Source organism: Phytophthora infestans, genomic scaffold (assembly GCF_000142945.1).
Source record: "Phytophthora infestans T30-4 supercont1.1 genomic scaffold, whole genome shotgun sequence".
Taxonomy (NCBI): Eukaryota; Oomycota; class Peronosporomycetes; order Peronosporales; family Peronosporaceae; genus Phytophthora; species Phytophthora infestans.
Window position 1 is genome coordinate 5,712,304 of NW_003303758.1, and position 69,085 is coordinate 5,781,388.

Consider the following 69,085-nt stretch of genomic DNA (forward strand, 5'->3'; position numbering starts at 1 on the left):
ATTTTAAAGCTGTCATTGAGTAACAACGAAGGTTGGATTTGTGCTAATGTGAGCATAAGTGGTGCTGCAAGTATGTTATTAAGTCTCAACACCAAATCGATTTAATTGCGGCGGTAGCACTTGACGTTCTTCGACGCCGTGTGGAAAGAAAAGACTTGCAGTAAAAACGTCCACTTTGAATTTGATCGGAATACGACCGCAGGCATTGTTGAGCCTGTTCCTACTCGTCCCTTCGCTTTACGCGGTTCTTGGACTAGACAGGGATCACAATTCGCTCCAATTGGCGCCACTGTTGACACTGCCCTTTTCCCTGTATTTTCTGACACTCAAATACTCGAAAACATTCATTTCTCTGCCGGGGACACCAACAGGGAAAGAAGGATCTCTCTCCGTCAAATTGCAGCAGCTTCCTACACTTGCTGCAGTAGGGTATACCACATACAAAGGGCTAGGTGAAAGATTGCACTCAATGGTTGTCGTGGAGTGGAAATGCCCATTGCTATTGTAAACAAACCCAATCAAACATATCTGCTGGTGTCGCACGTCGTTTCTCGTTTCGCATTTGCCACTCTTACACCGTTTTCTGCTTCTCTAGCTGCTCGGTCGAGACCTCCTCCTGCCCTTATCGAAAAGAAATTCGCTTACAAGCATTGTCTCGTCACACAATGCACTCTTTACAGCAAGAATTGTATTTTTTTTAATGATCGGAAATTTGACAAGCGTAGCTTAGATGTAATCATAATTGACAAGATCGGTATAGGGGGATGGTGAATCAGAATACCGAGTGCAGAATTTAAAACATCAGTATTTGCCAGTATCAGTATAATCCGCTTTGGCGGACAAATTTGCGATGTGCCTCCACAAGTGTCATCAGTATAGAAACATGTCTAATGGGAGCTCGTAGCCACACTTGCAAATCGGCTAATCAGCTTTATCTAACGAGTTTCAGCGAGTTCTTGCGAGAGATTCAGTTGAGAGAATTAGTTGCAAGGAAATTTATTTTCGCATGAGTCAACTCAAAACGAAATGATCCTTAGCAAAAATACCTACATTTTAGTTTAGTAAGTAAATTTGATAGCATATTGAGACACTTCGAATGATGTACTGGATCACTTTAATAATAAAGCTCGCGCCAAGATACAGGCAGTTCAAAATGTAAACATTCCATTTTTCTTAAGTTCGCAATTTTATTCGGTAATCTTTTAAAAAAAATTGCTGGATCCGAATATGCTATCAGTCTCAGCCAATGATGACTGCTTCTCGTTCAAATTAGAATTTGGTGCTAGGTACGCATGCCCAGTATACTCATAGAGGGTCCATGTGCTACTATCATTAAGAGATCCACTTCAGGATCATTTTGATTTGATGTAGAGTTAAGAGTCGATTATTCCTTTCCGCTGCCTGCTTCCTTCTTCTTGTGCTCACTTCGAGTCTTATGAACTACTCTTGACTTCTCTTCTTGCTCAGCACTTGGTGCTGGGTACAGGCTGTCGTTCTGCGACTCAGTAAGACCTGATATTTTTAAAGAGCTGCGTCGCCTTCTCAGCGTTAACCTGTTCTCGGGAGGACCTTCACGTACACAGCAAGGAGATACTTTGTGTGATCAGCATCAACTTCGAGTTGTTCGTAAAACTCGCCTTAAGACGTGCTGCACAGGCTTGTCAATCGGAAGCGTACGGCATTCGACCACCCAAGGAAATTAACCTCGCATATTTAGCAACTGATCGCTCGGAATAGACTTCACTTTTTTTCAAGATTCTTTTGTCCTTAAGCGTGTGGCGCCGCAACCGCCTTATCGAGCTTAGCAGCTATCGTCTGAATCCGGTTTGCCATCCAGACGTCATCCAAGACCGCTGCATTCTAGTTAGCGCGTCCCCCGTGCGCTATTGCACCTAGAACACCTTCCGCGAGCTGCTTTTTGTACCTAGTGACGGTGGCGAATTCAACATTGTAGCAGGCGCAGAAGGCGTCGCGACAAACGATCCCACAAACGGCATATAGTACACGAAACGATTCCTCTCCCCAGTTCCACGACGTCGCGCAGGTACTCCAGCATCCATTGCGACTGCTAGCGCTGTCGAGATGCTCGTTTTTATTTGTTCACGGAAGTCATAGCCTCAACAGAAGTAATAAACTGCTCGATTTTGTCTTCCTTTTGTATTAAGCATTTCTGCTGCACGAGTTCGCCTGGATTAACTCTTGAGCACGTGAATCTGCAGCGAGACCGAACGACACTTCCTGGTCGCTATCCTAATTCCACCCACCCTCTTCGCCCTCTGACAGAGATGGAGACGTTGCCTTATACTCGCTGTCGCTTGTAGAAACAGCATCATCCTCCGAGTAGCTTGCAATGCCGGAGCCTAGGTCTATAGCAGGTGCGAACTTACGAACTGGTGTGTGTAAGTGACTGGGAGGCCACGAAACACAAAAGTCTCTGTTTCTCGGCTATTCATTTAAGTGCGCTATTGTCGACAGAAACTTCAATCGCCTCAATTGAAAACATTAAAATGGTGGATAGGATCATTTTCGTTTGTGCTGACTCTTTTCATAAAAACACTGCTGGTCCTGCAGGAGTCATTGACCGAGCTATATGGTTACAAAACGCTGGTTTTTAGCAGCGCTTACTATAATTACAGTATTTGTAGGTCCTGCGTCTCTTAATTCCGAATAAACCTTCATCCCTAGGTTTTCGCACACACGAGATGCAACCCGAAGGTTGTCGCGTGCCAGAGACGAGCCATTATGCTACTATTCGGGATTTTACGTGTGTATTTATAGAGAGCGACGCGAGGCCGATCGACAGCCTGTCCGCCCAGTATCTGTTCTGGTAGCCGTCACAACGACTCGTCACGTGTACATCAATATGTAAAATGCATTTGGTGCTCTGGACAATATAATATACAACAGCGTGCTATGGGATTTGTGTTTTGTTAAATTGTAGAGTATGTTAAGTATCATGACGGACAGATAGGGCCCGGGTGGAGAGGACATGGCCCAATGAGACTAGAGATGACTGGAAGATGGCAGTCAGCTGGATAAAAACCGCTCAACTAGATACACTCTTATAGCACCACACAAGGTACTCGAGCTCATTACTACTCATATTATATAAAGTAAAGCAAATAGTATCGTCGGATATTCGGGTGAAAACAGTTCTACCACAAAACTACCATAATCAAACTACTAAAAAAAGCTGTAATTGTGCGTTTAAGTGAAAGAATTGACTTATGAATCGCTTACATTATAACGAGGATCCGCTCGACCTGTCCAAACACTCACTTTTAGCTAGGCGCTTCTCGACAGGTTCCAACGTTTTGATTCGGTTTTTCCGCATCACGTGCACTTGTATGTAGTTGCCGGGATCGCCTCACCCGTGCGTTAAATACAATTTTGACGTGGGCGCCGGCGTCGTTTTCTAGTCGAAGGGGCATTGTGACTTCATCGGATCATCAATTTCTTCCTGAAGAGGAATATCCACAGACTTTCCCTTGAATGCCTCTGAACATGAGTTAACAGAGTAACAGCAATCAAAATTATTGAATGCAAGATCAAAGTCCCCCCTCGAATTGAGAGCGCTAATGCGATGCCTGCACGGAATTTGAAACTGGTCCATAAACCACACGTGCAATGCGTCCTACTAATTGTCACACCTCTGCCAACTTGAGCTGTCGCTTGCCGATTGTATACGTACTATACGTCATTTGAAGAAGAATGCTTGACAAGATAGATTTCACGATCTGCGTTTCGTTTTTCATCGCCGCTGGTGTACTTTGTCGGTCCTCATCGCTCCACTTTATGGCCTGTTGGTTCCATGTAAAAGCTCGCGTTAAAATTCTCATGCAAACCGCTTAAATAAAATAGAGCGGCGTTAAACCCCGAATACCAATTGTAAGTTGTGTTCCAAAACCACTTTCCACAAAGCTGAAGGTCCTACATCCATAAAGCAGTTGTGCACCAATGTTAGCAAAACACACCAATCCTTAGGAGGAAAAGACTTCAAAGTCTGCATCGCAGTGGCTCCTACCTCCATCTCAATCCACGCTAGACGGCTATTTTACTCCGATTCAGTAAAACACGCTTGCAACTGCCACACTAATATTTTGTGGTGGTGTTTCACGTTAGCGTGCTCGTGAACAAAGTTACGTACAATGTGTGTTGTGCAGTACTTGACATTGAGGTCTCGTGCAGCGGCAACAGAAATCATAGCTTTGCTTATGTCACAAAAATTGGAATGTCGTCGATATCCACATCATGTTTTCCAAAATGCCAAAAAACAGTCGTAGCTTTCATTGTCCTCTCCTGGAACCAAAGCGAAAGCAATAGTTACAATCTGCATATTTGCATCGCGACCTACGCGGCGCATCTGAATCCTCCATAGAATTGGCATTTTAAATGCGAACAGTCAATGCCAAGCACCTTCTGGTTGTGAGTGAGCGAATCAGCCATAGGCTTTATTATAGTCATGGCTCGATTGAGCCTACCAAGTTGATCCCGCTCCATAACTGCTGTTGGTCCCGGATCATGGACTCAATTGATCGAAGAAACGGCCCAATCAAGCCATACGACTTTTTTTCAATTCGCTGTCAGTTTTCTCCATAACCATTCTTCTAGGTCGATATACCGATCTTTCTTGGCCTACTAACGATATTTTGTCACGCGACGAGACAAGGGAGATGAGAGCCGCCGTAGATAAACTGTTATCCGCGTTAAATGCGCTAACAAAGGTCGGTAATTCAGCTATCTAACGAGTAGTAGGCTTTGCTACTGACCATGTGATCCAAATACAAAGATGACTTATCCATGTCCCTCCAGATCGTTTATAAAAATTGCACAAAAAATTGACATGTTTTTCCCATAGAACCAGGGCCTCCGAAAAAAAATGAGGATTCATTAATGGAAATAAATATTTGAAAGTTATTTATTTTTCAGTCTGGACCTGAGTGTCGGAGTAATTTGTGTCTGTGTCACTCTAATCGAGGTGATTTATATGCATTTTCACCTTAAGCTATTCCGAGGGCCCCCTCGCCACCACCCATTTGTTTTGGTGCCGCTTCTGACCGATTTACTCAGGCTCGTGTTCAAATTTGCCAGAAAGCTAACCAGTCTACAGCAACAAGCCCGTCAAGGTGATCCTAGCTCCCCACCGCCTCGCTCTCTCGATGTTTACGTTTACCCCGACCCAGGTTGCTGGAATTCTCTTCCAACCGTGCCGCGACGAGCTCGAGGATGTCACACTTAAGTACTACCGCTGTTGCTGCGGCACGGTTAGAAAGGCTTACTTCCTATCACATTGGAAATGGTCCTCTTTCTAAGAGAAAATGGTACGTACTGGAGCGCACAGACAGTCGATGAGACAACACGTTTGTAGATGGTATGTCTGTACTGCTCAATAACTGCTAATACGTTTGTTATTGTACCAATAACGCCGTAATTTATTTTTTGACATGCACTAGATCGTTATGTATTGTATGCGCATGATTCAGAATTGCAATGATTTATCCCTGCATAAAGGGTCCAATAAATAACAATGTCATTTTGAGAGGCCCTACTTAGAACCACGTTTGCTGTCGACGCCACTACGCCGCTGTCTTCTCTAGCACTTTTTGTGATAGTGCATAGGCCTGGACGTGGTGAAGGGCCAACGTCGCATCAGCGAAACGCATTCCGTCAAGCAAGGTAGGCGATTTAGGATTACTGGAGTCGTATAGAATGCCACTTGACAACAACTCTACGATATCACCACCCATAACACCGTCGTCGTTACTCGCGGAGAAATTACTTTGCGCCACTTCAGTAAATTGAATGCTCTGTGTGAGGGATCCAGTATCGACGATAGTAGCTTCAGATGAAGGAGAGATCGCAGACGGGATTGTATACTGACAAGCACTGGGTGTTGCTGTACGTTCGGCATCCTGCCCATTAATTTCTCCAGTTGATGTACTGTGAGATTCAATGTGAACACTACTGTCCAAAATCAGTTGCTCGTCGTTGCCAATAGTAGTTTCGTTGTTGCGAGTTAATTTATTTTGTGGAGTTTGAAGTTGCAATAAATCTGATTCAGCAAGACCACAAGCAACTGTAGCTTCGCAACTTGAATTGTCAACTCGCTGATTGACAAGTTCACGGATGCGTGTATTCAGTAAAGTATTGCGCGCTGCGACTATATACCTTCCTCTTGTTTGCAGGCGTGTAGGAACGTTTATATTCCCCTCTTATACACACATCGACGGAAGATATGGTCTAGTGATATAGACGTGCTAAATATACTTAGGCGAAGTGCAAGCATATGTGCTCTAGCTGCGATTGGCTAATAATTAATAAATATTCGACCAATAAATATTCAAAAGCGTTCAGAAAAATGCAGACCTAAACATTAAAAAAACGACTTTCATTAAAAAAACGTAACGAGCTTTCATTTAAATATCTGCAAACAGCAGTGCTTTAGCAAAGCTTTTACGGACTGTCTCCTTATCTAAAGCATCCCAAACGCGAATCATTCGATCTACCATAGCTCTGCGTTTTTTCTCAGCAGTCGCCTTCTCGGGTGCATCCTCCGCCTGCCACGCAGTCCGAGGCATCGCCTTGATGGGCCCCATTACACCTATGTCAAGGTTGACAGACCGATGTTGACTTGGGTGGGAGGGGCGCCAGCTCACAGCTTAGCTCGCCCTCAACGATCTCCTTGCTTTTCTCGGAGACGTGACTGCCCAAGTTGTCCACCATGAGCACCGACGGTCCTTCTACATCAAATAGTAGAAGCTCGCGAAGATACCGGTGCCAAATGTGTCCATTCATCCAGGCATTTTCCTGTACGCAATACACGTGACCTTTAAAGGTTTTTAGCATTTTGGCTTAACACATTATTTTTTGAAAATAATAAAACACTACCTTTTGGGTAATTGGGCAGCTCGTTTTTTTCGATGGTTCCGTTTGGTGTTACCCTTAAGATAAAAAAAGGATTAGCGAATTTTTTCCTGCAGAACCATTACCCAGATAAGAATTTATCAATACCAGTGAGGATTAGACATACAAGAGCTTATCATCTGAGCGAATTGTTGGCAGAGCTGTCAAAGTGTTTCGCTTGAAGGAATCTTTGCCGACTTCCCTTTTTCGGCCCAAATTTTTTAAGAGGGAAATTTCATAGCACGCGCCAGTCTCATCAGTATTGTACATGTAGTTTGGACTGTAGTTGTCGTAAGTGCCCCAGAACAGGATGCTAAAAGCACCCCCTTATTATTAGTAATTCCGGCGATGGAAGCTAAAACAGCAAACATGATATTAAAAGAGTAAATAAAATGACATAATGTTTTTTTACCGATGCGTTGTGAGGAGTACGACGTGAGAATCCGTGTCGGAGAGCAAATCGCTGTAGCAACTTGACTAGGGAATCGTATGGCGCTTTTTGACGAACCAAGTAGCTTTCTAGCCACTATACATGCTCTATTAGATGAGCTAAATCAAATTCACAGTGCAAAAGGCCTAAAATTAAAATAGAAAAGTATAAAAACAATTTTTTTCGTTATAAATGCCTTTTCCATTCGACGCTGAGCCTTTATGTATGTCATAAGGTCAGCGCTAAAAGGAATGATCTCGGTTCTTCCAGGGCGTACTGATAGGCGCTTCTCTGATCATTCATGAGCAAATTATGCTTCTCGTTCCTTCTCCCAGTTGCGAATCGTTCTTCGGGGGACCCCGTGCACCTCTTTAGCGGTATAGGTAGACATGAACTCTAAATCTAGGAGCACTTCCTGCTTGAACTTGAAAGTGTAGCTGCGGCGATGTCGAGACTCTTCCAATTTTGATTTCGCAGCTTGAGCGTATTCAAAGTAGCAAGAAACAGATCAAAAACACAGATCCGACACGAATCCGACCGCTAGAATACTGAGTGCGTCACATGAGCAGCACATATGTGAAGCGCCATCGCAAACAGAGCAGGAGAGCGTTGTTTCAGGCCGTGGACACCCGCCGATGCCACACTCCATCTAGAAACACTGCCTGAAAGCTGTAAAATGGCAAGCGCGGCAAGCCATACATTTCTTCAACTATTTATATTGGCTACAATTGCTTACATAAAGAGCCACTGGAAAGGATTTGCCATAGAGGTACAGGCCTTAAGCATCGGATAGGCTTCGATATGTGTAGATCAAACCGGTTGACGGTACGTAAATTTCTTCCTTCTGATGGGATCTTGCGGCCTGAGGCTGTCTGCACCCGAGACACCATCATTACTTTCCACAATACTTCTCCAGTGTCCACGTGAGCAGGATTATCAGAGCTCCGATCGATCTTCGTAACCATGGCCCGCAAAATCCATCCGCGTTTCTCCACTTAAAGCCGTCAGATAGTATTGAATCACGTCGCCCACACAAAGCTCCTCATAAGGAAGATCCGAGACAGGAATTCCGGTCATTCTGGCCCTCCAAACACTGACGGGATAATTACGCTTGTAGACTTGCTGAATGAGAGCTGCTCGATGATCATATTATCAACGACGCGGCACAGTTGAGCCGATCGACTCGAGCAGAACGTCGGGCTACAATCTGGAGTATTTCTGAGGAACCTTGCTAATAATAAACTACTGTTTCTGTCAGTGTTCCGACAGGACAAATTACTGCTTGATTCCACGAGAGGTCTTGCTTGTACTGTCAGAGATATTTCTGCAGTTGTCAATTAAATTTAATCATATACTAGTCTTGTCAAACCCCCTTAGATATTGCTCTCCCTACGTTCACCAGTTCACGGGTAGAAAACAGGTATGTAACCCTCGCCCTATATTTTTTTCTGAAAAAAATATAGGGCGAGGGTTACATACATACCGGTTGTGTCGGTGTTTCAGAAAAGGTGTCTACAAATAGCTTCAGGGTACTTTCTATATCACACTGCGTCTGAACTTCTTACGCAAGCAATTGCTAGAGAAGACCATTCTGCTTTCGGAAGATAGAGCCGTCGTTTGTCTCCGTGGACTTCAGCTAAGAATACGCATACATGCAAAGGTGGGTGTTCTATTAGTTAGCCTAGCTTGTAACGTCAATAAAGACAGACTGAAACATTTTGTATCGACAGTCGTCCAGGTATTGGGCCGAAGTGAACGCAGAAGTTAGATTCTCTAGATTCTTGCCCGGTTTCGTGCTGTTGGTAACATTGAGATAGGTATCAAACCACTTTACAATAAGCACTTTACAGTTGTGTCCTTCGTCTTGGTGCCACGCCGAAGAACGGCGGATAGTCAACTTGCATTTCTTGTCGACGATTAGAACAATGTTTGTCATCACGATAGCGGTTACTGCACTCAAATAGTCCTCGTTGGTTTTCGGATCTTAAATCCAGATAGTTTTGCTGTCAAAGTCGATGATTTCCCCGCACCAATGACTAATATCATCGGTGATGTACACTGGAATCAGGATAACGCGAGTTTTGACGACTTTGCTCAGCACGCGTTCAGCTGTATCCAGCATTCTTCCACGACCCTCCTCGTCTTGAAAATAAAGAAAAACGGTATCCCCTACGTGGACTTGTGTAATTCATCCGCTAGCTTGCTTGTGAATCTAAGGCTCGGCTACCTTCAGTGCCGTTACGAAAACACAGCCGTCGCTAAGCCATTTCTCACCCGCAAATCTTGTTTTGTCGTCAAATTGCACGATCGTCTCCCCGATCTTAGACTTCAAAGCCGAATACATATTCAACGTCCGCAATCTATTCATGATTACAGCACCGGTATCCGTTTTGAATTTTGATTTGAATTCCTTTATGAGGTTGTGAGCATCCAAAACGTATTTTTCAGGCAATGCCATTCTTGCACCGTATCGATGTCGACGAGAGAGAGCGATCGCACATCTAAAATTGTTATGGCGATGTCCTCGTGTGGTGGAGCACGTCCGTGTTTCGCCTGACTTCGAACGACAGCGTTGCAACCTACTGTTTGAGCTTTCTGGACAAGCACCTCCGGCAACACGATTCTTATACTCATTTCAACATTTTTTGTTGTTCCCGGAGCGCACATGGCCCTTTGGTTGTTTGTATATGGCTTCACCATGCCTGAGCCGAATGGCAGAGAAGACAGGCTCAATTTTCTACAGAGACAGCTTCTTTTGGTCCACAAATTCCTGTAAATCAGATAACTTAATGTCACCGTGCCTGTTGGTCTGTTGGATAAGATCACGGGACTCTTGGAATTGCTTACGACGCTTTACCTTCTGCGCAGACTTCTTTTCACGCGGTCGTCCTGCCGGTTTACTGGCTGTGTTCAGCAATATATTCATAATCTCATCGCTCGAGTCACTGTCGGAACTGTCAAGACTAAGCCTCCTTCTTGTCGAGGGAGTTTTAGGCTGGATCGCTCGAGTATCCTTCTCCATTTTCATCTCAGCCGGCAGATGATCTGACACCATATTATTTCCCGAACTGGTGGTGTAATTACCAACTAGAGCTGATTTGGTGACTTTTACACCAACGTTTCCCGCATTGGTGATAATTCCAACAGAACTGGTCAGCTTCACCAATACCACCCGAGCTTATGCCAGCTTTACTAATATCACCCGAGCTGGTGACAACCTCACCAATATCACTGGAACCATCCGTACCCTGGTGGGGTGGCGGCATGTCGCTAGGACGGGCGACTATCTCGAGTTCTACCAAATAGTCAATCTAAATGCGAAAGTTTCTTGACCCTTTGTCTGCTAAAACTTCGGCTATTCTCCGGCACACTGCATATCCGGACCGATACGTTTCATTATGTCCAAGAACACGACTTGGAGGAGCTTCAACATCTTCGACGTAGAGCTTCTGCGTCGTACTAGAAGCACTTAAGTCTTCTTCTTCGTCATCTGCAAGCAGCCATCGTTGTGGAATCGCCTCACATGGAATAATAGAGCGCAAATGTGGGTGCTGTCGCCGCAAGTATATATTGTGACGACAGGGTAGCAACACAGTCTGGTTGAATACACAACTGCATGAGTTCTCATCCAAGCTCACTGCGTATTTCAATTCAGAATCCTTATAACTGGAGAGAGTACAAATTCTTGAAATATTTCCATCTTTCGATATTTCATACGACTCTTCTCCGCTAACGCGATACTACTCCTCGACCAAATCACATGCGTGATGGATAGCGCACTACGGCCACCTCTTTGTCATAATTTTGATTGTAGCGAAAACCCACGCGCTTGAGCTTGGCAGTGTAATGGAGTTCAATAGACTGCTGTAGGAATAGAAGATGATCGATACGCTCATCCATAGCCATACGACGATGTAGCAAGTCTTTCGACGCCCCCCAGCTGGCTTCGAGACGATTGCTCGTGCTATTGTCCAGATGCGGAATATTTTCACGCTTGTACGAACGCCACTGCTCCTTGAATTTCATTTAATTCTCTTCACAATAGTAAATAAACGCAGGTTTACTCGCACACAGTTTCTTTAAGGCTGAAAGTAGGTCGTCGAACAAGTTCTCATTATCTGCACGAACCAGCACTGTCAAGAAATTCCTGATGTGCAAATTTTCAAACGCAGAAAAGCCGTAGTTTTTTGTGCTCACTTCCCGCTTGAGATAGTCGATAACGTGAAAGTGACATAGAATGATAGTTGCACACGGAAATTCATCATGCAGCAGTTTCAATTCAGTGAAGTCCTTATCGATTACAGTGACCTTCACTTCCGCCCACCCTGCGTTGTAAACTCGTAATGCACACGACATATTCAGCCTGCTATCTCCATCGATTAAAGCTTGTTGCGCAAAGGATCCACACCCGAACTTGTCCGTAATCATGAAACTGAACAATCGATACCTACATTTGAACAGAAAAAGTACTTGTTGGTAAACAGCTTGGGAGAGTAATACAAACATCAACGAGTTGGTGGTCGCAACACCAGCTCGCAGACGTACCGACTAATGTTGGTTCTATAGGTCGCGTCCAGATAGACTGCCTCCGGAAATTTACGTGCCATCCTTCGCATGTGGGCTGTCTGGAAAGTAATACACGATGTAAGCCCCGTACCCTTATCACGAAACACGTTGACAGCATTGCCGGGACCCTCGCTAAAATCTCGGAGCACTTGCGCCACGCGCTCGGTGTCATCCATCGAAGTGTAGGTCTCCATCCGCTTCTTCGCAATGACATTCTCTACATACTTAGGCAGCAAAACCTTCCCCGACATTTCCGTTAGGTATCGCAAGATCTTCTTTTTCTCGGGGACTCCTACATCAAATGCTGAGCTGTTGGTAACACTTTTAAATCATATAGCTAAATATTCTATATTCCTTGCAACAGTGTTCTGACCACTCGCTGCGTACTCGGTGATGTGATTTTGCGAGCCTCTGCGTATGTGTAGTACACATCACGGCCGACGTCGTGGTTATGGGTGGCTATGACTTGGAAGCCCGAACTTTGTAGGCATCTCCATCCTTGATAAGAACTGCGCTAATTTTCGCGGGTCGGTCAATGCAGCGGATGTTGTGGCTGGTCCTTGTCTCCTTACTCCTTGGTTTGAAAGTCCAACCATGCATGTAGATAAGGGTATTGGTATAGGACTGTAGCGACTCGTCAAAAATAATTGGTGAAGTCCCCCGACGCAAGGCTACAGATCGGCGCTGTTTGTTGCGATCAGCCACCGAGCTGGTAGTGCGAATCTTGTACAGTTGGTGCGTCTCATCCTGATACCTGTAATTAGGACAAATGTTAGCTTCTAGCGGATATAATTAGACCGTTCACACGCCACATACCTACTCCATTCCTCATGAAATGCGTCCTAGGACGAAAACTCCCCACTAAGCTGGCAGAAAGAGACACTGACGCCTTAGGTGTCCTCTTCATCGTCACCACTATTGTGGTCGCTGTCGCTGACATGTGCTCGCTTCTTAGCATTTCGTGTCGACATCGCTAGCTGGCGTCTCGTAGGTGCTGGAAGTGAGGAGGGAGAGATTTTGATATTGAGTGGCCAGCAGAATGTCTCAAAACATTAAATAGATACCCTCACCATGGTAAATCGGTAACCAGTCCCTGGCCCAATAGTAGTGGTGAACGTAGGCACTTCCCTTTTTACTGTTATTAATAAAAATAAAAATCTAGCAAATCTACTGTGCAAAGCATGAGTTTTCGTTAAAACTGACGTTTATTAATTTTAGCCAATCATCTCATTCTGTTTTCGATCCTCCCTGATTCGATGAGCAAGCGCACGGTGGTGGAGTGGTCGCCGCATGATGCGTCGCTGTTCGCTGTGGGCGCAGACAACCTACGTTTGTTCGAGGTCACGACTTCATCCTCTTCCTCTGGAGACTATGCAGACGTCGCACCCGAGTTATCGGCGCCCTCAACGCAGCGCAAACGCGCCTTCCGCGTCGTGCGCATCAACGCCAAAGTCTCGCAGCTCAAATGTCTGCAGTGGTATCCGTTCAATGCCAAGCCGCTGCTGATCGCCACTGGCACGGGGTCAGGTAAAGTATTATTATGCGATTTTGAAGACCCGCGAGCCCGTGTCATGCGCGAGTTCTTGCCCAAGTACAGCCGTCCTTGTCATGCCGTGGCGTGGAACCCGTCAGTGCCCAATCAACTGGCTGCAGGCTTCGAGAAAGTCCGTAGTGATTTCTGCACGTTAGTATGGGACTTGAATACGAGTAACGCAGTGGGAGTGGCAGGGGGAGGTCAGGGAATGCCTAGAAGCAGTAGTAGTGGCAACATTGAGAGCCTTGTGGACCAAGATGGAGGCACGGAGAGGTCTCTTAACATCAGGAAAGGAGGTAGCAATGGAGGAGGGAGTGCCAGTGTCGGAGTGGGGGGCGGAAGCAATGGATTCTCCGCTGCAGACTCGAAACCAGTCCATGAATTGGCTAATTCGGAAGCTACAATGGCGCTGTCGTGGGTGCCACTGCAACCGACGTGTCTGGCGACTGGTACAGGGTTTAAATGGCTGAGAGTGTATGATTTAAGGACCAAGGGGTCGTCGCCTATGAGTGTGGTGGCACACAATAAAGCCGTGTTAGGGGTCGTGTTCGACCATCATCGACCACACTTGCTCGCGACGTACAGTGATGCACCCCAGGAGCCAGTCAAGGTGTGGGATATCCGACAATTGGAGTCGTCATCGGGGCCGCTGTTTTCATTGTACCAGACCAGTAAAAACCTGTCGCAGGTGTCGTGGTGTCCATCAAAACCAGGAATTCTGGTCACAGCATCTACAGAGGAGAAATGGGTGTCCTTGTGGGACGTCACGAAGCAGGAGAGCGGATCCTCGACTCTGAAGAAGCCTTTTCGTAGACGCTACACGTCGGAACCGCTCACATCTTTCTCGTGGCAGCATGTGGACTCTCCATCGCGGATACAGCGCGCCACAAACGCTGGCAAGAGCAGCAGTGCGCAGAAGCATCAACTAACTGCAGCAGCTTTCCCGAATCGACTGCTGACTGCATCGGTAAATGGAGAAATTGGAGACATCTCGGTGCATGATGCTATGCCGCTCTCGCTGTCGTCTCACGGAGCTGTGACGTTTGGTTGTGGGCGATTATTGTTTGGCGGGGCTGTCAGTGGGCCTGGATTGGGGACGTCGGCTATGACTCGACTGTCGTTGGAAGAGGATGTGGCTTCAGTCTCTCGTGGGGAAGAGGACATTTCAAATGAAATGTACAAGCTGGCTAAGCAAGGCTACTCGATCGGGTTATCCAAGAACCTGAAGCTGTTTAACGAGCCTACTCAACGTGGTCGACAGCTGCGCAATTTGTGGCTCTGGGTGGATCAGGTTGAGGCTCTTCGTCGCATTCGAGCGTCGCGTGTGGAGCAGTCGCGTTCTACCAGCAACGGACTTGGGAACAGTGCTGTGAACGCTGCAATGGCGGGTCCTTTGCGCGGGTGGCCTGTAGATCCCAACGCACTTGTCATCGCTGGTGTGAAGAGTCTATTGACAGCCATTGGAGATCCCTCGACAGCCTCAAGGCCTAGCTCTTCCGGGTCTATGGCCACCGCCCAGGAGGACTCCAGAGAAGAAGAGCTTGTCGTTACTGTCGTGTCTGTGATGAAGACCGATCAAGTTCTTGGCTGCCAGTACTTTGAAGGGCCTGGACGACGACTGGGATTGTTAGCATGCAATTGGGACCCCGACAGCGGCCAAGGAGCCTCCCGATCGTCGTCAACGGGTGTAGGTGGACCAGGCCTCGACAATACTGCGGGAAGGAACATGCATCGCAGTAGTTCAAGTATCTGGAACCCTCAGAAGCAGTACGACGAGAACGCGCACTTCGCGAACCGCTCGTGGAACGAGAATGGTCGTCATGAGCTCCAGAATATCCTCAATCGCTGCGAGTTGGAAGGCAATTACGCTCGAGCAGCAGCGCTGGCAGTTTTCCATGGAGACTTGAATGCAGCCGTGGCGCTACTTCAGAAAGGGGCGACGTGGCTGACTCAGATGCAACACTTGAACGTGGGAGTCTCGTCGCCGTACTCGCCGGATTTATTACAACTGATCGCGATGTCTGTTGCGGGGTATTCTGCGTCCATTGCAAGTACCGGAGGGCTCTCTCTGTGGTCTAATATGACCCAACAGTTGCTCAAGCGAAGTGAGATCATGTCCCAAGCAAATCCTCGCTACTTCCACGCGATGCTGTCCTTCTTGTGTGTCGCGAGCTCAGCTTCCTCGTCGAATTCGACAAACATGAATGCCATGCGAGCTAGTCAGCAGCCACCACGACGTGGGAATAGTCGAAGACAATGGGGCAGCGTGGACGGACTGGCAGCTTTTGGAGCGAGACCTGCAAGTGCTGGTGCGTACTCGGCGATTCTGAACGATATCACGCTGCCGCTAAGCGATCGGCTGGCGTTTGCTTGTCGGTATCTTCAGGCTGACGAGCTGCTGGCGTTTGTCGCTCAGCACGAAGAAGAAAGCGAACAGTTTGGGCGTCTGGAAGGTTTAATTGTGACTGGACTCAACGCTGACGGTATTCGACTTCTGCAGACGTACTTGGATATGACGGGAGATGTCCAGACACTAGCGTTATTAGCTGCTCGACTGCCGTCTTCGTACGTGGCAAAGTCATCTCGATTGGAAAAGTGGATTCAGATTTACAAGGACTTACTCAACCAGTGGCAACTCTTCCACGAACGAGCTCGATTCGATGTGGGTCGCTCGCAACTCGAAGATCTTCTGAATGGGTTCACCAGCTTCTCGCGCGACTTCGATGCAGTAGAATTTCAAGCGGAACTCGCAGCGCCGTCGACTCTGTCTGTCCCTCCGCAACTGTTTGTGCGTTGCAATTTCTGCAACGCGTCGCTTTCTTTGTCCAGTTTACTTCGACTTGGTGGCTCTCACTCGTCGTGGCTCAATCGTGCCAAACCGAAGCTCACGTGTTGTCCGACATGTCGAAAGCCACTGCCGCAGTGTGCACTGTGCTTATTGCCGTTCGGATCTCTAAATCCCTACTTCGAACTGGCTCATCGTCGCTCAAGACAAATGTCGGAGGCTGTGAGCAATTTGGTGAGTAGCGTCGCGGCGGACAATGGAGGTGTGCTGAAAGAACCTAAAACGGGCAAAAATGAGTACGAGAATCTGGCGCAGCTGTCCAGTATCCCGTTCGTGGAGTGGTTTACGTGGTGCCAATCCTGCAAACACGGAGGCCACGCTCACCACTTGGCAGACTGGTTCAAGGCACACACAGTTTGTCCTGTTACCGACTGCAACTGTCAGTGTCAGCATCTTGATTTGCCGATCGTGGGTGATGACAACCAAATGCAACTTATCGAGCAACAACGAGCGAGTGCGGCAGCATTGGCCACTCAACGTGCCGTGTCTAAAGACAAGAAGAAGAAACAACAGTATCAGCAACAAAAACAAGAGGCAAAAGCGTCGGTGCGTGGGCCGAAGAAATCTTTCCTGGAGAAGCAACAACAGCAGCAGGCGTCGCTAGGATCGCAGAGCTCGCAGCACAGTTTCTCAGTGTCTTCTGCTATGGGGTCGGGCTCCACGTATCGCTCCTACTCGTCGGCTCAACTTCGTCCTACTAGTGGCTCAAATAGTGGATACCCGCCACCTTTTTCACTATCGGGAAGCAACTCCATGGCGAATATTTCTAGTGGAGGGAACACAATCGGACCTGGCAGCAACATCGGGAGTGGGACCGTTAGTGACGGGATTTCCCTCGGCAACAAACTCGACCAGTTGGAAAAAGACAAGAGCAATTATCAGTACATGTGAAAAATATACAAGTGCAGATTTAAAATTCACAGGTGAATTTCTTTTTTGGCAATGTTGCCAACTTATAGCTTGACGGGAAACGGGCTCGACACGCCCAAGCGAGAAACTCGGCGGCTGTAGTCGTCCATGATCTCCTGTTCAGTGGTACCCAGTCGCTTGATAGCTCTCTCGCGGTGTAGTTGCTCGTCGTTGAAGCCAAACATAAACTCAGCTTTGGACGACGGCTCCATCTGAGAGACTCCAGTGTATCGACGCAGTTCTTCACTTTGGACGATGTCACCATCGCAGATGCCGAGCTTCTTCATCCCCTTCTCCTTCTTCAGGATGTCGGGGTTCACTCCTAGACGATCGAGTGCGTGGTGACTGATCTCGTCAGCGGCGTACGTGATGCGTCGCTTGCTTGTTTGGCTTGTCCCGGGAGTACCGAGCTTTGGAGCCGTCTGTGTCGGTGAGATCGGCTCCACATCGGCCGCCTGAATGGGGACGATGGGTTCCATGTCGGCTGTCATGGCCCACGTTACCCCCTCCATCTTTAATCCACTGTTCTGTCGAATTGGGAGGACTGGAGTTGGCATCTCAGCACTCGACAAAGGGGTGTCGTCTCTTGTGGGAGACGCGTTGTCCTTCTCGACAGATGCCGTTATCCCCTCTTCCTCTTCAAGCTGTAGCTGGGAAGGCGGCGATGCGGCTTGAGCACGAAGCGAAGTCCGTCGACTCAAGACTGGGCGGTCGACGGTGGATACGTCCGTCTCGGATAGTGACGCTATGGTGCTTAAGTTTTGTTCGCTGTTGAGCGAAACTGGGACTGAAATCGATCTATGCTTAGCGACAAAAGTAAATTTGGCCCCCTGGAGGAGGTGAACCAGGGCTCGGAGACGTCGCGAGCCGTTATTTAGCGGCTTGAAACGCCATCATGAACAAAATTAATTTCTAAAATGAAATTCAACTTAAGCTGTAAAGCTGAGGCAGGCTTGCGTCGATGGGTTTTCCCAACTGTCCACCTACAACAATGGATCCATTTTGTCAGTAAGAGAGCGTATCGACTTCATGTGAAGGAGGTTGCAGCGACAATACCTCATGGAAAAGCTGGAACTGCACGACTCGCAGTTCCATATCGTCGCTTGGTGCCGTCACGGAGAGCTGCAGATATTCCCCAGCCATCCACTCCATTGCTGGCAGGTAAAACACAACATTGTGGCCTCTTTGCACAACTCCGTGCATGTCGGAATACCTTCCTTCGAGCACGACACTGTTGGTATGGGGGTTCCAGCAGCTAGAGCGTTGGAGTTTCCACCAGAAACGTGCCTCCAACATGTGACCTATTTCCTTCTTGGTGGTCGGAAGTTGCATCGGAAACTGAACACGGACGAGAAGGCGATAAATGCCTGTGGTGTGGATGTACACCCTCTGGACAACACCCTCCCAAAAGAACATTATAGGATCGTCCTCTGACGACGACATCACACGTCGCTGGGTCTTCATCCGCCACTGAGTTGCTGCTCCTGGAAAACTTTGCGGCATACTAGCCAGCAAGTGTCGACAATCTTGTGGCTTGAGTCAATAATGACAATGTGAGTGTCAGTTTTCATTCAACTCATTACTGCAAGGACTCGTACGTGATGTGGGATGAATACGATATCCTTGACATAGACTTTATGTAGCTGCTTGGCATCACTGAGTTTCTCTCTAGTTTGATGGTCGAGACCGAGCTTAAGGAACATTGTGTCGCCAGCGTCACAGTATGCCACTGCGGAATACAAAACAAAGGGGTGTCCTGAGTGATAAATTCAGGTAAGTATCGGTTCGATTGACCCCTAATTCGTTGTGAAAAACTTACCCGCTTCCTCAAGTCGAAGATGTGCCGATGCTGCTTCGTCATGCAGTGAACCACGCACTTCGCATGTCCGGTTCACGATCAACTGCCATTCAAGCGGTGAGTTGTGGGGTTCTCTGCCACTAGCTGAGGGTTTGGTCCTCACTGCCATTCTCCATTTCAAGCTGATCCGGCCGCTCTCCGTGATCTTCCGCTGCCACACTGTCGTTTGTGATGCTGAGTCGTCCAGCTCTACTATCGTACTAGCCATGGGCCGTGTCCTTGGTACAGCTTCGTCCGTTGGCGGTGAAGTCGCAGTGTTGATTGACGCAAGAACAACGTGGTCGTCGGCGATACGATTCTTGTTCAAAGCACTTTGCAACTCTCGCTCTTGCGCTTCATTCGCACCCAAACTGCCGACAGCAAACACACGTCAATTCACCCTCCAAAAACAGCTCGCGTCTGGTACATGCTACCTCTTTAGTTGCCCAAGACTCAGCAAGCCTCCATGGTCCACAACCGCATCTCGTAGACAACGCAGCTCTTCCTCACTGTCGACTCGGATCATTTCATTCCGCGACAGATCAAGCCGAGAGAGGACTTTGTTACATTGTAGCAACTCGACCACTGCATCGAGGATGTCGCTACGGATCTCATTGTGACTCAGATCCAGAGCTGTCAGTCGTTCGTTCGTGCCCAATGCCTCGAGAATCGCCCGCGCGCCCATGGATTTCGTTCTGTTGCAGCGCATGTTGAGCTGTGTGAGTGTAGAGTAGCCATCTATCCTCAAAGCTGCAGCAACCACTTGAGCTCCCGGGATTCCAATAAACGCAAACGACAGGTCCAACGCTGTAAGTCTGTTCGCCGTCTTGACGATATTAAGCACAACTCGACGCGATACTTCGGCGAAGCAAAGTCCAAGCGAGTGGAGACTACTGCGCTTGCCACCTTGTCGAAGTTGCTCTGCCAATTGCCTGCTGAATTCCGTGGCTGCACTGAGTTCTGTGTGTTTGTCTCGTAGATCTCGGCTATGGACTTGAGCTGGTTCTCTTCGGGTGGCAGTTTTTGTCCACTGATCTCCAAGTGGAACAGACCTTTCGCGTTGATCAGGAACACTCAGACTGAAATGCAACAGGAATTCGTTCACGGCAACCGCTTCATGCGAAAGTATTAGAGACGAGACAACCACGTAATAAGTTGCTCAAATTCACCTTTGGCAAATAAACGAGCGATCTCACAAGCTGCAGCGCCTCCATCCGAGAAGAACAAGTTCCCGTCGAGATCAAGGGACAGCAGTTTGACTTGATGTCGCAATCGCTCACAAAGTGTTCGAGCTGTCAGTCGTCCTAGCAAGTTTCTCGATAGATCGAGTGTCTGGAGTCCTGGGCAGCACATTATATCCCCTACAAGAACAACGCGTCAGACTAAAGTGGGTACACAGCACAACCTTTATTTTTTCAAGCGATATTCTCACGGATCTCTTTGCTGCCGGAATCATCGAGCTGGTTATCCGACAGATTTACGGATTTCAGCGCACTGAATAGGAAGAGATTCTTGCTCAACGTGCGCAGGTGAAGGATGTTTAGATCTTGGCCCACGAGGACCAACGTTCGAAGATCTCGAAGCTGGACGAGATTTACCTCCACAAAACAAATTCTGAAGTGTTCCCGAGCGATCTCCACGTTTTTATAGGGAGCAACTCGGGTCTGCAGGGATTTCACCTTGGTAGCGTCTTCTCCCCGTGGTTTCGGTCTGACGCGACGCAAATGCAACTCATTATCGTTGTCGTCTCCATTGTCACTGGCGCTGTCATCGATGTCGCCACCGTGTTCTTGTCTGAGTTGATCTTGTAGCTGTTCGAGGTATTTCTCCTTCTCCACTAGCGCTGCGAACACGCAAAATAAAAGCGAGTCACTGGGATACAAAATTCTTTCTACACGTGCAACTATTATCATGGCTCGCACTTCGGATCTCAGTGAGTAAATCTTCATCGAGGTTTGTATCCACTTCATCGTCGTCGCTGTCACCGCTGAGCTCGTTCTCGTGGCGAGACTTTGGCACTATAGCTGAAGGTTGCGCCTGTCTTGCCATCGGTGATGTCGATTTTGACAGCCTCAGCTTGGACTCACGAGGATGGCGTCGCCTCATCGCGATGCCAAGTGGAGTCGACTGTGGACGACGCTTCACACATTGAACCTGCACATGGGCTCTACGAAGGACTCGGGCAATGAAAACACTTGGTAAGAGGATTTTAGCCTTTTTATATTAACGCTAACGTTACGTCCAAGTAGGAAGGAAGGCAGATGGAAATGTCATAATGCTATGCTGCTGTATTTACATTGAAGTAGCCGCAGCCGGTCAAACTGCCGGCCCATAGATAAAAGATAACATAAGCGATAGATAGAGCCCGCCTTGAAGCGGGGCGAAGGTCGAACCGTGGGGTTGAGATCAGGACGTCGCGTCCGGGTCGTCCAGACAGGCCTCCGACCCGTAGATTGAAGACACCAGCACACTCAGGCGACTGCGAAGACGGTCGTTACGCTCGCGTAGGTCGTGTACAGCCTGCAACAGTCACGTCAATACAAACAATCAGTCTATCAATTCCCCATCTACAGACACTTGAAGAGCATTTTACCTGCTGGCTCTTTTCGAGCACGAGTTTCTTGCGGAGTCGCGCCCTCCGTGCGTGCAAGCGGTTGCGTTCACGTCGCACACGTTCGCGCTCCTCCTTGGAGCAGACGAGCACGTTGCTGTTAGTGGCTGTGGACGATAACGGTCTCTTGCCGTTGGCGTTGAGCTGTTCCTGGTCGTGGGACTCGTCGTCTTCGTCGCTCTCGTGCGAGGTCTTGGCTGCCTCGCAGAGCTGTCCGCCCTCGTCCCTGTCCTCCTTCGAGTTGACGCCGACCTGCTCGAGTTTCTGTACGCACGGGACGTCCACGACGTTTCCCAGTCTCAACAGACACACGGCTGTGGCGTGGAAGTCGTAGGCCTGTTTCAGCAGCTCGTACTCGTCCTGGAGCGCCTCAATCCGCTCCTTTAGACTCTCGAGCAGCTCGCGTTTGCGTATACGCGTGCGCTGAGCGTGGAGGCGGTTACGTTCGCGACTGACGCGCAGTTTCTCCTCCTCTCCTGACGTCTCATTGGCGCCGTCTGTCTGTGTGGGGGAGTCGAGATGAAGGAGCGGCAGCACTGTCTTCGTCTTCGCTGCGTCCTTCTTGACGGGGGACGAGTTGGGGAAGCCGCTCGTGGGCTGTACGCTCGTGGGTGTGCGGAGGTTGTCCTCGTCGCTGATTGGTCTGCGGCGGATGAAGGGAGCTAGTGGCACGCCGAAGTAGCGCGCCATGTCTTCTTCGTACTGCTCGCGTTGCTCCTCGTCATAGCCCAGCAGAGTGGTCGTGGGCGACCCGCTGCTAGCGAAGAGCGGCCCGATAGGCGGTAGCACGATGGGCATCCCGTACTCGAGCGACATGCGTCTGGCTGGCGGGCTGGAAAATGGACTCTGAGTACTGTGCACTCGCTGACTGGCTGGCACTCTCGTCGACGTTCACGCTCGTTCGATCGCTGTGCTGCGCCTCGGCTCTGCGCTGACTGAAGCTTTGAGTGGTTTGGAGGCAAATGCCAAATAGCGACGCTGCTGACGTACGGAAATCGGCGACCGTCTTTTTTCGAAGCTAACAGGGTACCTGGCTTTACGGCGTCAGCAAACGAGATGATAGTGTTGGGATTTGTATTTGGAAGGAGGAAGAAAACTTGTGTTTTGGGACCTTTGGCGAAACGGAAAAGATCCCGCTGCGAGCTGATTGGCTACGCAGACACGCACGGTGACGTACGCAAGCGAATGACTTGGCCTTTGTAAGCTGCGATCTTTGTGGGCTAGAAATGGAGACATTGAACTTCAATTAGGTGCGACTTTGCAGGAAGACCACCAACACTTTTGTGTGGCTTTATGCGTTTTTGGCAATCCGGGACCATGGGTTAAAATGACAGTGCCAGTAACGAACGGAGCTGTCGTCGCCAATCTATCCTTAGCGGCGCCCTCAAGTGCTGCTGCGGTTACTTTCCGCGCTTTATCCACCATGGGCGCTGATACTGTACGTGAAAATCGCGGCATTATCAGTTTGAAGAGGATGAGCGACGGGTCACACATGACAGGAACTTCAACATACCGGTCCATCATTGCTGCCGAGCTGCAGCGTCTGCACGACGAGAATACTGCGAAGCAGCAGCAGGAAACTTTTCGCCGTGAGGCTCAGCGAGATCACACGCGCAGTTTGGTGCGACTCATGCAGCTTGACACTCGCGACGAGGCTAAAATTGCCCTTCACGCCGGTTCGTTCTGTGCATGCATCTCGCAAATCAAGTTGGTGGTGCTGATGAAGCATCTTGCTGCATGTGTGCCTGCATGTCTGCAATCTTTAGAGAACGCTGCCCTTTACAACCAGCGCGCCGAGATATTGGAGCAGATCCGCTTGTTGCAGGATCGCTATCTGGCTGAGAAGAAGAAGCTCCCTTCCATCCCAGACAAGTGAGTGCTGTTGGTCTTTTCCTGTGTGTACAGTAGATATTATCCACCATACACCATGGTCTCGCTAGTCGGTTTGGACTTGAACTCATGGCAAAGTCACTTCTGCAGGAAGGCGCGCCATGAGAGACTGCAACGGTCGAAAGCTGTGCGTGACACGGGTGTGACGGCTCTACGCCACCACTTGGCTCAGTTAGAGGCCTCAGCACCACCTGTAGTGCGCCCAGGAAGCTCCTCGTACGCGAAAAACCTTAGTCGCGCAATAACACCGGCAGGAATTGTGTCACTCCGAGAGGTGGCGGTACAGAAGCCAAGTCGGCGATCGAGAGTGTCGGCGACGGAGTATAAACAGCTCATGGACCAGATCCGTGCGGTGAAGGTCGAACGCCAAACGATGCACGATCCTTATGTGGCAAACTTAAAGGTGCGTATGGCTCACTGGCAGTGGAATGTCGGATAAGCATACAAATGCTGTTGCACTGGGCCCTTGCAGCTCGCTCGTCTTTGGGATCGCCTCCACGACACAGCGCGCTGTCTGGAGAACTATGACGCCGCATGCCAGGTGATGAAGGAGAAAGACCTTACACGAATTCCTCCAGAAGTACTGGAGGAAGTTCTAGAGAAGCAGCGGCAACGGGTGCGTACTTAAAAAAAAGGTGCTGCTATAAATTCCAGCGTTGTAGCCGACACTGTGTGGATCTGTGCAGCGAAGAGCGGCGCTGCATTATCTCTTCTCGCGGGCTCTCCAGCGGAAGCAACGTCAAGCAGCTGCCGGTACGACAAAGCTGCAAGGAGCCCCATCGCGTCGATACCATGCTCATTCATCTCGTGCGTTGTGTACAGACTTGCTTTCGAAGTTCATTGAGCTTGCACTACCAGAGGACAGGTTGGAGGACGTTGCTTACGTGGACAGGTTTGTATTCAGTTAACACTACCGCCAGAAAACTTGAATTTTGCACTCAAGTGTTGGTAGAATTCTGCGCGAACAGGAATACATCGAAGATCCGACGCTTGCGAGTCCTGACGAGATCACATTCGCTATTCGAAATACCAACAGCCTCGGCCAGTAGGTGTTGGATCTGTACAGCAATGGACTTGTACTTGCGTTTGCTGACAAAGTCGTGTGGTGCTCCTATTAGCTTGACGGATCTGCGTTTCAAATTGCTAAAAGAGCTGCTTGATACGTCACCGACAGATCCATGTAAGATGTACAAGAAAATATTTGCTTGCTGTCAATGTACTCATTGGGACTCATTCGACTCGCCGCGGCGCAGATCTCATTGAGTCAGTGGCAAATATCCACGTCCGTCGAGGCGAATTTGCAGCAGCTGAAGAGTTCACTTCTCGCTTTGTTGAACTGCCTTCTGTGAAACGGATTTCGATGTACGGTACTCTTGCCGAGCTGCGATGTGGAATGTAGGCTACTGCGAAGGGATCGGTTAAATTTTATTGCTTTCAGATTAAAGCTGGCTGAGGATTATGTTTCGAGGGTCCACAGATTATGTCTGACCAAAAGTAATTTCAATTTGTTAATGGAAACAGATAAAATCAAAAACGCTCAAGCATTTTTTTATGTAAGCAATTTTGGTCAGCAAAATGCAACAGATGTCAAGTTTGGTCACCACCGGTGACTTTTTTTTAAACCTCCCGCTCAAAAACATTTATCCAATTTCGCTTCAAACGTCTAATTCATGGAGAAGGAGCTAGTGCGCGCGCTGCAGCCTCTGGCTCTGGGATCCGTACCGGCGAGCGCCATCTCATCGCTTTTTGACACGGGAGGTACAGCAGCAGTGCGAGAAGAATGGGCTGATGGGGTCACTTGCCGCCAGCTGCGCGCTTTGGACAAAGTGCTCGCCAAGTTTCTGCGGCGTCAGGCGGCGGACGAGCAGGTGGCGCATCTCTGGAGCTTTTTCGCGTCACAGGAGGCCATCGACGCTGTGGCTCCACCTCAGGATGGCAACGAGAACAGCGAAGCCGTCTACCGCTCGCTCTTCGCGCTGCTACAAGCCGTAGTGAATATACGCGACGTATACGCCAATTTGAGCGACGCGGAGAAGCGTAGCGCGCTACTAAAGGCTCTGGTGGCTGCTAAAGTGTATTTGGCGTGGCTGCAGCTACCTGGAGGCTCAGCCTACGGTCTCTTCATGTCGTATGTGTATCGTCAGGTGCTGGACACGCTTAAAAAGTGGGTCGCACTCATGGCTACTAAGGAACCAGGACAAGCGTCTACAGTACAGAGAAAAACAGGCCGTCGAGGAAGACGACGAGTAGCTAGAAAGCAGCAGAGCAGCGACGAGGACAGTGACGAGGACAGCCACGAGATGTTCCAGATGCTCACGGCCTACGGACTCGAATTGATGGACATGCTGGTGCTGTTTCTAGACGGATTTTCGCTCTCTGCGAGTAAAGAATCCATTGTACCTACCATTGAGACTGCAATAGCTTTGCAGACAGCCCTTCCGCCTGATAATGAAGGCACAGCGTCAGCAATGACGACCAAAACGCTCCAGATATTAGAGGCGCTGGTGAGTGGGACACACGGGGAGCCACTGCAAATGGGACGCGTGATCCTACACTGTTATATCCCCGGTGTGACGCTCCAGGAGACCGTGGCGAAGGAAAACCGGTCGTCCTTGCGCTTCCACAAGCTCTCCATTGACGTTATCACTAGGATTCAGCACATTGCAGCGAAAGCATGTGAACAGGACGACGCGGAAGGGACTGCACGCCAGGAGAACTCGTTGATGCTGCTAGGTTTGATCCAGAATATTTGTCTGCAGGCTCCAGGTCTTGCAGACGAACGACAACGTGTACTGTCTTTCGTGTTCTCGACTGCGATGGCTGGGCGACGAGAAATTGAGCAGGAAGAGACTGTGAGGCCGAGCGAGTTCCGAGATGAAGAGTGCGTGAGGCTGGCGCGCTTCCTGACGAGTTATTCTCGCAACGCCAAGCTCAAGTACCGTCAGTTCGCCGTGGAGCTGATTAGCCGCTTCGTGGTGGAAACCAGGTTCTGGAAGGTGAGAGCGAGCGAGCTGTCCGAAGAGCTTGTCCCGTACGCTGGTGTCGGTCCTCTTCTCGAAGTTCTCATTGATCGCGCTCGTGACAAAATGTCTCAAGTTCGTACAAAGGCAGTTGCTGGAATCTCGGCCATGTTGACGCTCGGGTTATCGAATCTGGCTAATAGCGGAGATGGAGATCAAGACGACCAGATGAACGGGTCGGAGGCGATTGCGAGCTCGTTGCAGAGTCTTCTGTACGCGTCAGTGATCGATGACGACGGCAATAAAACCCTCGAGGAAACGCCACTGATGCAGCGTCTCGTTGACTTGTTCCGTGAGCGATTGGTGGACGAGAAGACGTTCGTACGAAGAGCTGCAGTGCACGCTCTCGAAGCGCTTCTGACGGCCCACGCAGGCGACACTGTTCACGCGTCGTCCAAGAAAGATCTCTTTGACGTCCACTCGCGCTGTACAGACTCGTCGGTGGTTGTCCGTGTGCAGTCTATCAAGTCGTTGTCAGCGATTCTACTCAAGTTCCCACGCGATGAAGAAGCGCAGAAGCTGTGGAACCTTGGTGTTCTCCCGCTGTGTGTTGACCCGGAGACGAGTGTGCAATCCTGTGCGTTGGAAGCGGCAGGAAGAGTTGTGTTTGACCGAGTCCTAACGTGGTTCGACTCACGTCGTAACAAGGCGCTACGTGAAGCTCTCGACTGCGTTTGGATGCAAGTGTCGCATCTTGATGGGGTCATGGCTCGCTGTTTGCAAAGGGCACTGCGAATGCTCATCAAGAGCGACAAGATGGACGTCGAGAAGATCATCAAAACGTGCGTCTTTGCTATCAAAGAAAGCGTCAGTCCGTACAGCTCTGGCCATGAAGAAGTGCAGGAAGAAACGGAAGATGACGCTACTCGTCGACTATTGACACGCTACTGGGGCTTCAGCTGGATCGTCTTGGAGGAGTTGGCTCACTCCGGTAATCTGGTCGAGCCTGCTCGAGGTAAACAGCAGAATCTCAGCATCGTGGTCGAGTGCTGGAACAAGCTGCAGGATCAGGCGTTACCGGTGGAATTCAACGATGGATCGAAGCGTATTCTGCGTGTCATTGCCGCTATTTCGACGGTAATTGACGCGCAGGATGCCAAGTCGATCGCTGACGGCATTTTGGCGTCGCTGCATTCGTTTGCCATCCCTCTGAACGTCATCGCCGATGGAATTCTCGCCCTGAACAGCATTTGCAAAGCCAAAGCGCCTTCTCAGGAAAAGAGCCGCGATATCAGCTTTGCGTGGGGGAATAAACTCCTCGAGCTGTGCGAGACGAACCTTCGCAAGTGCTTTGAAAGCAGTCCAGACAGTGTGGAAGATGAGACGACACTGTTGCAGAAGCAGCTGATCTCTATCGGTGAAGTGGCTCTGCTGGAGTTCGACAAGGACGCCGACAAGAGCGGGAAAGCAGCTCTTCTACCTGTTAGTTCGAGTCTCAAGTCGCTGGTCCAGCTCTTCTTGCCGCCCAAGTTCGTCCCTATCAACCAATCGCAAGCTACAGGACACGGGGATGAAAAAGAGGCTTTTGCTATCTCCGAGCCTGTCCCCTTACCGACTCCAGTTCGTGTGTGCGCCTTCGTGACTCTAGGCAAGTTGTGCTTACGTGATGGAGACCTGGCCAAGCAGTGCATGACGATGTTTATTCGCGAGCTCCGGACTTGCGAGGAACAGGACATCCGCTCCAATATCCTCTTGATCTTGGGCGATCTCTGTATTCGCTACACGTCGCTCGTGGACGCGTATGTTCCGACTATTGCGCTGTCGCTACTGGACGAGAGTCGCTTGTTACGTCGCAACACGCTGCTATTATTCTCCCAGTTGATCCTGCAGGACTACATCAAGTGGCGCGAGTCTCTGCTGCGTTTCTTCCTTCGAGCAGCAGTCGATGAAGACGAGGAACTGGCCAACCTGGCGCGTCACGTGCTCTGTGGACCGTTATTGCAGAAATCGCCCCACATCTTCACGAACAAATTCATCGAGATGATCTTCGTCTTCAATGGCATTCAGGGCGACAAGATCAAGCTCTCGGAGCCGTACGAACAGGAAGGCACGCGCGAACTGGCGTTGCTGGGCAATGCGCTGTACCCTCGACGAGCGAAGCTGTATAACTTTTTATTGGAGCACATGTCGGACGAGCAGAAGCTGCAAGTGTCTATGAAGCTCTGCAGCGAAGTCTTGGAAGAAGTCATGGACGGTACTCTTGCGTTGTGCGAGAATCCGTCGCAGATCACGGATAGCTGTACGGAGGCAGTTCTAAAGGACACGTTCGCTGTTCTGTGCTCTCCAGAGATCAAACTCGCATCTTCGAAGGAGGGAGAGGACGAGGACGACGGAGACGACGCAGCTACGGGGGAGAACGCGAACGTGGCGTCGCAGATTGCAGCAGCGAAGGGCAAATTGCTGTCCAAGATGTCCAAGAAGAACTTCCTGGATAACGTCGTGCCTGTGCTCATCGGTCTCAAGCACACACTCGAAGCTAAGCACAGTCCCTTGACGCGCTACCTGCTTCACTACATCCGCGAGTTGTTCAAGATGTATCGTCAAGAAGTAAAGGACATTTTCATGAATACAGACCCTCAAATGGCCATGGAGGTGGAGTACGATCTACGGCAACTCGACTTACAGCAACAGCAGCAGAAACAGCAGTCTCGTCGCATGACGCACGCTCCAGAAGACGTCCAGGAAGCACCCACGTCTCCGCAGACAGCCAGCAAGAGTCCTCGGGCCCCTCAGACACCACAAGAAGAATTGCTAGAGGCGAGTCACACACCCGTGCGCTTACGCGATCACGAGAAGGGTAGCAGACGTCAGAGTCTTCCCTCGACCCCGACACCTCGAAGAGGATTTCAGCCGCGCGAAGTGTCGAGCGAGGAAGCGCGTCGACAGACGTCGGAGCCTTCAACGTTGATCTTTTCTCCCAGTCAGGGCCATCCTACCAACGAGAACTGGCACGTGACTGCTAAATCTCCTTCTGTGGATAAGCCTCCAAGTCGCAGTCAGAAGGGATTCACACAGGAAGATCTGGAGGGCCGCATGAAGAAAGACCTCGCTGCTGCCTTCGACTCTGCCAGCAACTCGGACGAAGACGTGCCTCCGACAGTCAACACGTCTAGACGGAGGACAAAGGCGAAGGCAAAAGCTAAAGAGAAAGCCAAGAAAAATTCTAAAGTTATTGAAGAAGAGCAACAAGAAGATGAGGACGAAGAAGAAGAAGTCGTGCCACTTCCTCTTAAGAAGAAAGCTAAGAAGAAGACCAAGCCAGTTAAAAAAGTCCAAGCGTCTACAAACTCTCGACCCAAGCGTAAACGCAACTAGCTTAAGGGGTTCTCCATGTCCATCATGTCCACTACAACTAGACGCTATCTGCATAAAAAGAAGAAGCTTTTACTCTGTCTCGTAAGAAAGTTCTTCTCTCCATCCTGATTCTTATCTAATGACGCCGTTGTTCACAGGGGCCGTGCAGGGGCCAGCTGACGTACCGAACACGTGCTCTTTCCACTTAGCGACGCCGTTGTCGTCCGTCTTCATGTCGTCGCCAAGCACAGTCAGCACCTTCTTCTTCTCCACCTGAGCAGGCGAGAAAGGCTCACCCGTGAGACCTTCGAACGTGATGCGCTCGCCGATCTTAGCGCCCTCGGGGGGCGTGACGAAGGCAACCTTCTCCTTACCGTCTTCTAGAGGCACAGCAGCGCACATGACCATTCCGTGGCTGCGGAAGCCCACGAGGTTGCGTGGCTTTAGGTTGCACAGCACCAGAACGCGGCGGTCCTGCATCTCCTCGAGCGAGTAGTGGTACACAAGACCACTGGCGATGTGGCGTGGCTCGTCCTCGCCCACGTCGATCTCTTCGCAGTAGAGTTTATCAGCCGTTTCGTGCTTCCAGACCTTGACGATCTTGCCCACGCGGATGTCGAGTTTGGTAATCTCCGGCTGGTTCGGGTCGGCGGCAGGGGCCTTAGCAGGCTTCGGAGCCTTTGCCTTCTTGGCCTTGGGCTTCTGCTCCTTTTGCTGCTGCGGCTTCTTATCGTTGCCGATAGGGGCGTTGGCATCGATGCCCAAGTCTGTCTCCAGGGAGGTGATGAGGCTCTGGATCTGCTCGGCGGCGCTCATTTTGGTTCGAGTTTCTATCTGAGCTCAAAGCTGATAGACGAGATAAAGGTGCCAAAATGGAAATGATGGATACTTGTTTTTATATATCTACCCATAATTTAAAACACAATGATTTGTCCACATAACCATTTTTTTCTTGTTGGCTGACTACAAAAAAATTGTTAACTTTGCTTGAAATTATTCTCTGTTTGGACGGGCAAAGGTGTAGAATCCGAACCTGCCGTAATACAGTACAAGTAGTGAGCACGTCAAGACCTTCGGATGTCTCCGTTAAGCCATCCAAGCTGAAGACGCCTAGACTCATGACGATCCAGTCGAACTGCGAATCCGTGTGTTTTTCCGTGACTTTGCGGACCTTGTGCATCAGTGAGACGTCCAGCTTTTCGTAGACAACCTCTACGTTCGGGTTGTCCGCCTTGATCGTTTTCAGCAGATCTTCCGGGTGCGAAGCGTGAACTTGGCCACAATGGGAGCGAGCTCTTTTGCAACCGCAAGACCAATGCTCCGATCACGAGGGCGTGTTTGAAAAAAGCGACCATCGCTTGCGTAATGTTTTGCTCGGCTTGACTGTTAGATTGCGGAGTGACCACTGAGCAGCTACCAAAAGCCCTGCAGACCTGACATGCGGGTAAATGGGAGGCATTGTCGTTTAAAGTGATTACTTAACCTCTCCCCATTTGAAAGTGCTGTTTAGTCGAAGAGCATTGTACTAATCGAGACAATTGAGAGAGTACGATTTCACTAGACATATTATTTGTTATTAACCAAAGGATTGATGACTATTTTTCGGTTCCAAAGTGCAAAAATTGTAGATATTTAACCCCTTGGTTCCCAGGATTCGAACGTCGTAACTTATGACGTATTCTTTATCAAGACGTTTGTAAAGTTGTGGACTATCCACATGAGGCTAGGTATATAGATTTGTACAGGTGAAATTTAGGCTTAGTCGTAAGATTAACAACTTTCTTTTCTACAGTGGAGTTTAAAGTCGTAACTTACAGAAAAGGAAGTACGGAAGTCTGAATCCAATCATTTCAGAAATTTAGAAATTAGGAGACAAAAGGTACGACAGTTCAAGGAAGTTTATTTTATAACAACACTCAAGATTCCTGATCATTGCGTTTCTACAGGTCGAACTCACTGTCGTCTTCGCTATGCTCCTCAGCATCACCACGGAGCTCGTCGTCCGCTTCGCCCTCTTCTTCACGAAGCAGCTCACGCCGTGTTTTCTTGCGCACACCTGTTTTCTTTCCAGGGCGCCGGAGGACAACGCGCTTGCCCAACGTAGGTGGGATGGCGAACCCGCACTCAAAATCATCGTGCCATTTCTGGAAGCAAGTCTTCATTGTACCTCTGTACTCACGTCTTGCTTTTGGACATAGGTAGCACTTGGCGTCGTCTATGGAGCAGTTCTCACAGTAAAAGGTCGTCTGAAACGACTTCTTTCGATCACCGCGGAGCAAAGCGCATATTTTGCAAAATTGCTGGCGCCGTTTTTGAACTCCCGATACTGTAACCCAGTCGTCGAACTGGATTAGGGAATGACTAACGCGTTTCCGTCTGCGCTTCTTGCTTCCGGGTGACGGTGTGACCGCCACTCCTGCAAAACCATGTTCTTTCAGCTGAAGTAGCTGGCTGTGGAGCACAGCGTACCATTCACCACGCTTCATCGCCGGTGTGTTCGCCAATTTGCACGCAGCCTTGTGTGAGATGTAGGAATTCATCATGACCAAATCAATGAGACCTAAGAATAGGCTCTTGTTATATTTTGCAAAACGAACCGACGTCTGGATCGAAAAGGCTTGGAGGCGGAGTTGGTCATGCACGTCCACTCCGCCCATCCATTCTTGGTAATCGTTGACTGCCCTTGGACACGCCACCGTCGCTGGCCCTTCTCCTTTCACGTTGCGGTTGATGATGGATGCTGTCATCACTGACCCTGTACACAGGTAGTGGACCGGTTTACGATCCCACCAGTGGAAGGCGATCAAGTTTGGCACAGTCAGCGAGCGTGAAAACGTGAACGAGCCCCGCGGGATATTTCTTGGCCGGGTCTTTCGTCGCTCGATAACGTTGGGGTCATACCCGAGTCGCCTAGTCATTATCGTCCCCACGACGTACACGTGCATCGATAGCAGCTCAATAGCTAACGGGATTGATGAATAATATCGGTCTATCGTGACTGCGTGAAAGGCTTGGCGATCGTTTGCGAGCACGACCTTGAGGCTGCAAATTACTGCTGCAGCTCCCGTCTTGTGATCAAATGCGTCGGCCTGATCTTCGCGAGCTTTCATTTTACCAACGTAAATGTCGAATCTATATAGTTACGACAAAGCAGAACGAGGTCAGCCTTAAAAGTCGTAAGTTACATCATTGAAAATTCAACATAAAAAAATAGTTTCACCTGTGGCAGTACGCCATCTTGCTGTCACACGTCATAAACATTTTGGAGCCGTATCTGTGCGGCTTGTCCGGCATGAACATCCTGGTGGTGTTTCGTCGAGAGGTCGCTGGCAGAACGCCCTCGTCGAATGAAAAAACTGCAGGCAGCTTTCTAACCGGCCAGGAAACGCTCTTGTAACTTCTCGACAACCGGACGAAGCTTCCTCAACTTGTCACGAGTCTGATCGCTTTCGTTATCAACGAAATGCAAGTCTCGAAGAATGTCTTGGCATCTATTCCGTGCCATATATCTGCCGAAGGTCCCGGCGGGAACGGCACCGTCTTCTGTCATGGACCAGTGCTGCGCAAATCGCCGTTGTGGAGGGCACAGCATATGGGCTACCAGCAGACCCATCACATGGAGAAGCTCGTGCGCTCCGTGATCTGGCTTCATTCGGAGCCGACGTCGTATTTGCTTCACCGATTCCGTTGGCGTCCCTCGTCGCTCGGTCTGCTTCGCGCGCATCCGCTCGGCTCTGGGGAGGATCTGCTGCGAGCAGTAACGGTTCGTTTCTTCGCAAATGTTGACCCACATAGACTTCGGTGCAAAGAAGAAGAAGGTTTCGATGGGTGAATTGCAGAGCTTCCGTAGGTCAGCAACTGGTTGTGCTTCTTCACCGGTAAGACCCGGGTATGCGCTCGCGAATTCGAAGTTCGATGAAGGTGGCGTCCAACGCATTGCCCGGAGAGCTTCTTTTCTTCTTGCGAGGGCTTCTCGGCTTAGTCCTGCATCGTCTCCTAGTCTAAGCGAGGCCAGAAATGCTTCGTCCAGCTCAGGTGCATCCGTATCCGAGATGACATCGTCATCTTCATCTATTCCTCGGATCTCCAGAGGATCATCATAATTGTCTGCTATTGCATCACCGTCGCTTTCTCCCGAGCTCAGCTACTCGTAATCACTTGGGCTCTCGTTCTTCTCCATAAAGTTTACATCATGCTTGAACTGGCGTCGCGGGCGAAGTTTCCTGGTTATAGGCACATCTAGCTCCAAACTTTCAGCTCCCGAAGCGCCTGACAAGTGCTGCAATTGACTTGCCCCTTCCAGTACATCCGGCTCGGAAACATCTCCCTGAAGGCCAGCTTGCGGAAAGTCAAATGCACGAGCTATAACTCCCTGTGATAGCGCCACTTCACTCGGTGCTGGGGATCCAAACAATGCATCCATTGTGTGTTGGGAGAGCTCCACGTTGGTGTTGATCTGGGACGCCCGCACCAAACTCTCGTCCTGCACTGCATCTTCACGGGCTTGCCCTTCACATTGATCCCCAACCTCTTCCTCACTATGGCTCTGGTTCTCGTGGCTCTCATCGTTTGCAGCCGCTTCATCCTGCAACGATCATCAGTCTTAGTCTTACATTCTACTCAGTATCGCAAATGAACAGCTCACCTCAGCTACCAGCAATCCAGCCTCAATGACATGCGCCACTACGGCATCCTCACCAACGAAAAAGTCGACTCCAACCGTGCCATCTGCCGAACTACCAGGCTTCATGTAGGTCTAGTCGGTCTCGAGGCCCTTGGGACGTCTGGAACTCCATCCCACCTCTCGTAGCTGCCTCCAGAGATGTCGAAAGTCGACGTCGAGCTGAGTAACGGCGGGTTTCTGGAGTCCAGTGGATCTGATGCGCGCCATCGGGAAATTTTGGAATGATGAATGCATCAGCTGCGAGTCGGACCCCACGCCTTTACATTACCTAGCCCTGTCCGATTTCTGCAATTGCCCGTGTGACCTCCAGCAGATTATTCTTTGGGCAAGAAAAAAGTGACTTCATTATTTGTTTTCTTTTTCCGAGCCATTTTCTATTGCTCGAAGATTTTTCGTCGTAACTTACGACGTACGATTTCGTAAAGCCGTAAGTTATGACGTTGGGAACCAAGGGGTTAAGCGAACGGAAGAGTTGGAAAGCCAAAGAAACACAAGCAGGCATATTGCTTTCACATCGTACGCTTTGAAGCACTACGGCACCCTACTGCTTCATGATATCGTCGATGGTATTGACGGTGTGTTTCCAAACCACGTTCTTCGCCTCTTCCGTGTGGTACTTGGTCGTGAACGCCACCTTCCCATTGTAGTCGAGAAGCCTCCAGCCAGTTGCATAGTCGTCATTCAGAAGCGCCGACACCATGATCTTGCCACATGCCTCAGGTGAGCGACCAAACAAAGTGGACAGCCCACTCACTGGGACGTGTAAAAACCACGGCAATCCCTTGGACAAACCAGTATTCACGAATCCAGGCATTGCGTGCATGAAAGAAGCCTTTGGAGCATGCTCTGAGAACGCCTGAGCCATTAGGTCTCTGACAACAAGAAGAAAAGAGAGCTTTTAGTTAGTTTCAAGCTAGACAATGATATCACCGTGAGATAACGTACGAATACTGCGTCGTAGCATCAGCGCAACGTTTACCAGAATACGTGTGCTTCAGGTCAAGGTCATTCACGTCAATTGCACCGCCGTGGCCAGCAGCAAAAATGTTGAGAGCACGCGCACCGAGGCGGTTAAACCCCTTCAGCAAGTCATGGACCAACATGAATCTATCCACCAGAAAACATTAGCTTCCGACAACGAGAGCTGAATACCGGTCCAGTACCTGCCGTAGTAGTGAGTCGCCATCTTGACGTCAAGACCCTCGGGTGTCTCCGTTCGGCCATTCAGTGTCATGATACCCGGACTCATGACAATCCAGTCGAACTGAGTATCCGCGTATTTGGTCGTGAATTTGCGAACTTCGTGCATCAGTGACACGTCCAGTTTCTCGTGCACAACCTCCACGTTCGGGTTGTCCGCTTTGATCGATTTTAATAGCTCTTCTGGGTACGATCGTGAGCAGAGCGTCCGTTTGGCCACGATGGGAGCGAGCTCTTTCGCAACCGCAAGACTAATGCCGGAAGAAGCTCCAACCACGAGCGCGAGCTTCAAAGGAGCAGTAAGCGGGACTTCTCTCTTTATCTCTTGTTGTTCGTTGCTGCTGTCTTCTCACTCCTCCGTATGACCACCAGCGTATACTTTTAGCAACCACTACTCCGTCCTGCAATCACACAAACCCCTAGAGCCCTAAATATACATATGCACAGCTCCAGAGATAAATCTTGCCGACCGAATAGAGGCGTGGGGCGTCAGGATCTCCTAGGCCTGTGCTCTTTCCGCAGTAACTACAGTCAATCACGAGCGGGCTGCAGATACCGCGAGTGTGTGATCTCTTCTTCAGAGACCTGTGCTCTTGTCCGTGACCGCTGCAGCTACCCCGAGCGGGCTGCTGATACCGCGAGTGTGTGACCTTACGGGACTTCAGATACCCGTGTCTTCACACCCGACGCGTCCACTAGCTCAGTACACACGCAATAAGCAATACACTCGGTTTCAATCTCTTTATTCGCGTACGTCGCCGGCACGGCGGAACCGCTCGACCACTAGGTGCTCGCGCACTTCGCAGCTAATCTCTTCCTAGTTCACTGGAGCACTTGCGCACTTCAGTGTGAATCTAGAACTGATTCACTTCCCTCACGTTGACCTCCAGGTTCACGTCGACTTCGTCGTGCCTCCCCTGAGTATCGTCCGTCTGCGCATTGGCATCTGCGTTGTACCACTGGCTTCTTCTGTCTTCACTCGAAAGGGCGCGGGCAAGATCCTCACATCCGTGGGTCAGCCTCGGCAACCCGTCAATCTTCAACTCGTCTCCGCTCTCCGCCGTCTGCTTCTTCTCATCGTTGTTCATGTAATTCTTACGTCTTCTTGCTCCACTCAGGAACCTGCATCTTCCAAGAGGATTTCCATCCTCATACTCTGTTTCCCCTTTCCACTCGAATCGTCCTCGATTCGCACCGTAGATTGTGATTCGTTTGTCCCACCTAATCAGTTGCCGCTGTCCTGCTACTGTCACGTGTTGTTGCTCCGCTACGATCTCTCTGTCCTCCTCGATCGTCATCCCGCTCACTTCCGAAGTCTTCCTTCGCGCCACAGATGCTCAAAGTCTTTGAAGTTGATCCACAATCGCTCTGGTCTTCCTCCGTCATGTCGATCTCCCAGGCGCTCCACTTCGAATTCCAGTACGTAACGCCCCGTACGGCATCTGTACCTTCGCCTTCTACGCTCCACCACGGTGTCGGTAGGTCCAATTCTGGCGAGACGTAAATGTGTAGATACGAGGCTATCAACTCCTCGACGACCTCTATTGGCAAAGACATAGATACTCGGCTCTTCATCTTCTTCGTGGGCGGTCCGTCGGAGTTCTCGCTCAAGCTCCTCGAGTTCGTGCTGCTCTCGTCGTCGTACATGTCCGCTGCTGACCGCTTGACTCCCCGGTTCTCTCGCAGTTTGTTTGCTGCCTTCACTTCCTCTGCCATAGCCAGTGCCGCTTTGACTTTCTGATCCCACAGATACTGTTCTCGTTTCGCTCGTTCCAGTGCCTCCGGAGACTTCTTGCTCGCGTCCTTCGGCGTCTTCGCGTTCGGTTTCGCGGTAGGGAGCTCGTCACATCTTGGAACGGGTTCTGCTGGCGATATTACCGTCTCGTTCTTCGTGCCCCACTCGTCGTCCTTCATGCTCTCGTTGCCATCTGCCGTTTGCTGTCGCGGGTTCTGGCTCGCCATCAGGTTCTTGCTGCCCGCCGATACCTTCTGGTTCGTCGTCGCTCTCGCTCTTGCGCTCCGTTCCGTACGGGTCTCTGGTTTCAACTGGCGAATCCACAATTGCCGCTACTGGTGTTCGGCTCACATCTGTTGGTCGTCTTCTATCAATCTGTGTCTCTTCCTGTCTTATTCTCGTTCCAGAGCTGCCTTCTTCTTCTGAGTCTTCATCGGCTGCTGCGATAGCTTCATCTTTCAGGTTTAGTGCCATGTCTTCGGCCATCTCCTCCAGCAGGTGAGTCGGATAATAATAGCTCAACAGGAAAGAGCAGTGGATCACTAACTCATGTCCTGATTCTAGCATCTGCACCAGGTAGTAATCATAACCAGCTGCCTCCACAATTTTCCTAGGTCCTCGCCATCGGTGTCCAAACTTGGTGATCCCTGGGCCCTTCGCTGGGCGGTAGACCCACACAAGTTGTCCATCCCGGAAGTTGCTTCCTCTTCGTACGTTGCGTTGGTTATAATACATGGCTTGTCTCGCTTGTTCTTTTTCCAGTGCTACTGCCGCTAATTCTTGCGCTTTCTGCAGGTCTTGCATCAGGACTTCGTAATAGTCGTCCAAAGTGCTATGAGGAAACTCCAATCTGCTTCTGCGCAGCAGCTCTGCTGGGGTACGTAGCTTCCTTCCCATCATCAGCTCATTTGGTTGATAACCGTGTGTTGTGTGTCTCGAGGAGTTGTAGGCGTACAGCGCACTCGGCAGGAAATCGTCCCAGTCATCCTGTTGCTCGTCCACGTACAGGCTAATCATGTCTTTCCGCGTTCGGTGGAATCGTTCAACGAGTCCAAGCAAATTCGGTCGGTACGGTACAGGTGTAGACTGCTTCGTTTGCATTAGCTCCAACAGCTCTGCTGTCATCTTGCTACCAAATTCTCTTGCTCCGTCCATCATGATTTCACGCATTGGCCCAAACACCAAGACAACTTTCTCCATCAGAAATCGAGCGATCGCCTTCGACGTGTGATCCTTCACTGCCACTGCTACTGCATAGCGAGTGGTGTATTCCACGGCCGCAATGACGAATCGATTGCCTTCCCCTGTTTCTGGTAGTGGACCCGCTACGTCAACAGCCCAGCGATCCCCTACTGCTCCGGTTCTTACGCTCCGTAATGGTGGTACCACGGCTTTAGGTCTAGCCTTCTTCGACCCGCAGTCTTGACACGCGGAAGTCCAACTCTGAACGGCTTCTCGCATCTGTGGCCACCAGTACATCCGCCGTAATCTCTCCATCGTCTGTGGCCCCCTTAAATGTCCGGCCCAAATGCTGTCGTGAGCCTCCTTGAACGCTAGCGCTCAATAAATCGTAGGCAGGATGATCCGACTGCCTTCCGACTTCAGCTCCACCCGTACAAGTCCCTCGTCGTCAACAAACACACGCTGTCCTCGGTAAGTTCCGCTCTCCTTCAGGGTATTCACCATCGCTGACTTGCCCTGTTCTCGTTTGATGTCTTCGTCTGTGAATTGGACAGTTCCCAGCTCGGCTGCTTCTACTCGCTGCACTGCCGCTGTTCGCGTGATGTGCCTAATAGCGTCATCGATGCCTGCCTTCAACTCCGTGGTTTTGCTCTCCTCGTCATCGTCTCGTCCGATCGCATCCTTCCTCTGATTATCAGCTCCTTCACTCAGGTCAACAGGTCCTCTAGACAGCGCGTCTGCTACATGGTTCTCGCGGCCAGGTCGATATTGAATATCAAAGTCATATTCCTGCAGCGAAAGTGCCCATCTGTGTAATCTTCCGGCCGGTTCCTTGGTCGTCATCAACCACTTCAATGCCACGTGATCCGTCACTATGGTGAAATGTCTTCCGTACAGGTGAGGTCGGAAAAGTCTCACTGCCCAAACCACTGCCAGACATTCAAGCTCCGAAATACTATAGCTCGCCACTGTAGGATTGTTCACTTTAGATGCATAGGCCACCGGTTGATCTCCGTGCCCCTGATCCTGGGATAACACTGCTCCCAACCCCGTCTTCGAGGCGTCCGTAGTCAGCTTGAAAGGAAGCCGATAATCAGGGTATATCAGCACTGGCTTTTGACTTAGCCATGCCTTGGCCCAGGCGAATGCTTCCTCCTGTTCTGCTCCCCATCTCCATTCGACTTGCTTCCGCAATAAGCTGGTCAAGGGCGCCATCTTGGTGCCAAATTCAAGTACAAATCGTCGGTAGTAACCCGCCAGAGCTACAAACCTCCTCACTTGGGCGTCGTCCGTCGGTTTCGGGAAGTCCACTATGGCTTTGATAAGTCGCGCAGTAGGCTGTATCCCCTTCGGTGTTAGGTCGTGCCCTAAGTACTTCATCTGGGTCGTTGCGAATGAGCACTTCGACGCCTTCAAGCTTAGCCCAGCGTCCGCCAATCTGTCTAGTACCACCGCCAATTCCATTACGTGCTGTGCTACTGAACCTCTGGTGAAGATGATCACATCGTCCAGGTATACCAAGCAACAGATCCACGTGAGTCCTCGTAGTACACAGTCCATCAGTCGTTGGAAGGTGCTGGGCGCGTTACAGAGTCCGAACGGCATCCGTGTGAGTTGGAAGAGTCCTCTCCTGGTTGTAAACGCCGTCTTCGGTTTGTCCTTCTCAGCTACCCCCCAACTGCCAATATCCTGCGTGTAAGTCCAAGCTGGAGAACCTCTGAGCTCCGTGCAGGGCTTCCAAAGTCTCGTCCACTCTCGGTAGCGGGTACACGTCCTTGATGGTCACTGCGTTCAAGGCCCTGTAGTCGATGCAGAACCTGACGCTGCCATCTTTCTTCTTGACAATCACCACTGGAAATCCCCAGGCGCCTTCACCATACTCGATCACACCTTGATTCAGCATCTCGTCCACCTCCTTGTCGATCAGCTCGTTCTCGGCCACCGCATGTCGGCGCCTCCGCATCATGATCGCGGAAGCATCTCCCGTGTTAATGTGGTGCTCCACGCCTATTTTCGCCAATGGTGGGCATCCCTTCTTCTTCTCCACTATCTCCGAGTACTGTCTCAGCAGAGCAACCACCAAGTCCTTGTCCTTCGGCTCCATCTCGCCAATGTCCAACTTGTCTTCATCCTTGAGGGGCTCAGCATCTTCCTTCCGCAGTGTCCTCACCCACTTGGCTACGCGCTCCCGCTCTAGTTCCCCGTTCAGCTCCAATAGCTGCATATCCTCCGTCACGGGTATCCACGTGCCCAGAGCTTCTCTCGCTGGCAGCTTTTCACGCCGACCTTCCACATTCATCACTGAGATTCGTACCACCCCCTTCTTCACAGTGTCAACGGTGGGTGCGAGCAACATATGTCTTCTATGGGTCGGCTTCGGTATGAAGATCCCTTCAGTGCCATCATCCGCGTCCACTCGCATGTGAACCACATTGCTGGTGCTATTGGCTAATCTCCGGGTTTTCGCCAGACGCACCATCACCTTCCTAGGCTGCAAGCTCGTAACTCCATGGCACGTAAACGGCCAAATCACCTTCTCTCCAGTGTTGCTAATGTATTTCAGCTCTCGCTTGCCGAAGTCATCTTGATCTGGTGCTGCACCATCCAATCTTCACCGACGAGGAGTTCATCTCCCTGTCCCTCCACTAGAAGTGCGTCGACTTGTATTCTTTGCTGGAGCGGTGTAGTGCCCACAAATCGCCAAACTCCCAGGACTCGGCTGATGCCTCCGCCAAATCCTTCCACGATGTCTACTGGTGCGTTCCGCATGATGCATCTGCCATACTTCTTCAGTACTTCGCCGGCTACACTGTACTGGGCGCAGCTATTCAGCCGAACCTTTTGCGTGTGTTTCCGTGTCAGTGCCAGTAATGCTGTAGGCAAACAGTTCAATCCATCACTTCCCACTGCTCGTAATGGTGCGACTCTCACTAGGTTGCCATTGCCGTCATCTCTTAGCTCCACATCGCCGTAGCACCCATGTTGCTTGTACTCGTACGTACGCCAAGGCTTCTTCCGCCCTACCGAGTTCTTCTTTACTGGCTCAGCGCTTCCCGACAGTGATTCTTTCCGCTGCTGAAGCCGTCGAAGCCGTCTCGCGAACCTGGCTTTCTTTACCGCTTCCCGTCTGGCAGCTCGCATCTCTGCTAATGACCATAGTTCAATCAGCTCATCAGGTGCCTCTTCCTCAAACCTCGCAACTTCCTTCAGCCATCCACTCGTCGAGAACTCGCCAGTACTCGTCAGTGGAGCATCCCCATCTGTCTTGCCGTCCGAGGTGTTCTTGTCCACGACCGCGTTCTTACCGGCCTGCTTTTTCTTTGCTGCTTCCACCCGTTTTACTGCCTCTGTGGCGATCTGCGCTTCTCTTCGACGCTGTTTCGGCTGCTCCTGGTCAACGGGTATCCGTAGATCTTCAATCAGCTGTCGCACTCGCGTCCTTCGTACCTTCGCACGTGCTTCACGCTTCATGGCTAGCTCTGCGACCAGACTGCCTTTGCCTGCCGCAACCTCTTGTTCAGCTCGTCGTTTCCTCCGTCTGGCCGACGCCGTCCGTCCAGCACTCATCGGCACCGTCTGGCGCTCAACTGACACTGGGACTGCCGTCACCTGTTCTCGGGGACCCGCAGCCACTGCATCTGCTGGCTTGTCCGCTTCTTCCACTGCTTCAACCCTAACGGCTTGCTCACTCGTTACCGCTGGGGTCTCTCCTCCTCTCTCGGCTGCATCAGCCTCTCCCGCTCTCTCCGGTCGGTCGATCTCCACCAGATCATCACTTCCACTCGCGCCAACCGCCTCACTCTTCCCCTACACTGAACTACCCAAGGTGTCACACGCTGTCACAGTCAGGCCTTCCGGGCTTCCGCTCTTCCCCTGGACTGAACCAACTATCTCGAAGCCGTCATCTTGGTGCTCCGTCCACCGTCGCTTGCGCTTAGTGTTCCTCCTCTTGGCTCGGGCACGGCCGCTTCTCATTCCTTCTTGTTCAGCGTCGGGGTGTCCTTTGGTCGCGAACAGCAGAGTCCCCATCTCTACTGTCGCTGGCCATTTCCTGGAACTACTGCTGACGTCGTTGCTGGAGCTGCTGGTGTCGTGGCTGCAGGGACTTCTCCTCTCCCACTACTGCTAGTCGTCGCTTGCACGGACTGCTGGTGTTGCTGCTGTGCGGGTTGTTGTCCATTCAAGTCCTTCAGCCGTGTTCTGCACTCTCGCCACCAGTGTCCAGGCTTGCCACAGTAACTACATCTCGTACTTGCTTTTCGCTGTTGGATCTCTGGCGTGTCCATCGGTCCATAATGTCCACTTCCCCGAGTACTTCCGCGTCCGCCTCGTTCGTGCCAGTTTGGGTTTGCCAATCGTTTCGAGTGGAGCTGGTAATCAGCTTCTCTAGTGGCCTCGTGTGATTCGGCTTTCATCTCGAACACTCGTGCGTTTGGCTTCGTAGCTACTGGCTTCGTTTCTTCAGGACCACTGCGGGCTGTCAATATCAGTGCATGCAGAGCTGCAATAGACAGTGGGTCTCTCCCTGCTGACTTCTCCCATCGATTAATAGCAGCGTCGAACATGGGCTGTTCTTCGCTCGCCGCCAGTCCACCCAGGCCCAGTTTCGCCCAGTCACTCTGGTCTATCACCGCCGTAGCCGAAGCTTTCCGTTTGGCTGCCGGAGCTTCATCCGCGTTGCTCGCTATTGTTTCGTCGTCACGGTACCGCTTTTGAGCCACTCGCCAGTCAGTCACTTTCACTCCTTCGCCATATACTCCGCTCGCATCCTCTGCCAGCTGCACAGCGTCGTCCAACGTCTGAGGATGGTGGCCTCTTATTTGCATTCCTACCATCTCGTTGTTAATGCCGTTCATGAACGTCTCCACGTACGACTCCTCAGGAACGCTCTTGCCGAAGCCAATCTGTCTCAGTCGACCGGCGAAATCACCAAGTCGTTCCCCTGGCTGCTGCACTCGCGCTACCAGTTTCTGTTGTGTCCTGAACAAGTTATCCCGGCTGCCATACTTCTTGCGGAGCTTCTAAACCAAGTAGCTGAGCATCTTGTCCTCCTCTCTTATAGTTTCCGTCAGCGTCGTCAGCCAGTCGCCTGCCTCCCCTTGCAAATGTGCACTGACACCCAGGTACAGTACGTCTGCCGTCCAGGTATCCCCGCCTAGTCCTACCTGCCGCTCAACTTCCTGCGGAACCTTCGCCAGCCACGCCTCAATTGATTCACTCAGCTTCCCATAGAAATCTGTTAAGCTCAGCGTCTTCATCCTTGCTCGAGGTGCGGGGGTCGTAGGTGCTTGGACTATCACCGGTTGTGCAGGTGCTGCAAGTGGTGGCTGTATCAAGAACCGCTTCATCATCGCTCTCTGCTGTGGGGCTGTCAGCTGATCCCACCAGTTCATCGTCTCCAAGTCATCACCCTGTTGGTTAGGAGCTGCTGGTGCCGCCGCTCTAGCTAATGGATTACTGCCGCCAGGTTGATTGCCTCTTGCGGGTAGATTAGCCTGCGCTCTTCCTCCATCGTTTCTTTCCGCTCGGTTACCGTCTTGAGCTTGGTTGTCGCTGTCGCTGTCATCAGCAGGGTCTCTCAGGGCGGGTCTCATTGCCGCTACTACAACTCCGCTGCTCACTGCAATATCGTCATTCTCGTGGACGCTGTCGTCATCATCTGCTAGTTGAATACGGGTTCTCGGACGTCTAGCACGCTTTGGCGTGGTCGCTTGTCTTCTCGTAGGCGTTCCTGCCATAGGGGTACTGTTTCTCGGTGATGATCTCGTGCTCACCATTGCTCGATTCTTCTGTTTTCCTCTTCTTATCCGTCTTCTGTTATCCGTTCAGGGGTCTGTGCTCACTCACTCTCTGCTTCAGATCCGTTGTCTCTAATTCCGTAGCCCAATCCGTGGACTTCCGTGGAGCGCTTTCCTCTCACTCGCCGCTTCCAGCTAGGTTCGTGCCTCTGGGCCAAAACTCGTGAAGGTCTCGATGTTCTCGCGAGCCAACCGTGTTAGAAGGCCCCTGTATGACCACCAAGTAAGCGTTCTCTTTCTCTTTATCTCTTGTTGTTCGTTGCTGTTGTCTTCTCACTCCTCCGTATGACCACCAGCGTATACTTTTAGCAATCACTACTCCGTCCTGCAATCACACAAACCCCTAGAGCCCTAAATATACATATGCACAGCTCCAGAGATAAATCTTGCCGACCGAATAGAGGCGTGGGGCGTCAGGATCTCCTAGGCCTGTGCTCTTTCCGCAGTAACTACAGTCAATCACGAGCGGGCTGCAGATACCGCGAGTGTGTGATCTCTTCTTCAGAGACCTGTGCTCTTGTCCGTGACCGCTGCAGCTACCCCGAGCGGGCTGCTGATACCGCGAGTGTGTGACCTTACGGGACTTCAGATACCCGTGTCTTCACACCCGACGCGTCCACTAGCTCAGTACACACGCAATAAGCAATACACTCGGTTTCAATCTCTTTATTCGCGTACGTCGCCGGCACGGCGGAACCGCTCGACCACTAGGTGCTCGCGCACTTCGCAGCTAATCTCTTCCTAGTTCACTGGAGCACTTGCGCACTTCAGTGTGAATCTAGAACTGATTCACTTCCCTCACGTTGACCTCCAGGTTCACGTCGACTTCGTCGTGCCTCCCCTGAGTATCGTCCGTCTGCGCATTGGCATCTGCGTTGTACCACTGGCTTCTTCTGTCTTCACTCGAAAGGGCGCGGGCAAGATCCTCACATCCGTGGGTCAGCCTCGGCAACCCGTCAATCTTCAACTCGTCTCCGCTCTCCGCCGTCTGCTTCTTCTCATCGCTGTTCATGTAATTCTTACGTCTTCTTGCTCCACTCAAGAACCTGCATCTTCCTAGAGGATCTCCATCCTCTTACTGAGCGACCATTTCTAGCTTGATGTTCTGTTCGACTTGGGCGTTGGGTTCCGGAAAGAAAAATGAGAAGCGACTGAGCAGCACGCTCAAGATGACGCAGAAAACAGCGAGCACCACTTGCAGGCTCTCATTGGTGAGTCTCAAATAGAAAAATAATTGCTTCTGAGTCACGTTGAGGCAAGATTACTTGTCCCTTCGATTACTTTACCCTTCCTTGGTAAAGTATACGGTAGTTTTCGACTGCGTAATCACTGCAATTGCCACGAAAATCACAAAAGATAACGCTATCGGTGATACGAAGAATGCTGTCGATGCGACCCGATCGCTGGCCCCGAAGAAGGAACACGCCGCGTTTTCTCCGCCGCAAGAGGCCCAACTTCTTCGTAGGATTCCGTGTCACTTCACCCGACCTCATGACGCAGGTCGAACAGCTTCGGGCTGCGATACGCGACGCTTGTCCTGCAGCTGCGCCGTGCCTCATCGACCCCAGGACGCTGCACGTCACGCTCTGTGTGCTGCGTCTTCCGGGAAATGCAGGTGTCATTTACTGAGCCTACAGCAAGAGCAAGGAACGAAAGGGTCGGCGCATTTGACATTTCGTCGCTTCTTTGTATGTAGAAATTGATCAAGCGTGCCAAGTGCTGCACTCGGAAGCGGCTCGAGTGGCAGCGGAGGAATTTGTGCGTGAATCTCCACCACAATTTACCTTCAGTGACTGGGGATTCTTCGGTGATAACGACGTTTTACATGCCAAGCTGGACGTGTCTACAGCCGACGGTCGACGGTGAGTAGACCAGTCAATAAAGCTGATCAGCATTCTACTGGCTGACGATATTATTGTCAAAGGTTGGGTGCGGTGGCCGAGCGTCTTCATAGGGAGTTTTTTCAGCTAGGCTTCACGACGCAAAGATTTCGCCGTCCGTAAGCGCCTCACATGACGGTATGGAAAAAATCTCGCGATCGTGAGCTTATCAATAGTCTCAACGCACGACGGGAACTTCAGTTCAAGATAAAATTTCCCAAGTCGTGACCTCGCTTAGAGATGATTCCAATGCTGAAGTAACGACTTTGGGGACGGAATGTCCAAGATCTATCGAGCTGCTGGACATGATGGAGAAAGAGGAGAATGGTACGAGCCACTGCGGGTCGTTGCTGTTGTGTGCATTACCCACTTGCTAATTCGAATGGTTTACTTTGCATCTGAAGGTTACTACCGACAAGTTGCATCAGCGTTCTGGTGCAGTCGGTAGCACGCTCAAGCGTTGCTGAAACTATTGCATTTAGGTAATTCCAACTGAACTAGTTACTATCTTATGCAGTCTAACGGAAGCCTTAGTTCTCTAGTACTACACGGTAGCGAGCGCGGCCCTCACGCATGATAGTGATACCCTCATTGACCTTGGCCATGGGGAGCTTTTGAATGATCGGACGAACATTCTTCTCCGACGCAAGTTTAAGCATATCCTCGATGTCCTCAATGCTGCCGATGAGACTGCCAATTACGCGGATTCCACGGCCCACGACGAACATTGGGAGGAACTTGATCTCGTCGTTCGGCAGACCCAACATTACCAGCGTGCCACGCTTGCGGAGGAGGCCCAGGTACTGGTTGTACGGCATTCCCTTGGCGTCAGCAGTCAAGATCAGCATATGTACTGAATTAACCGCCTTCTTGGCATCCTCCGGGTCGCTCAAGTTGTAGAATTCAGCAGCACCGAGGTCCAGAATCTGCTGGCGCTTGTTGGCTGAACGTGAGAAAGCCACAGGCACAGCACCAAGAGCGCGGATGAACTGGATGGCCAGATGACCTAGACCACCGACGCCGATGACTCCGACACGATCGCCAGGCTTAACGTTCTCGTGTTTCAGTGGCGAGAAGACGGTGGCACCAGCACACAACAGAGGAGCTGCAGCGTCCGACGGAATGTTCTCGGGGATCTTGAAGGCGAAGGCACTGGACACACGCACGTAGTCGGCGTATCCACCGTAAGCCAGAGCTCCGTCCTCGTACTTGGCGTTGTATGTCAGCACAGCGCGGTCGCAGTATGGCTCCATCTTGTCAGCGCAGTCGACGCACGGCTTGTCGGCCTCCTCGTTCTGGCAAGACCAGACTTGGGCGCCAACACCAACACGGTCACCCACCGCCAGATTGGTCACCTTGGGACCAGCAGCAGTAACTTCGCCCACGATCTCGTGGCCAACCACAACGGGGTAGGCAGTAGGGCCCCAGCCACTGTCGAGAGTGTGGACGTCGGAGCCGCAGATACCGCAGTGCGAGATCTTGACCTCGACATCCTCGTCACCGAGCAGACGCGATGTGTACTGCCACGGCTTGAGCTCGCCAGACTTCTCCATAGCGGCGTAAGTGTTGACGGTGCGTGGAGCAGCATACATTGTTGCAAGAAGATAGGGAAGGAGTCCGGTTGGAGTTCTTGGAACGAGGCAAATTCGGGAATGAAAATGCAGCAGCGCCGTCCAACGAGAGGAAATGGCATGGGTGGTGAGTGTTGAATGCTTTGACCACGCTATTGCACACGACGATATCCGTCTGCGTCTTGCTGCTCCGATTGCGTGGGGGTCTGCGTTTACACCGCGCTAAAGCTTTTCTCATCATCTCGTCGACTGTACTGTACTATTAGTAGCTCAAGCACATGTCGCAGCTCAGTTTGTGTGTTGTACATCAACTGAAGTACTACAGCGCAGTACCGGCACTACCGGTACTGTTGATGTAGTATTAATACATGTACATGTACTTATACGCCAGAGTTGTTTCAAAGTAAAACTTAGCGCTGGAACGATCAGTCTGCTGCACGGAAAACTCATTACAAGCTGAGCGTTACTACAGAGCAGGTCTGAATAAAAACACAGCCGAGAATATGTATTGATACACGTGCATCTACGCAATAGTCAGTACGTGGTTCGTGCTTGCAGCAAACCTTCTAAGGTTAGTTCTTGATCAATCCGAGGTCGCGGATTTGGTTGTATTGTTCTACGGAAGTTGTAACGAGAGTAGGTGAGCACGATGATCACAGCACAAACCAGAGGCTTAGCCTACCTGGGATCTCCATGAGTGCTTGCATAGCAAAACCTCCGTCAGGGTTGTTGAGATTGCCTCTAGGAATGGTGTTGTAGTTCACGAATTGGAAATTGTCAAAATGACGCTCAGGGAGCTGGTCGTCGAACTCTCTCATTATTGCCCAAGGACCGTCGCCCACGCCGACCATGATAATCGCTAATGAGCCAAGATTTTATCGGTTTGTCAGTCAAAACAGCAGCAATACGAAGTGTAAATAAAAAGCTGTTTGAGCCACGTACAGATTGGGAACTCGGATGCCTCGACGATAGCCTGTCGAGCCATGACAGGGTCGTCGATGTGGCCGTTGGAGATAATGATCAAGATGTGGTACCGTCGGGTCTTCTTGACCATCTTGATTGCCTCGTGAATTACTGGTACGAAGCTGGCTTGGGCATTAAGCTCCATGGTGGAAGCAATCGCGAAATATCGCTGCAAAACCTCATCCAATTCACAACCTCGGCCTTCCACAAAGGGGAAATACCGCTCTTCAAGTGGACGCTCCGGGTGGCCACCAAATCCAAAGGCCGGGATAGAATCATCGTCGTCGAACAGCTCAAACACGCGGGTGATTGCCGAGATGACGGTCTAAAAGAGTGAAAACAAAGACCAGTTTTAGCTACCTGTAGGCGATGTACCAGCTCATTAAAGCAGCAATGTACCTGGTATGGATTCGCTACACGTCCTGTCTTATCAACAAAATGTAATGAGCGCCCTTCAAACGTGTGTGTTCCCTTGGTCTAATAAATACATTTCCTGTCAAACACAGCCACTGCACCACATGAATACTTATAGGTGTAACTTACCAGGTTTGATTCGGTGAAGTCCACCTGCAAAATACAAAAGAAAGGAAGAAATGATGATAACGGTACACGAGACAACAACTCCAGCACAGATAAACTTACCGCGATGATCAGGTCAGACGATTGCAGCCCAACTTGTCTGTTTAAATAACCACGACGGCAAAGTTACAATCAATCCATCCCTGCCCAAACACGGCATCGAAAAACCCGTTGCAGCCTACCGCAGAGCTTTCTGTACTTCCTCTGGTAACGTTGTGAACAAATAGTTCCAAGAATATGACAACGTTAAAGGGATCGTGCATTTGCAAATAGGTTGGCCCTCTTTATTACGCACCGACGGAGTTGTAGCTATCCGGAATTGGCTGGAAGGCGTCTCTACTCGACGTGCAGCCCATGGCAAAGTCAGAGTGACAAATACGAGCTGTCTACCCGAGGTCCAGATGGAAAATGTGCTGCAAGCGACGTAAACCAGCCAATCACGTCTCGTAAACGTTTACCCAAGAGAGGCGTCTCAGAAAACCTGGCAATCGATTGTGTGGGTTCAGTTGTGTGGATTCTTACTTGACATTTTATTCAAAAACATGCCTGAAGCGAGCTACACTTAGCTTTACTTATTTGTGTGCGTAGATGACGATGTGGTATGTTTCGAATTAAGTTGCAGTGCTGCTGATTGCGGTAACCAGCAGAAATGGTTAGCACAATGCGTGAGTGTGAAGATCTACAGCAGCAAGGCAGTTGCGTGTTGAAGCCACATCCCGGTGGCGAAATACATGAACTTGTATTATTAATACATGAATAGAGTTGAAGCGAGATTTCATCTCCCAATTTGAGTTTTCCACCGAGTCTTATTGCAAATTTCCGAAATGAAATATTCGTGCAAGAGGCAGCTTCACATTTCGGAAGCGCCTTTTATCATCATGTCGGTACAGAAGAAGGCTAGTGACGCCGCGGGTGTGGAGCTGGTCTCAGGCAGCATCAGCCTCCCATCGGCTGAGGAGAACACGCTGGATGAGCCGGTGTCCACCACCATCGTAAGCTGTCGTTTTCCTTTTGCCTTGGTTTCCTTTTCCCAATTTCCAACTCGTTCTGCCTTTCCGACGCGTGTCGAGCAGCTCCGCGATCTGCGACTGGTAGGCGGCAAGCTGCGTGTGGTTCTTATGCCTAGTAACACGTCGGAGGAGACACTCCACGCGCTGCGGGACTGTATGACTGCTGAAATTTGACTGTACATGACGTCACACTGACTGTCAACTACCTTGTAGGGGACCTCTGGGGGCCGCTTTTACTGTGCCTGACGCTTTCCATCATGTTGAGTGTGACGGCCCCTGCAGCACAGTCAGCTATGGTGTTTACAGGAGTGTTTGTCGTGATCTGGGTGGGCGCCGCCATCGTCACTATTAACGCGCAGCTGCTGGGCAGCTCCATGTACGCTATTGGGATTAATTGTTTGGTTTAGAATGTAGATTTTGGTGCTAACAGATATGCCGATGTCTTTATTGCGAGCAGATCTTTCTTTCAAAGTGTGTGCGTGTTGGGATACTGCGTGTTCCCGCTGAATATCGCAACCTTGGTGTGCATGCTGGCCAAAGTGGTGGTCTCACACATCTTGCTGCGAATGGTCATCGTTGGTGTGGGCTTCCTCTGGTCGACTCGAGGTGCGTCGCTGTTAATGGCTGCACTAAAACTGGCTCGGCCATTCTGACGACGCTTATAACTATTTCGTACTCCGCAGCCTCGGTCGTGTTCATGTCCACGTTGGTGCCACCGAAGCGTAAGGCGCTGACGGTGTACCCAGTTCTGCTCTTCTACTTGTTCATCAGTTGGATGGTGCTCATTCAATAAACCAACAGTCGCTCGTTGTGAGTGTTGTTGATTTTTTTATTATTTGCAACAATTGCCATCAAGAATGGTCCTGGGACTATAAACAAAGGAACTGGTTAGCGGCACCGAGTAAAATAGTACTTACACGAAACATTACAGTAGTACCTTCGTAATTTTGACGATAAAATACTGTCCGAGGTAAATTTCAACTCAGTTCTGAAAAACAAGATTTCTGGAAAAGACCCCCTCTCCCTTTCTTCCATCCCCAATATCTATGAGCCTTTCATTCCAAAAAATTCCCGCGCACTACATCAGCCACGCGCCCCTCCTAAACTCTAATACGAGACGAAGACACACGACAGCTCTGAAGGTAAGCATGCATGTTCATGTAGATTAGAGGGGGGGGTAAGCTAAGAGCGTATTCTGTGGTTCTCATGTGTGCAATCAGAATGAGCGACAGTGAACCCGAGCGGCAAGTCCCTCCTGGGGTCTCGTGGCTCTGTCCCCCAGTTGATGTCGAGTGGCATGAGAGCTGGGATGCCTTCCGCAAATACATGGAGCGCTACCAAGAGGAGACACACCAGATCTTTCCACAGCGCACGTCCACGTCGGTTCAAAAGAGAAATCGAGAGATTAAGGCGCGAGCAAACCTGAGTGTTAATGCGAAGGACCCAGATGATTCCGGCACGACTAACACAGTTACTGATGAGACGTCGGATCGATTGATTTCTGAGGAGTTCGGAAATTTCTGGATTAAGTTGGTCTGCACTCACGGGTGGAAGCGCAAGAGCCGTGGAAAGGGGATACGAAGGTCGTTTTTCGAGAAGACTACAGGCTGTAAGGCAAACATTAAGGCTGCTGTCGTATGGAACGATGCACACGACACGTTTATGGTACGCGTCACTGACTTTGACGTCAGACACAACCACAATGTGTCTCGCGCTACATTTGAGAACCATGTGTCGAACCGTCGCGTGGAGGATCCGGACATACTGGCATTCGTGGATGAACTCCAAGCTGCTGGTTCTAAGCCGAAGCTAATTATGCAGTTCCTGCGAAAGAAGACAGGTGGGTGCGCTTAACTCAACCCAGAATTATATATAGTGACTGATAGCTTTCTTGTTTTGGACTCCATGTAGGAAAAAAATGTGGTGCTTCGAGATTTACACAACATGGTGGCGAGGATGAAGGAGAGACGAAGGGGAGGTGCGACTACTGAAGAACGGTTGGAGACTGTCTTGCGAGGGATTTGCGAATGTCGTGGAAACCGAGCAACCGTTTACGTCGACGAATCCAAAACTGCACAGACCATCGCGTTGCAGACGAGACAAATGCGACGCTGGTTCAAGGCTTTTCCTGAAGTGATGCTCATTGACGCGACGCATAACACCAACGAATCGCGCTACAAGCTCTTCTCGTTCATGGTTAACGATGTGTACGGACATGTAAGTAAATATACCTGACGTTACATCCTATGTGCCTCTAGTTACACTTTTACTGTTTGCGTAGCTTCAGCTACAACATGTACTTGATATGTACAAATTTTTACTTATGAGTTGTTAACGTAATGCTAGGGTCAATACGTACACCACAGTCTCATGGAGAACGAAAGTGCAGAGTGTCTTTCAGATGCTATCGGGTCGTTCAAGTTTAACAACTCTTCGTGGGAGCAAGTCAGGGTAATTGTGATTGACAAGGACACGGGTGAATTGGGATTACTAGGAATGGAGTTCCCTGGCGTGAAAGTGATTCTGTGTCACTTCCATTTGAAGAAGTATATTAGGACCGAGCTGGCAAAGAGCGAGTATGGAGGCCCGTCCAGCTTCGACAAAGACCAAGTTGAAGATGCTATCGATATGATGCGGCTGGCGGTTTCTACGGATGAGTACGTTAAGTATCTGAAGTATCTATACTTCTTGCTGGAAGGTGTTCATCTTAAACGTGAAGACCCTGTACCTGTGCCTACGCATCCATTTTTGAAGTACTTCATGAAGAACTGGGATTCGATGAAAGAACGATGGGCGCTGTACGCACGTTCGGATGTTCCACATCTAGGCAATCACACCAATAATAGGTACAATTTCTTGCGCTATAGGTTCTAGACTCACCTTTAACTGTGTTTTTGCCTGGTGGTTTGGTGGTCTGTAGGCTTGAAACATCATGGGGTCATATCAAAGAGGTTCTGAAGCAGGAGATGGCGCTGGATGAGTGCGTAGATACGCTGATGTTCTTGCAAGCAGTAGCAGAGATGGAGTACGGAAAGAAAATTACAGACGTGGGCCAGATGCGTTATGATGGTGCAGATCACGAGCTTGAACAGCTAGCGCGCGAAGTCAGCCCGTATGCGTACCGGCTTGATGAAGAGCAGTATTGGGCGTCTAAGGATCGCAAGACAAGTTACGGCGTGGAGGAAATACATTCCAGCCTGTTTGTCCTGACCGGAGGTGGCGACACCAGTACATGCTATCATGTCGACACTACGGTAAGTTTGTCACCCGTTTTGGCCCGTGTAAACCCTAACGTACGTCGCTGTTATTGCGTGCCTTTAGAGATATCACTGCTCATGTGTATTCATGAAGACGATGTTGCTTCCATGCCGGCACGTCATGTATTGGCGTCTTTTACGTGGAAAACAGGCAATTCCTATTCGGTACATTGCACCCCGTTGGAGGTTGTCGTGCAAGCTGAATCAACCTGCGCCAGAAGAAGACGTACCAGACAAAACAGTTGCGTGCACAACCTTCAAAGTCCGTGACTCTGCTATGACAGCAAGGCGCCATCACGTTTTAAATGGGACGACGAAGTACAAGCACTCTCTCGAGTGTGGAAAGAGTATTGCAGACATTATGAGCAGGAACGGAGCGTTTGTATTTGGAGAAATGATGAACGCCTTGGTGAAATTTGAAGACATTCTCAAGGACGGTGTTGCACCATTTGTTGGTCGAGAAGGTGAATGGGTAGACCCGCTTTCACAGCTATCTTCGCTGACATTTTTGCCTACGTTTAATACCAATGCTGTTGAACCAAAGGATGCTGTGATGAAAAGCGATACGGAAGATGAAGAAAAAACAAGAACACTTCCACAGCGAACTCGGATGATGACGAACCTCCGACTCAACAGAGCGCACCTCTAGCTACAATGCAATGTGCTACAGCTACAACGCAAGAGCCTACAGTTACACCGTGTGTGACTAGAGGTACTTCCCACGTGACTTTGACCCCTCCTGCTACACAAGAACCACTGTGTGTAACTAGAGGCAATTCCTGTGTGACTTTAACCACCTTATAGGTGGATGCAGCAAGTATGTCTGATTTCGAACAAAATCCAAGCCAGTCCAAGCGCCAGCACATTAGCAGCAGTTCGTCAGAATCCTCGCAGTCTGGGTCATTTGTGATAACAAAGAGCGCAAAACGTCGGGGACGTCCCCAAGTCAGAAAGAAGCAAGGTAAAGCAGAAAAGAAGCAGAGGATCGAGAATAGCAAGAAGAAGGCTTCCAAGTTGGTACAAGGGACGCTGGCACCAGTTCCAAGCGTACGGAACATTGCTAAACTGTTGGACAACAACTACACCTATAAGGACGCCAAGAAGGTGCTACCCAATCTCACTATTCGAGCTGTTCCAAAGACCAAGAAAACGAATGCTGGTATTTATCTTGAGGATGAGTGCATCAGTGACGTCAGATTTGTGTTTCCAGAACTATTTGTGGAAAAATGCCTGGCTGCGGTCGCAGCGTTTCGAAAAGGCTTGATTGAAACTGTCGATGACGACACTATTGGTGTAAGAGTTCCTCGCTTTGGGATATTCCAATACCAGGACATTGTCGCGATGGACCGATGGCACGCCTCCATGCAGAATTTATCTGCCACTGAAGATGCGATTACTTGGGCTGTCAACACTAGCGTCAAGCGCTTGTCTCTATCGGTAAAGATTGATGACGGAGTCAGCAGCGATCCGACAGAACGGGAAGTTATTATCAGGCGGATTCTTCTGAAGGGTGGCCGCGAGACTTCGTTCGGTAGTGTGCCCTATAACGGACTACTAACGCTTCGAGAAAATATGTGGATGGATGATTCATGCATGGGGCATGGGATTGCTCTACTCCAACGAGAACACCCGGATGTTGGCATCGTTAACCCGATCTTCAATCGTTTCCACGATAAAGACGCCCGGCTCAGGGCTATTGATGCAGGCAAGTCTTTCAAGAAAACGAACCAGATCATTCTGCTGCCGCTACACATAGACAACAACCACTGGTGTGGAGCAATTTTCGATTATCGCAGCGAACGTCGAGGAGTCCTGGTGTTCGACCCCTTGCAAGACCCCAAGTCAAAATATTACGCCAAATGCGAAGAACTACTGAAAGACGTGTTTTTAGAAGGTGAAGACATCTCCATACCCTTGCCGATTCAGAGAGTCACGAATGTACGCCAGCCGGACTTCTCAAGCTGTGGAGCAGCTGTTTTACTATTCTTTGAGTGCTACCTCACCGGCATCGATATGCCGACAAAGCTCAGCCATGCCTCAATGCGTTTTTTCAGGCTTCGGTACATGTTAAAGTGCCTGCAGTAGGCGAGTTAGGAAGTCGATAACATGAAGATAATGTACCCCTGTAGTTCGCATTGTGATGCCTCTGTCTGTTGATTCCAATGTGTGCGTGCTGCGGTGATACTGTTGAGCTGCGTAAAGTGAAAGATACTGGTCATGGTCTGCTCTACTCTAGCAGTACTCGTCAGGCAAATTCTCACCAAGTGCTTCGTACCTTCGGGTGACATTCATGCATTCCAGTTACATTACAGCAACACTTCATGCTACCAGTCGCGTGACTGGCTGTCGTCGCAAGCACCGATATCTCTAAAAATGATGAATTTTTTAATCTGTTAAAATTAAATTACCGTAATATATTTTCGCGTAGTACCTTTAGTACGTATCTCGGGACCAATTAACACGAAGTGGCTCGAGTCACTCACACAGTGTAACCCTAACATTCGCTTAAGTACGAGCTACTCGGTACCTCTAACATTGATCATAAACAAAATCAAGCTTTCAAAACTCACATCAAGCAAACCCATGATCACAACAAGAGACGGACGACAGACGTGCTCACTGCTGCGTCTTTGAAAACACCGAAGAAGTTGTAGAGCACCACTGTGATCTCATTTTGTGCAGCGCATACGTTCACAGCTTCGTCTGTTTTCCCCTTGTCACAAGAGGAAATGATGAGAGCGGCGCAAGCTGCACCCCCGTTACTTGAGTATTTTTCAAAGAAACGCGTAGAGTTCCCGTGTGATTCGCCGCCGCAAGCGCCACCAAATGATCTAGATGCTTGGCAAGTGAAGCCTTGCGGAGTACAGTGACTCCCATGTTCATGAAAGTCACAAGTGGATCTTTGACCCAGTAGTTGGCGAGATACTCTCGGAGCATGCCACCGCAGCTGAAATATGTAGAAATGAATAAAGGAAATTTCGCCGCACGATCGAAATCCATATGGATACAATCCAGTCACCATCTGATAGAAATCAGTCACGTATCCAAAATAGACAGTCCACCCATGAGACGGGACCACTGTTACCGGTCAAGTTGCACTTCAACACGTTGCAGTTGCCCCATATCTCGGCCCACACGCATCCTTAAGTGCTAGAACTTTGCTGAATTGAAGAAACAGCTTGTGCAAGCTCATTGTCAACAGTTTCAGCGACGTATGCGGCCACACGGTCCGGTAAATTACCAAAAATTAAATGCAACGACTCCCAAGAGTCCTCCTCGTCCTGTAAGCCAACCCAGGATACGAGTAGCTGTGAGGATTGCTGGAATTTGCGATGCCTCTTAATCTTTTCGACGCCAAGAACCATTCCTTGATTTCCGACGTGTGCAAGTAGTTCTTCACTGATTCCAAGATTGCCGTCGCGGCAGAACTTTAAGCGGGATCCATGCACCATATAGCGCTGGTTATTTAGCAAGTGGCGGATCATGTATGAGTGTGGGTGCTCCTCCACAACTTCAAATGGGCCCACCCAGCGAGCCAACAGCTTGTTGACTGAAAGTCGAGAGCCAATTCGAGACCACAACACAAAATCGCCGGTAGTGAAATTGCATGGCACTCTATTAGAGCGGTTCATATTCTGCAGGCGGCGACGCTCGCGAATGTCTTCTACCTCCTTGTGCATCTCCTGGAGGCTGTGCTGCATTTTCTCCACCATATCTGTAGGAATATCCGCGGGCTCGGTAATTACCACGGTTTTGCCATTGCGCTCAACTAGCACTGCCTCAAAGGCGAGGGCCGAGGCAATGCAGTGAAGAGTTCACCGGGCGATCTGTTGCCTAGTGATGCTACAGGAGTGTGGTTGAGGATACCTTGTACTGTTGGCACAAGGTACTCCCACTCATGTATATCCAACTTCATCTCCATCAGTAGAACTCGTAGGACCTGGAGAATATCGCGATTGAGGCGCTCAATAGTGCCGTTGATCCATGGTGCATATGCTAAAACGAGATCTTGTTCAATGCCAAGTTGTCTGCACAATAGTCGTACAACTTCGTTCTTGAAGTGACTTCCTTGATCCGAAATTAGAATATGTGGTGGGCCGAAACGCTTTGCCCAATCCATCAATCCACTAGTAGCTACTGCACTTGTAGGTGAGTCACAGGCTACGAGCTCGCAGAAATGTGTAAGTCCATCCTTCAGGACAAGTAGATATCTGCATTTGCCCACACTGTCGCCAAGATACAGAAAATCCCAATGCAACATCTCGTTCCGCTTGGTTGCATTGTATGTTGGCCCCCATGGTCGTGATATCACGTTGCCACCCTTCACGTGTTTGCACAGTAGGCAACGCTTTAGAAACTGTCGGCAGTGCTGCTCCAAACTACCGATCAAGAAAATGTTCTTGATGGTTGTCAGCATGGCGTCCAGGCCACGATAGCCTTGGCTTTCACAGTGAGCCACGATTAGGATGCGTTGCCGTAGTTCTTTAGCCGAGTCTGGGACCCAGAATCTGCCCTCAACAGACATTATACCATCGTCGTCAACGTCTACGACTTCTGGTGCACTTCGCTTGTTTCTCTGCTGCAGTTGCTTCAGCTCGTCCAGAGTAGGAAAAACAAAATCACCTTGCCGCGGTCTAAGCTCGTCAAGCTGGTTGTTGGTTGCATCTTCAATGCGTTGTTGGTTACGAGTCATGAACTTGAACTTCACGTGTAGCCCCACCTCTCCTTAAGACGAGAAACCCAAGCGAGACAAAAGGTCTGCCCAGACGTTGGCTTCGCCATCGATATACTCAATACAGTACGGCAGGCCGGTGAGAGACAAAGCCCACCGCTGAAGCTTCCCCCGGATGTGACGTTTGACTTCGTGCGTCGGTGAGAACACGTACAACAAGTTTTTGTGGTCGCAAAAGAGTCGAAATCCAGTCGGGCGGATGTGAAGATGGCCGAGGTTGCGTGCAGCCCAAATGATAGGGTAGGCTTCCTTCTCAATAACGCTCCACCGGCGTTCGGTCGTATCGAATATTCCACTCTTACATACCAGCAACTGGTGGTGCTGTTCGTGTGCCGGCAGGTCAGAGTCCCAAGTGTCCACCTGTGTCACAACGAGACCCCATCCTAGGTCACTCGCATCCGTAAACGCGGAGACTATGGTCGAGGACTGCGGGAAATGCAGCAATTGTGACGAACCAAGAAGGTTCTTTGCCGTCGCGAACATACCTTCCTCGTCGGACGTCCACGTCAAGGCAACACCGGCTGCCAGCTTCTTAGTGCGTCCGCTGACGCTCAGTATTGCCTCCAGTTTGTCGTGTAGTGGACGCATGACCCGGGCGAAATCCACGAGAGTATCCCTCATCCACTTTGCAGCTCATAGTAATTGCTGTAGATCAGCAGCCGTAGCTGGCAGTGGAAGCGCCGAAGAGCGCTGATACGCTCTGGGTCGTGGCGGATACCGGCGCCACTGAATACACGTCCACATCATCGGATCTCCTTTTTGAACAGACAGCTTTTTCTCACACTGAGTTTCAAACGGTGGACACGACAGAGCTAAAACAACTGACGTAGTGCTGTGATAAATGTTGCTGGGTCCTTTGCGTAGACTAGAATGTCGTCGATCCATACCAGCAGGTGGGCATACAACATCTCAGCGAACACAGTCTGCATCTCATTCTGAAAGTGTGTGGCTGAGTCACTTGCCCCTTGCGGAACGCGTCCTGGGGTCCAAACAGTATCGGCAGTAACGAAACTCATCAACTCTTGGCTATCCGGATGGAATCCAAAATCCCTTTGGCATATCGAAATCCGCAAAGCCGTACGCTCCCTCAGCTTCGCTCGCTGAATCCGTCACATCCTCTGCCGATCCAGCTATCGGCACAGTAAGTGCATTAACCGGACGATAATCGATCGTCATCCGGAACTCACCAGGTACTTTGGGTTTGGCCACAGGTACTGCTGCACAGGCCCAGTGGCTCTGGTTGATTTGCCGAATAAACCCCATCAGCTCTAGCCGCTTCGTTCACTCCCGAAGGAAGTTGCGCTGTGCCGGAGCATATCGGCGCGAGCGGGTACGGAAGGGTCTAGCTCCTTCAACAAGCTTGATTCGCAGTGGTGCAATGTCAGCAGGAGGATCGGCTCCAAGATCAATCCTAAAGATGTCTTCATACTCCAATGTAATGTCTCGGAGGAACGACAGGTATCCCTGGTCGAAACCGCTGTTGCCAGCTGCAACCACCATGTCTTCAAGCTTCTCACGAACGTCAGCGACAGACAGATCCGCATCTGGACAGTCCTCTTCTTCAAACGGGTTGACATCTTCCGGAAGAGCACTACCGGCAAGTTGTTCTAGTTGGTGGTTGACATCGATACCCAGTGATACTAATGTATCGTTGCCAAGGAGGAAATCGGACTCATTTCCTTCCATTACCAGACATGTGACCTCTTGCAGGCGGACTGTGCCGGCGGCGGTCTGAAGAACGATGTTGAGCGTCACGGAGTCGCGACAGACCACCGTTGACCCCCCTGCTACTATTGCATCAACCGGTGCCGGTAATAGTTGTACCTTTACACCACTCCCCAGAGCTACCAACTCTTCAACCGCAGTACGTGGTATTACCGTCGAGTAGGAACCAGAGTCGGCGCAATATGCTAATACAATCAACGCATTTACCATGCCTTCGCCTGGTTGGGGTGCAGTGCGAGCCATCTTCACACGTGACCTGTCCTTCACTTCTTTCATCCTGTCCACTGCTCGACTTTTATCTTCGGCCGTCGCAGTTGAACAGTCCCGAAGCCAGTGAGAGCCTTGACAGTGCCAGCAACCAGTCTTCGGAGGCGTTGAGTCCGTTCGTTGAGGCTGTGCAGTATTTGGCTTCATATTGAAACGCTAGGCTCCAATGACCCGTTGCTCTGCTCTGCCAGGCCTGGTCTTCGGCTCGACCTGACTGGATTTGCGGCTGGAGGCAGAATTTACCTTCTGCTCCATCGCCAGCAAATGATACCTTTGCTGTGCCCTCGACTTCTCCTTAATGATATTGAAGAGCATGAAATCGTTTTTCTTGGCCTCTCTACATTCGTACTTGCAGTGACGTCTAACATCGTCACGGACCATTCTCGGTTCAAGGTTGTCGATCAAAATACTGCAGCGCATTTTCATGCGGTCGGCAAACCCCTGTGCTTCAGGGTTTCCGACACCGAGAATCTTCTCCAACCCATTATTATCTATAATGGTGGCGAAATCTCGATAATACTTCAGCACCCGAGCGTCAATATCATCCTCGGTGAGGTTGATCTTCAACTTCCTCTTGAAGAGCTCGTCAAGATCAGGTATTTGCTCATTCTTCACGGTGCCGATACGTTGGTTGATCAGTATGAGGATCTCCTCATTACTAACGTCGTCAACCGCCTTTTGCAGCTCGTAGAGACAGATCACCTCCAGCAACTTCCGGTGAATAGACGATTTTACGGGCTTCATCGCAGTCTCGGGTCACTCCTTGCTCTCGAGACAACGCTGTCGGATGGTCTCTTCGTACTGGTCACGTGCTTGCTTCCACTTGACCAACGCGTTGTGGCTCCAATCTTCAAGCCAAGGTGCCTTGATAAACTCGAAAACTGGTTGGTGCGCCGAATGCATCACCGCGTCGCCATCTGCTTCATATTGCTGCGCGTTGCTTGCCATGCTAGCGGTCCCTGAGGACTAAAGTATACTTTGTGGTAGTTTCCGCTTTGCTGGGAATGCTAGTGTGCTATTGCTTGCAAGTTTAGAAGTGAGCTTCCATTGGCTAGACTCCTATCGCTGTGTTCACTAGACTACCTACTCGTATTGTAGCCAACCGTCTTGAAACAGCCTTGAGCGTCGAGCACCAGTAATGCAGTAGCTGCAACTTGATAGGCATGATGTCCTTCGAGATGGTGTTCTTGATTCCAGATAGTCTGCATGCCATTACTGCATGCCACGCAAATACCTACAGAAGGTATGTGATGGCTGCTTCTTGTTGTTACCATACTCAAGTACTAACAGAGGAATTGCTGGGCAAAAGGCCGAGCAGGAGGGCACGAGCTCAGATTCGAGAGTGCTGTGCGGCGCCAGCAGAGTGAGCCCTCCATAGTGTATTGAAGGCTTATTATATGGTTGGCTGTAGTGCCACTGGCGATCCTACAAATCCTACAAGCTGGTCTGGAACTTAACAATGGGCGACGGCTCATGCAAGCTTCCAGAGCCAGCTCATAAGTACATGTACATGTACTTCACACTCCCACTCGAACACGGCTGCTCCATCGCCTTGATGGTAGTCCGTGATCGTCTTACAATGCTAGCTGCAATGCTAGCATGCCTTCTATCCAGCAGGGCAGCGCTTGCCCAGACAATAGCCATTCAATCTAGAAATAGTAGTTGTAGCTCCCATTAAATCCCCAGGTTGCTTCTTAGTGTCCTGGTAGCGGTAGTACCTTCAACATCTGACGGCAACGCTCAAACTTCACGCTACCAAGCGCTTTTGTCAATATGTCAGCCACCATGTCGTTTGTTCCGACATGCTCTATCTTCAACCGCTTCTCTTCAACGAGATGGCAAACAAGGTGATACTTGTTCTCAATGTGCTTCGTCTTTGAATGTTTTCCTGGCGTAGCTGATAAGAATATGCTTCCTCGATTGTCTCCAAATAGCACAGGGCCTTCAATTTTCCACTTCAGCTCCACACACAGTCCTAGCATCCACAGTAGATCCTTTGTCCCTTCATTCATCGCTACGTACTCCGCTTCGGTAGTACTTTGTGCATTGATCTCCTGCTTTCTCGAAGCATACGATACAACATTGCCATCGAGCATCGTCACGTACCCACTAACACTTTTGCGGTCATCCACATCATTAGCGTAGTCTGCATCAGTAAAGCACGTCAATCGCACTTTCGAACCATCACCAATGTCATTTACTAGCCCGTAGTTAACGGTATGTGCCAAGTAGCGGCGCACACGCTTCGCCATGAAGTAGTGCTCGTAGGTGTAGTTTCCCAGGTACTTCCCAAGATTGCGAACAGCATGAGCAATGTCAGGTCTGGACGCCGAAACCAAATACTGCAGTGCTCCCACTAGCTCGCGGTAGGGTAGATATACTTGTTCTGTTGGCGCTCTCACTTGCTGAGGTGACGTTGCCTCAGGCGTCATGCAGCCATTGCACTCTGTCATGCTAAACCTCTTCAGCACGTCTTTCACGTACTGGCGCTGACAGTACATCACCTGCTGCTGCACATGGTCAATCAGGATCTCCACGCCAAGTAAGTATTTCACTGGGCCAAGCTTTGTCAATTCAAACTGACGAGAGAGCTGTTGTGCAATGCTGCTGCAAAGAGCTGGTGGTCCAAGTAGCAATACATCATCCACATACATTGTCATCAGCATAGAAATCTCTTCAGTGTCTCCCACTTTTCGCGCGTACAGGCCGTAGTCAGAATCCAATCGAAAAAAACCAAGCCGCTGCAATGCCTCATGCAGGGTGCGGTTCCAAACGTTAGGGGCTTGCCGTAGCCCATACAAGCTCCGAAGCAACCGACACACAAACACATCCGGCTCACGCTGAAATCCCGGGGGCTACTTTATAAAAATCAACTCGTCGAGATGTCCATACAGAAAAAACCGTTTTGACATCATATTGCAAAATCACTCAACCTCGCTGCAGCGCAAAGTAGATGGCCGCTCAAATCGTTTCAAACCGGATAACAGGTGCGTACGTCTCGGTGTACTCTAGTCCATATAGCTGCTTAAATCCGTGAATAACAAGACGAGCTTTGAAGCGTTTGATCTTGCCATGTTCATCTCTCTTCACAGCATACACCCAGCGACAGGTAATAGCTTTGCGTCCTTTCATAGTAGTACGGGGTTCGAGTGTCCAAGTACCATGATCACGCAAGGATTGTAGTTCATCCAGCATAGCCTGCCTCCACTGCGGCCATTGAGGTGATGCTCTAGCCTGCTTGCTTGTAGGTTGTAGGCACAACCACGTCCTCATGGACAATAACGCTGTTGATAACGTAGTCACGAAGACGCACAGACGGCTTTCGCTGGCGTTGGGGTCGAGGAGCTCGCTCCACTCTAGCGTCTGCTGCAGACGAGGGTGGCACCCAGTCTTCATCAAGACAAGCATCACGTACGAGCAAGTTACGATCCGCTTCGGATTGCTTCCGCTTCCGTTTCTTCTGTTTATCATTCGATGAGTTCGGCGCTGCAGCCGATCCCCTCGATGGTGTGGACGCTTCATCCACAATTGTAATCGGTACCTTCGGCTTATCTTTCGCCACAGCCATTGCATACGTTTCCATCCCAGTCTTGATGCGCACAACAGGTACGTTCACAGGTAGCTAGTATTCTCCACCGAAGAAGCAGTTCAGTAGAAGCGTCTCCATGTATTCCGCGTCAACAGTGAACGACTCGTGAAATCTGATGTTCTCCTTTCTTGCCGTAATCACAGATCCAGACTTCACGTCGAGTAGCTTGTATCCTTTGCGATCCGTAGCATAGCCAAGAAGAATACATGTCCTTACACGAGTGCTCAGCTTCTCCTTCTGTTGTCGTGAGTTGTCACTGATATTGCAGCGGGGCTGCCGTAGCTTTAGCGTCAGAGGAAGACGTTCGACTCAAAGAGTCACTAATACTAAGTTCCTTATCCAAAGGACACTTACAGCCCAAGACCAGGGCTCAAAGCTAACACCTTAACTTTTATGCTTCAAAACCAAAAGTGTTTTATTTACTATTATTGCGGCCAAGCCGCCTAGGGGTAAATGTATCTGTTTAACTATCTAGCATAGTTAAACCTAATCAAATGCCTAACGTGTGGCTTTCGGCCAACGTACTGAGAGACCTTGTTAACTCTCCAACTTATGTACTGAGAGTTTGTTAACTCTCCGGGTACTTCGTACCCCTGTGTGTTCCACATCATGTAACCTCGTTACACTCTCCCCCACTAAGATGAGAACATTCCGTTCTCGAAACTCTCCTCAGCGAGGTCACGTCTTGTTAAGACGGCGGAGGTTACTACACCTCACACCAGCGTTGTACAGCTCCGTGAGCTCACAAACGCCTACGCATCGTTGATGCCCAACTTCTCGTCGTCGGCCCACGGCCCAATGCTCCAAGCGCAGCGCGCATCTTGCTCTCAAGCGGTCTCAGACCTACGCTCGCGCTCCGCGCCTACTCAAAGAGCTGCAAACCGCTTAGAGCAATGCTCTTGACTCATTCGAGTCGTCGACAACAGCTCAGCGGTTGAACACTCGCTTCACAAGCGATAGGTCGGTGGTTCAAACCCACTAGGGCACAGCCCTCTCGTTCCATGACACGCTTGGACAAGCTTAAGGGCAACACCCTTTTAGCTCAATGGTTGAGCGTTGGCTTTGAGAGCCACAGGTCGGTGGTTCGAGCCCACCAGGGCACAGCCCTGTCGTTCCATGAACGATTGTTCACGCTTGGACAAGCTTAAGAGCAATCCGCTTTTAGCTCAGTGGTCGAGTGTTGGCTTTGGAAGCCACAGGTCGGTGGTTCGAACCCACCAGGGCACAGCCCTCTCGTTCCATAAACTGTTGTCCTTGAATGGACAAGCTTAAGGGCAACGCCCTTTCAGCTCAGTGGTCGAGCGCTGGCTTTGAAAGCCACAGGTCGGTGGTTCAAATCCACCCGGGCGCAGCCCTCTCATACCATGAGTAGTCCGTTCTCGGACTGACGTACGGGCATCGCCCTTATAGCTCAATGATAGAGCTTCGGCCTGTCAAGCCAAAGGCCAGTGGTTCGATCCCCGTCCAGGACACCACTTTCGCTGTTACAGCGCATCCACATTTGGATCATGCTCATCGAGCAAGTTGTTTCAAAACAACGATGCGTCTATCGAGACGCTTGTGCCTGAACCTTGTTCAGCACAACACGAAGCACCTGCTTCCTTCGGGACCATGTCCCTAACACTACGAGGTCTCTCCACCTCCTGCTCCCGCTGCGAGCACCGCTCATACGTACGAGCTGGCTGCTGCAGCCACTGGTCAGAGCCTGAGCTCAACTACTGACCTCATCGCTCCCCACTCTAGTGGGAGGCGCCCAGCGCCTGGCGACGCTGTCGCACGCCATGGTGGCGCTTCGGCACATGATGTGCCCGGTCGTAAGCGTCAACGACGTCAGGGCAATCTTGCCGGAGGATAACCTCAAACACCCATGAGTTCTGTGAGTGAGGGTAACCCCTCCACTTCACTAAGTACTGGGTACGACCCGGGCGTCTACGCCACGCCACAAGGCGTTCCACGTGAAAGTGGAGCTCACCATGCTCATCGAGCAGAGCAGGAGGAGGCCTTGCCTCAGCTGGGCTCTCGCGGGGAGAGTCAGCACTTGCCGGAACGGCGTCTGCGTCCATACGACGCCGGCGTCCACGACGCGAACGTTCACGCTCACCGCCCATCGGTCGATCTCGAAGAGATGATCCACCTTGTGGATAGGTTAGAGCCACCACTGTTGACTCACAACCAGGTCTCGGACCTTGAGCGTCCAGTTGCTCGGCTGAACGTTCAGCTTGCCTTGCTCCTGCATCTCGAGCACTTCGCTCCGCGACCTGTGGCTCTGCCACATGCTGTTGATCGGCCATCTGTGGATCCACCACTTGCTGTCGTTCAGCCTCCCGTGGCTCTACCACCTGCTGCCCTGCAGCTGTCCGTGGCCCAGCCACCGTTGGTGCCAACGCCTCCGCGCTCACCTGAGCAGGGTCTTGGTATGGCTTAAGCAAGCCGACATAGAAGACCGGATGCGTGCGCATCTTCTTCGGAAGGTTGAGCGTATACGCTAGGCCCTTCCTGGCCACGACCTTGAACGGTCCTATGAACCGAGGTCTTAACTTCGTCTTGAAGACTGCAGACAGGTAGGTTTTTAGCGTTTAATAAAACTTGGTCACCGACCTCAAACCTCTCAACATTGCTTCTGCCCTTGGCATCTGCATGCTCCTTCTGCGTGTCTTGGCTTTCAGCCATAGCGTCGCGTACTTGACGCATTACGCTCAGTCTCAAAGAGACAAAGTCATCGACTTGCTTGCGAACCGCAACAGGGCTGACATCAGCTAGCCGCTCGGCTATCCCTCCCCCATCAAGCCCTGAGTCACTGCGTGGCGGCGTCAGTGGGACGCGAGGGTTAACCAAGCCGTTCACATAGAACGGAGTGTAGCCTGTCGAGGCGTGCACTGCATTATTTAATGCAAACCCAACGAGTGGGAGCATCTGGCTCCAGCGTTTTGGCGCCTCAGCGCTTACGCTTCGGAGGGTATCCTCCACAACGCGATTCACGCGTTCGGTTTGACCATCGGTCTGCGGATGGTCCGCTGTGGACATGTCCAAACGAGTGCCGAGCACTCTGAAGAGGGACGTCCAGAACTTCGCGGTGAAGCGCGGGTCTCGATCCGAGACAATTGCCTCAGGCAAGCCATGTTGGCGAAAGACTCGGTCTAAAAACAGCAAAGCTGTACCTTCACCATCAATGGTGTCCGGCACTGCCGCTAAATGAGCCATCTTGCTCAATCGGTCTACAAATACCACTATACCTGTGTTTCCCGCCTTATCCTTGGGAAGGCCAAACACAAAGTCCATACTCATGGACTGCCAGTATCCCTTGGGGACAGGCAAACTCGCCAATGGCGCTGCCGTGCTCGGCGCGGACTTTGTCCGTTGACACGTCTCACACGTGCGTACATAGGTGCCGACCCACTTATACATCTTGGGCCACCAGTACATCGAGCTCACCGAGCCATAGGTCTTCTCCCGACCTAAGTGCCCGCCCACGGGCGTATCATGAACCTCATAGAGGATTCGATACTTTAGATCCTCATCATGAGGAACGACTACACGAGGGTAATCCTCAGCGTCGGTCCTGTAGTACAGCAGGCCACCATCGAGCGAGTATCGATACAGTCTCACGCGTAAGCGCCCAGACAATTCCTTGTCAGAGTCTTTAAACTCTTCGCTCCCAAGAGCCCGTAGCAGCGTTACGCACATATCGCCTTGTGCATACGCTTTGCGTATCAAGTCAGGCACTGACGACGTCACTGTCGTGACATGGGCTAACTCGTAGTCCGGCCTGCGCGAGAGCGCATCGGCCATTACATTAAGCCGCCCCGGCTTGTACTTCACCTCGAAGTTATACTCGGCAAAGCAGGAAAGCCATCTTGTCATTATCTGAGAGAGATGAGGCAACTGTGTCGCAGTGCGTAACGACGCATGATCAGTAAAGATCACAAAAGGCTTTGAGCCTAGCAGGTGTACCCTGAATTTGACTAGGGCATACTTCATTGCAAGTAGCTCTTTGTCATGAACTGGATAGTTCTTCTCTGCAGCTTTGAGCTGGCGAGACTCAAACATAATCACGCGCTCACGCCCTTCGGCGTCTGCTTGTAGTAAAGCACAACCGATTGCAAAATCGGAGGCGTCACAGACGACGCTAAACGGACTATCCGGGTCCGGTAGCGCAAGGATCGGAGCCTGGAGGAGGCTCTCCTTCACAGCCTCAAAGGCTCCGTCGTGCTCGACGTTCCAGCACCATGGTGCGTCCTTCTTAAGGAGATCTGATAATGGCCGAGCCATCTCCGCGTAGTTCGCACTGTACTTGTGCAAGTAATTGGCTAAGCCTAGCCACTTGCGTAAGTCTTTTTGGTTCTTAAGAACCGGCCAGTCCACGATGGCCTTGACTTTGGCAGGATCTGCCCGTAAGCCACGCTTCCCAATGAAGCACCCGAGGAAAGGTATCTTCTCCGCGCCAAAGATGCACTTGTCCAAGTTGGCATACAACTTATAAGTGCGCTTGCACTCAAGCACCACTCGGAAGTGGTCAATGGGGTTTACCACGTATGACTTTCCGTGCTTAGCACAACTTTGGATGAATAAATCGTCAAAGTACGTTTGAGCGTACGCCCGGTGGGGCCTAAACAACTGCGTCACAAGACGATTGAACGTTGCTGGTGCGTTCGACAGCCCCTGGGACATCACCAGCCACTCCCAGAGCATACCGCTCGGAGTACTCACCGCTGTCAGCGGAATGTCGCTCGCTCTCATAGGCAATGGGTAGTAGCCATCGACCAAGTCGAGCGCGCTGTACAACGTACAGCCTACCATGTTGTTCTGCAGAACATCCTTGCGAGGAATCGGCGTTTGCGCCGGGATAGTGGCCGCATTCAGCTTGTTAAATGCATGAACAATGCGCCACTTGCCGTTCGGCTTTCTGACACAGAACGTGGGTGTCGAGTGCGGAGACTTACTCTCACGCACCATCCCTGCATCGTGCTTCGCACGGAAGAATGCGTAAATGACGTCACACTGCTCTCTCGGCAAAGGCCATTGTCTTGTTACGCAGTATTTGGTTCCAGGAACCAGGTCAATCTCATGACACACG

The 69,085-nt window shown here is 50.5% G+C and overlaps 14 protein-coding genes across 14 annotated transcripts; 6 read left to right on the forward strand and 8 right to left on the reverse strand.

The window, feature by feature from the left end:
* Nucleotides 1–13,155: 13,155 nt before the first annotated feature.
* Nucleotides 13,156–16,126, forward strand: PITG_00960 (uncharacterized protein; the record flags this gene model as incomplete). Its single annotated transcript, XM_002909448.1, has 3 exons — nt 13,156–13,426; nt 13,454–15,998; nt 16,063–16,126. The coding sequence occupies 3 exons, from the start codon at nt 13,156–13,158 to the stop codon at nt 16,124–16,126; spliced, it is 2,880 nt and encodes a 959-aa protein (XP_002909494.1).
* A 302-nt stretch (nt 16,127–16,428) lies between these two features.
* PITG_00961 (uncharacterized protein) lies at nt 16,429–16,979 on the forward strand (the record flags this gene model as incomplete). Its single annotated transcript, XM_002909449.1, has 2 exons — nt 16,429–16,732; nt 16,792–16,979. The coding sequence occupies 2 exons, from the start codon at nt 16,429–16,431 to the stop codon at nt 16,977–16,979; spliced, it is 492 nt and encodes a 163-aa protein (XP_002909495.1).
* Nucleotides 16,980–17,187: 208 nt separating this feature from the next.
* On the reverse strand, nt 17,188–17,961 carry PITG_00962 (uncharacterized protein; the record flags this gene model as incomplete). The annotated part of the gene is made up of 1 exon (XM_002909450.1): nt 17,188–17,961. One exon carries the CDS (start codon nt 17,676–17,678, stop codon nt 17,232–17,234), a length of 447 nt encoding a protein of 148 aa, XP_002909496.1.
* A 155-nt stretch (nt 17,962–18,116) lies between these two features.
* Nucleotides 18,117–21,152, reverse strand: PITG_00963 (uncharacterized protein; the record flags this gene model as incomplete). Its single annotated transcript, XM_002909451.1, has 7 exons — nt 18,117–18,170; nt 18,244–18,576; nt 18,786–18,916; nt 19,007–19,395; nt 19,459–19,945; nt 20,457–20,867; nt 20,947–21,152. 7 exons carry the CDS (start codon nt 21,128–21,130, stop codon nt 18,117–18,119), a joined length of 1,989 nt encoding a protein of 662 aa, XP_002909497.1.
* Nucleotides 21,153–21,288: 136 nt separating this feature from the next.
* On the reverse strand, nt 21,289–22,589 carry PITG_00964 (uncharacterized protein; the record flags this gene model as incomplete). The annotated part of the gene is made up of 2 exons (XM_002909452.1): nt 21,289–21,544; nt 21,618–22,589. The coding sequence occupies 2 exons, from the start codon at nt 22,449–22,451 to the stop codon at nt 21,431–21,433; spliced, it is 948 nt and encodes a 315-aa protein (XP_002909498.1).
* A 520-nt stretch (nt 22,590–23,109) lies between these two features.
* PITG_00965 (uncharacterized protein) lies at nt 23,110–25,051 on the forward strand (the record flags this gene model as incomplete). The annotated part of the gene is made up of 8 exons (XM_002909453.1): nt 23,110–23,507; nt 23,616–23,928; nt 23,998–24,141; nt 24,188–24,278; nt 24,348–24,417; nt 24,478–24,570; nt 24,644–24,705; nt 24,779–25,051. The coding sequence occupies 8 exons, from the start codon at nt 23,110–23,112 to the stop codon at nt 24,922–24,924; spliced, it is 1,317 nt and encodes a 438-aa protein (XP_002909499.1).
* A 144-nt stretch (nt 25,052–25,195) lies between these two features.
* PITG_00966 (condensin-2 complex subunit D3, putative) lies at nt 25,196–29,860 on the forward strand (the record flags this gene model as incomplete). The annotated part of the gene is made up of 4 exons (XM_002909454.1): nt 25,196–25,693; nt 25,784–28,018; nt 28,067–29,342; nt 29,406–29,860. 4 exons carry the CDS (start codon nt 25,196–25,198, stop codon nt 29,858–29,860), a joined length of 4,464 nt encoding a protein of 1,487 aa, XP_002909500.1.
* On the reverse strand, nt 29,808–30,703 carry PITG_00967 (uncharacterized protein; the record flags this gene model as incomplete). Its single annotated transcript, XM_002909455.1, has 1 exon — nt 29,808–30,703. The coding sequence occupies one exon, from the start codon at nt 30,653–30,655 to the stop codon at nt 29,972–29,974; it is 684 nt and encodes a 227-aa protein (XP_002909501.1).
* A 4,361-nt stretch (nt 30,704–35,064) lies between these two features.
* PITG_00968 (uncharacterized protein) lies at nt 35,065–35,832 on the reverse strand (the record flags this gene model as incomplete). Its single annotated transcript, XM_002909456.1, has 3 exons — nt 35,065–35,395; nt 35,469–35,630; nt 35,687–35,832. The coding sequence occupies 3 exons, from the start codon at nt 35,830–35,832 to the stop codon at nt 35,065–35,067; spliced, it is 639 nt and encodes a 212-aa protein (XP_002909502.1).
* An 8,496-nt stretch (nt 35,833–44,328) lies between these two features.
* PITG_00970 (uncharacterized protein) lies at nt 44,329–45,450 on the reverse strand (the record flags this gene model as incomplete). The annotated part of the gene is made up of 3 exons (XM_002909457.1): nt 44,329–44,454; nt 45,117–45,179; nt 45,241–45,450. The coding sequence occupies 3 exons, from the start codon at nt 45,448–45,450 to the stop codon at nt 44,329–44,331; spliced, it is 399 nt and encodes a 132-aa protein (XP_002909503.1).
* A 368-nt stretch (nt 45,451–45,818) lies between these two features.
* On the forward strand, nt 45,819–46,067 carry PITG_00971 (uncharacterized protein; the record flags this gene model as incomplete). Its single annotated transcript, XM_002909458.1, has 1 exon — nt 45,819–46,067. One exon carries the CDS (start codon nt 45,819–45,821, stop codon nt 46,065–46,067), a length of 249 nt encoding a protein of 82 aa, XP_002909504.1.
* A 781-nt stretch (nt 46,068–46,848) lies between these two features.
* PITG_00972 (mannitol dehydrogenase, putative) lies at nt 46,849–47,910 on the reverse strand (the record flags this gene model as incomplete). The annotated part of the gene is made up of 1 exon (XM_002909459.1): nt 46,849–47,910. The coding sequence occupies one exon, from the start codon at nt 47,908–47,910 to the stop codon at nt 46,849–46,851; it is 1,062 nt and encodes a 353-aa protein (XP_002909505.1).
* Nucleotides 47,911–48,461: 551 nt separating this feature from the next.
* On the reverse strand, nt 48,462–49,787 carry PITG_00973 (uncharacterized protein; the record flags this gene model as incomplete). The annotated part of the gene is made up of 7 exons (XM_002909460.1): nt 48,462–48,505; nt 48,572–48,748; nt 48,832–49,177; nt 49,396–49,419; nt 49,495–49,531; nt 49,614–49,635; nt 49,727–49,787. 7 exons carry the CDS (start codon nt 49,785–49,787, stop codon nt 48,462–48,464), a joined length of 711 nt encoding a protein of 236 aa, XP_002909506.1.
* A 522-nt stretch (nt 49,788–50,309) lies between these two features.
* Nucleotides 50,310–51,278, forward strand: PITG_00974 (YIPF6-like protein; the record flags this gene model as incomplete). Its single annotated transcript, XM_002909461.1, has 4 exons — nt 50,310–50,595; nt 50,655–50,817; nt 50,899–51,047; nt 51,125–51,278. 4 exons carry the CDS (start codon nt 50,310–50,312, stop codon nt 51,232–51,234), a joined length of 708 nt encoding a protein of 235 aa, XP_002909507.1.
* Between the last annotated feature and the right edge of the window lie 17,807 nt (nt 51,279–69,085).